The sequence below is a fragment of the Magnolia sinica genome, chromosome 17 (genome assembly GCF_029962835.1).
Source record: "Magnolia sinica isolate HGM2019 chromosome 17, MsV1, whole genome shotgun sequence".
NCBI classification, from domain to species: domain Eukaryota; kingdom Viridiplantae; phylum Streptophyta; class Magnoliopsida; order Magnoliales; family Magnoliaceae; genus Magnolia; species Magnolia sinica.
Genome location: NC_080589.1, coordinates 20,736,732 through 20,808,820, shown reverse-complemented (window position 1 = coordinate 20,808,820; position 72,089 = coordinate 20,736,732). Strand labels below are relative to the sequence as shown.

The following is a 72,089-nucleotide window of genomic DNA, read 5'->3' as shown; positions in this document are numbered from 1 at the left end:
GAGAGAAATGAGAGGGAAAGAGAGAGAGAGAGAGACTTTTAGGACTTGTAATGATGAGCTCTCTCTCTCCTAGGCAATGATGGTGGCCTATGGTGATATTAACAAGGCTTAGGGTCATATCCTTTCTAGAAATCTCATCCTAGGGTGAAATGATGGCATGGGAAAATGTGCAACCCATGGTGGGGTCCGCCAATCATGCAATCAATGGCCCATATCGATCAATGATCATAACTTGAGATGTACATATCGGATTAACGCACGGGATGCGGCGTTGGAATTGGGGTGACGAGACGGATGCAATGGCATAGGTCTCGGGTCAACCTGAGTCGGGTTTATATGACCGAACTTAAGGGTAACCACAAACACTATCCGAAGGTTGCGGGTCACCGAAATTTGACCGGTAGGACCGCGGGACTAAAATGAACAAAATGCACACTCACACACACACATGTACATAAGAGAACTTGGGTCAAGTCTCACAACCGATAACCACCATTAATGATGCAACCCATCTCTATTCTTCGATATTGATGGTGGTCAGTCTTCCCAATCAGAGATGATCTCCGATCTCTTTAGAATGGGCTTGTCAACTACTGACAAAATCACCTCTTGCAGCCATGGATTTCGGTGACCATGGCTAATGGTCACTACAGAGAGGTGCAACGGCTTCAGGGTTAAGGAAGAAACAGGGAGAGGCTATTGCGGCTAGGGTTTTTCCAACCCTACTGCGGCAGAGATGTGTGGCTACATTTTCGAAATTGGCTAAGAGCAGCAATTTCCTTTTGGAAAGGGATTACCTTTTTGGACCCGTCCATTGGGTCCAGTGCTTAGGCCTGTGGAATGGGCCGTTGCGCCTCTTTTCAGCAAATCCTAGGCCTAATGTTAGGTCTTGTTATTGTGCTCCATATGGGCTGAGATATTGGGCTTGGTTCTAATGATATGGGCTCATTTTTAGTAGATCTCAGGACTTATTTCAGGGCCCGCTTCAAGCCGATTCCAAGCCTTACTTTCAAGGCTTATTTGGGAAAATTCTAAGGCCCGATCTTATTGCCCATTCACTAATTATTTTAAGCTAGTTGATGAGCCTCCTTCTATGATTTGAGATGGGCTTGGCTCCAGGCCTGTTAAGGCCTTATGATGTTTTTCCATCAGGCCAGGATGTTTTAACAGGATTTTAATGAAATCCTTGGGCCTATTTTGATGTTCATATTGGGCCTAATCTTAGACCTAATGTTAAATTTATCTTTAAACCTTGTGCAATCATCTTTAGATATTCTTGGACCCATTGTTCATTGATAATGATTTAGGTTATTAATTGCACTAACTTTTGAGCATTGATTAAGTTCTATATGGACTCCTTTAATTTATACATCGGCCATCTTCTTAGTAAAAGTAAAATCCAATCGAACTAATATATGGTTAGTGTGTTTTCTTTGATAAATGACCCATATAATTTAATAAATATGGTTAAATTTACTATTCAGTTTTTGATCTGGTACAAAATAGGGTCATTATCCATCTATTCGAGGCTAATATTAAGTCATTGACTATTAAGACTTTAATCCAACCATCACTATAAAATATTTTGAGCTTACAGGCGGTCAACATCAGCTGTATTTTGGGCCAAATCAGAACTATTTCAGAATGGTCCGTTGTGGGCAGGACTAGCAATCCTTGGGTCTGGGAGTGGGATTGGAGTTGGTTGTGTTAGCCACCAAAGTGGCCTTAATCAGTGAAAATTTTTACTTTCAGACTTCAGTTTATGAAATTCAATGACCATCCATATTAGGATTGCATTCAGTTGCGTTCGTATCCATAGCGGGCGATGGTCAGAACAAAGAGGTATCATCTCTTAGTAGGATATGAGCGGAGTGAATGATTGGTGATGGTGATATAACTTTAAAATATTTATTTTGCTAGCACTAGTTAGCTTCATGTTCAGTAGAGCCTCTTGTATGTCATAATTTCGCGCAAAGGAGAAATCGCGATGATACGTTAGGCTCTTGCCAGAATTTGATGACTATGGCCCATCATCATTCTGGGTCATTTGATTGAAGGCCCGAATCAATCGAATGTTTATACATGTATAATGTTTATGGTTTACATTCATGTAGTAATGTGTGGAACTTGTTCATTTATTAATGTGAGTGTTATGCTTTATTTGTTCAGCTACGACTGTTTCCAATGTTTCAAACCAATTGAATTCTATAACTTTACTTACTGGGTCTAACTATCAGAAATGAAAATCGTCCATTGAAATAGTCCTACGCTGCATGGACTTGGACCTGGCCTTGGAGGAAGCCAAGTCTCCCGTTCCATCTAACTCGAGTACGGATTCAAAAATGGCTTACTACAAGGCCTGAACTAAGTCAAACAAAATGTGTCTCAAGAACTTAAAGAACTCGATCTTTGAGGCCATGAAGGGTGTCATGCCCAACACTGAGAAAGCAAAAGAGTTCCTGACCAAAATAGGGAACCAATTCATAAGGTCGGATAAAGCTGAGCTGAGTTCGCTTCTACATAAGCTAACTCAAGCCATCTATAATGGTCAAGGAAACATTAGGGAGTACATCGGTGGATTTTCTGATGTGGTAGTCAAAATTCGCGCATTAGGCTTTAAGATTGAGGATGAACTCCTGGTTTACTTAGTTCTAAACTCCCTACCTCTACAGTTCGATTAATTTCAAATCAGCTATAATACCAAAAAGAAAAGGTGGACATTGAACGAACTGATATCTCAGTGTGTTCAGGAGGAAGAGAGACTTAAAAGGTTAAGTAAGACATAGACTGCACACCTAATGACATCTGGTCAAGGACGAAAAGGCAATAAGAAAAGGAAGCATAATTCAGGAAATCGTTCTTCGGGTCCTACGGGTGGTAATCAGCCTAACTATGAGGAAAAATTAAAGAAGAAAAAGCGGGGACCTAACGATAGCTACTTCTTCTGCAAAAAGCTTGGTCATTAAAAGAAGAATTGTGAACAATTTAAAGAATGACTCGTTTCTAAGGGTAAGAACCAAATTTTACTTTATTTTGAATCTAATTTAGCTGATATATCCACAGACTCCTATTGAATAGACTTTGATGCAACTATTCACATATGTAATTCTATGGAGGATATGCTCCAAAGCTGGACACCAACTGATGTAGATAGATCTGTCTATATGGAAAACAACATTAGAGCAGATGTGGAAGCTATTGGAGTTTGTAAGGTTAGGTTATCATCATGACACTTTCTTGATCTAGTAGATACTGTTTGTATGCCTTCTATAAGGCGCAATTTGATTTTTATTTCTCGTTTAGACAAATTTGATTATGAGTTTAAATTTGGAAATGGAAAATTAAGTATTTTTTATGATTCGGTTGTGATTGGTTCTGACACTTCGGTTAATAACCTTTATCAGTTAGATTTAGATGTTTCACATGTCTACAACATTGACTCCTCACATGTAAACACTAAAGGCATCTAGTAAAGGCTAGATTGTGAAAATTCATCCATGTTGTGGCACAGGCGATTAGGCCATATCTCTCGTGAGAGATTAGAAAGGCTTGTGCATGAAAGAATTTTTTACTCTCTGGACTTCTCAGACTTTAGGGTCTGCATAGATTACATTAAAGATAAACAAACTGAAACAAGAAAAAAGGATGCCACTAGGAGTGTAAGAATCTTAAAAGTGATTCATACAGACATCTGTGGACTGTTCCCTACAACATCCTGGAATGGGCAGAAGTATTTTATCACTTTCATAGACGACTACTCTCGTTATGGGTACTTATACCTTATTAACGAGAAAATAGATGCCCTACATTTAAGTAATATAAAGCTAAAGTCGAGAATCAACTCAATAAAAGGATAAAAGTCGTCAGATCCGACCATGGTGGTGAGTACTACAGAAGGTATGACGAATCTGGACGTAATCCATGGTCATTCGCTAGATACCTATAAGATTATGGTATCGTCACCTAGTATACCATGCCTGGTACTCCAGAGCAGAATGGTGTAGCGAAAAAGCATAATCGCACCTTATATAACAATGTGCGGTCTATGATTAGTAACTCAACGTTGCCAAAATTTTTGTGAGGTGTTGTATTGAAAACAATTATGCATATCTTAAATAGAGCCCCAAGTAAGGTTGTAATGAAAATTCCATATGTATTGTGGACAGGGCGAAAGCCTAGTTTACAGTACTTTCATGTATGGGGTTGACTTGCAGAAGTCAAACCGTATAACCCGCATGTAAGAAAGCTTGACTCTAAAACGGTTAGTTGCTTCTTTATTGGATATCTAGAAAGATCTAAAGGATTCAGATTTTATTGTCCATCCTATTCCATGAGAGTCATTGAGAATACGGATGCTAGGTTTATTGAGAATACTGAAGATAGTGAGAGCACAAACTTAAGAAACATTGTGTTTGAGTAAGAATGGATTGTGATTCCCACCACAATCATTCAGAGTAGCGTGGTCATCCGTCCAGTTGCGGACCCTATGATCCCTATGGATGACCATGTAGAGCCTCAAATATAACCCAATGATAAGGAAATAGAAAACCCAATTCAGAATAATGATCCTTTAAGACGACAAGTTATGGGTTGAAACAGGTATCACGACGGTGGTACCTAAAGTTTCATAAAGTTGTTTCCTCATAATGTTTCATTAAAAATACTGCAGATGAGTATATATATGTGAAATTCAGTGGGATTAAGTTTATTATTTTGATCTTGTATTTTGAAGACATTTTGTTGGCCAGTAGTGATATTGGATTGTTGCGTGAGATTAAGAAATTTCTATCCCAAAACTTTGAGATGAAATATCTTGGTGATGCATCATTTATCATCGACATTCAAATCAACCGGGACAGATCAGGTGGACTGCTTGTCTTGTCGCAGAGGGCTTATATTGATAGAGTTCTCAAAAGGTTTAACATATAAGGTTGTGCTCTTAGCCAAGCGCCTATTGTAAAAGGTGATAGGTTTGGCCAATTTCAGTGTCCTAAGAATGATTTAGAAAAGGACAAGATGGAAGATATTCCATATGCGTCAGCAGTAGGGAACATCATGTATGCTCAGGTCTATACGCGTCCGGATATTACTTCTGTAATTGAAATGTTAAGTAAGTACCTTAACAATTCAGAAACGAACCATTGGATAACTGTTAAGAAAGTATTATGCTCTTTAAGGAACATGTGACGTCTATGAGAGTTGTCGATCTCAATGATGTATTTGAATAGTGGGAGTTACATTTCGAAAATCTCTTTTATATGCATTGATGATTCTATTATTCAGTTTGTATCTTGCTTCTCCTTCAGTGTGCACTTTTAGTTTTGAGTAAGCAAGACTTTAGTTTATGTCTTGGTGACACATTCGATGGACCACTTGAAGATAGGTACATGTGATCACATTAGACGTGCGATCTTCATACCACACCCCATATCCTTGATCCATGTTGTTGAGGCTATTGGTATTCATGACCGTGATTTGTCGCACTTCGAAACGTATAAATGTTGTGTTGACTACCACGATTCAATATCTATAGTTTTGATGGACCAGATATAACAAGCGTTGCTTATAATTATCCAACAGTATTGTTTTGAAATTCGATAAGACGCCCATTAGGAACTTTCAAAAGTAAATACATTTTTTAAAATTATTTTCACAATTAAAATAAAATATTTTATTTTCCTTCAGAGATCAGTGTAGCCTAAGTGGGAGAATGTAAGACTCCTATCAGGTGGGCCACACATGATCATCAGTTCAGATCTAACTATTGGATTATTTGGATTAAGCGATTCAGTGGGCCCCACTACAGTTGTGATCATTATGTATAGGTTTGGGGCGGGACACTTGAACCGATGTCCCTATACTCAGTTATTAAGCCAGATATGGAAACCTACGGTGTGAAGACCTTAGAGGGAGAAGTGTGAAGGGTAAGCTTTTAGCCCTCTTTGATATATATATATAGATGTCTTAGTTCCCTCACCAACACAAGAGAGAAAACCCTAGTCCCATTGAAGGTTCTCCTAAAGGTGTGAGGTGCAGAAGATCAAGATTCTTGTCGGCGGAATGTCTTCCCAATCAAGTACGCTTTTAGATTATGGTTTTGAATCTCCATTGTTGATGCATAGACAATCCGTCAATTCCACAATACAGGTATAGCACATGTTTGATTCATTCTAAGGTTGATTCCGCGCCTAACGTGTGGCGGTTATGTACAACAAGTGGTATCAAAGAGTAGGCTTTACGTTGGGTTATTTAGATTGAATCTAAGACATGGGATTGAATGGATCATATGTGAAGTTTGAGATGAAGAATTATACGGGTAAAAATAACTTTGGATTATGGAGGTTGAAGAGAAAAGTACTCCTAATTCAGCAAAGGGTGCCACAAACACTCCTTGGTAAAGAGAAATGTCTTGAAACAATGAAAGAAGAGGATTGCGATAAGCTTGATCAAAGGGCGATTAGTGAAATTTAATTGTACTTAGCCAACAAAGTCCTCTATAATGTCATCAATGAGATGACTACCGCGGGCCTATGGGCAAAGTTAGAGAGCATCTACATGACAAAGTCTCTCTACAATCGTCTTATATCTGAAGAGACAACTGTACACTCTGAAGATGGCAGAAGAGTCAGATCTCTCTGAATACATCAACGTCTTCAATAAACTAGTTTGCAAAAGTATGGAATAATCTTGTTGACATCCCTTTTAGATTCTTATGAGAATCCGGTGGATACTTTGTTCTATGATAGGGATACCTTGGACATTGATATCATTAGCTTAGCCCTTCAGTCGAAGTAGTAGAGAAGGAATAATGGTGGGAAAGGTATGTCTACAAGTGCACTGGTTGCTAGGGGGAAATTATCTAAATGAGAGAAAGGAAAATCACGATCGAGGTCTAAGTCGAAGGGCAAAAGAAAGTTAAACTATTTGAATTATGTCAGGAAAGGACATATGAAGAAGAATTGCACAAATCCCAAAACTCAGAAAGATGAGAATTCAAATACCTCACTAAAAGAGGTCAATTCAGCGGAATCCAATGAAGAGATGAGCAATTGTGATGTATTGTATGTGTCCAAGGTCAAATACTTATATGACAAGTGGATTTTGGATTCGAGGGCATCGTATCACATATGTCCTCATCGGAGTTGGTTTGCCACGTACGATTATGATGGTAGCTTGGTTCTTATGGGCAGCGATTATGCTTGTAAGATGCAGTTCGTATAAGGATGTTTGATGGGGTAGAGCGTACTCGGACGGATGTGAAGAACGTTCTTGAGTTGAAGAAGAATATGATATCTCTAGAAGCTCTTGAGGCACTCGAATGTAGATTTGTCGACTACAAAAGTGTCCTGAAAGTTTTTGAAGGGTCACTCACTATTATTAAGGGACAGATGAGCAGAAACCTTTACAGGTTTATCAGAAGCACTATATTGGGTGGCGCTGCAATATCTGTAGAGGATTCCACATCAACGCATATGTGGCATGCGTGCTAAGGCCATATGAGCGAGTGCAGTATGAAGGTACTTCTCGATTGTGGTTTAATTCCTACTTTAAAATTTTTTATTTATATATATGTGAGCATTACATATATGTTAAATAATCAAGATTTTTGTTTAAAACTAGGAAGCATATAAGTAAAAGACAACTTGACTATGTGCATTCTAATGTGTGGGGATCGTCGCCCATTGTTTCTGGAGGAGGCTCGTCATTATTTGTCACATTCAATGATGATTTCTCTATAAAAAAAATGGTTATTTTTCAAAACATAAATATGATATGTTTGCTACTTTTAATTCATAGAAGGTTATGGTTGAAAAACAATCTAGGCAAAAACTAAAAGTTCTAAGGATTGATAATCGAAGAGAGTTTACTTCTAAAGAATTTAATCAATTTTCTAAGAATAGGAGAATCGTGAAGCATAAGACAATAAGGCATACACCTAAGCATAATGGTATAATAGAGCATATGAATAAGAATCTTTTAGAAAGAGCCCAAAGTATATTGAGTAATGTTTGGTTAGGAAAGGACCTATGGGTTGAAACCATTAACTCAGCTTGTTATTTAGTGAACCGATCTCCATCTATGCCGATTGATCGTAAAATTTTAGAGAAAGTATGGAGTGGTCAGGAAGTTGACTACTTAAGATTGTAAATATTTGGTTACAATGCTTAGTATCGTTAATCGAGAGAGATAAGCTAGACCAAATGGCTAAAAATGCTACCTTTATCGGCTATGGTGATAGAGTGAAAGGGTACAAACTATACGATTGGGTTTCACAAAACATCAAATTCGATAAAGGTTCCTTTTATCGAAAGGATGAGCACAAGGAAACTTAAAAAAATCAATTGTTGATGTTAAAATAAACCGAGATGAAACACCTGAAGAAGTTGAGTTGTAGGAAGATGTATATGAATAGGTGGTGGCACCACCTACCAAGAGAAATCCACCAAGGAATCGTAGAGTACCAATGAGATACAGTTGATGATATTGATGCATAATGAGATAGATTCTCCATATAAGAATGAAAAATGAGAGTTTATGGAGTTACCCGTTTGAAGGAAATTAATTGGGTGTAAATGAATTTTCTACAAGAAACTGGATAAGTATAATGCCGGATTGGTTGCAAATGAGTATGCTTAGAAAGAAGGTTTCGATTTCAATAAGATATCCACACTTATGGTTAAGCAAGTATCTATCAAATTCGTATTGGCATTAGTTGCCCAATACAATCTGTAACTATAACAGTTGGATATAAATACTGCTTTTCTACATGGGGAATTAGAAGAGTAGATATACATGAAACAACCTAAAAGGTTCAAGGTGTAGGGAGCAAAGAATTTGGTTTATAGGCTAAAGAGATCATTGTACAGTCTAACACAGTCGTCTAGGCAATGGTACAAAAAGTTTGATTCTTTCATGTTGAGCCAATAGTTTATCAAAGTGAGTTCAATCATTGCATCTACTTTAGTTCACTGAGTTATGGAGAACTTATTATTTTGGTATTGTATATTGATGATATGCTTATCACTAGCCATATCATGTCTGAAATCAACATATTGGAAGCTCAATTATCCAGGACATTCGAAACGAAAGATCTAGAGGCAACAAAAAAGATTATCGGCATCTACTTACATAGAGATAGGGAAATGAGTAGGCTATAGTTATCTTAAGAAAAGTATATTGAGGTCTTGGTCAAGTTTGGACTTAATAAGGCTAAACTCATTAGCACACCCCACACTGCTAACTTTCAGCTTTCTTTATAACAATGTCCTACGTCAAAAGAAGAAAAGCAATATGTTTTGTGTATCTTACTCGAGCGTGGTTTGCAGTCTTGTGTACACCATAGTATGTATTAAATTGGATATTTCTTATGCATTGGGTGTTGTAAGCAAATACATATCAAACCTCGATAAGTAATATTAGGAGGTAGTGAAATGACTACTTCATTGCATACAAGGTACGACTGACTACGCCTTGACATTCATTTCATCTAAGGAGAATCCGGTAGGCTATGTGGATTTGAATTATGACAATGGAAGGTCGACTTCTGGTTATTTGTTTGTGTTAGTAGGTAAAGCGATCAGTTAGATGTCGAAGTTTGAGTCTGTAGTTGCATTTTTTTACAACCGAAACTGAATATATAGTAGTGACGGAATCATTGAAAGAAATTATTTGGTTGAAAGGAATGATGAATGAGTTGGGGCTTCAGTAGGAAATCGTTCATGTGTATTGTAATAGCAAAAGTGCGATTAGTTTGGCAAAGAGCTTGGTATACCATTTCCAGACTAAACACATTGATGCCCGTCATCATTTTATTTAGCAGATCGTGGAGGAAGGAGGTGCTACTCTTGAGAAGATTCACGCCAGTGAAAATTTGATAGACATGCTTACGAAAGTAGTTCTTGCAGAAAAGTTTAAGTTTTGCTTGACTTCTCTTGGCTTGATGAAGATGGATTGTGCGCATAAAGCGATGATTGAGGTATGAAGAGATTTTAAAATAGTGATAATAGCTTAAAATAGTGGAGATGCATTATTGAAGCAATGATGGAGATTGTTGATTGTCTTCAATCTAATGCAGATACAGGGTTTTTGATCAATCGACAATAGCATCGATCGATTGAGAAAATCCTAAATTAAATAGCTTGCTCTCTGCACACTTTTGGGAATGTTCGATTAAATCGAACATGAGGTGTCGATCGATCAAAGATTATTAGCTGGAGTTGATCGATTGATCATTCAATCGACAGTTCACATCGGTTTTGTATAAGTGAACGATTTTCTTCCTAATCTTGCACGGGGGGAGTACACTTGTAATTGGAAATTAGGGTTACGAATGTGATAGCTTGAGAGCCAAAGGATTTTGAAGGAAGAAAACTAGGGTTTTCGAATTTGTAAATTGTTCCATCTCTTATAACTTTTTGTTCGTAGTGGATTGTTTATTGCTTGGTGTCATGGTTTTTTTTTTTTGAAAAGTTTTTTCATGTAAAATTTAGGTGTTCTTTATGATTGCTCGAAATTTTCTTTTCTCTATTACATGTTTGATTCATTCTGAGGTTTCTTCCACACTTGGTGGTGCGCACAACATGTATCAAATTTCAAACTTCTTTTAGGAAAAAAAAAAGTTATCCCAATGAAAGTTTGCCAGGTGTCTCTTAAGATTCGACATCTGATGGTTTATACAATTTTGGAACCTTCGTAAAAGTTAAAGATAGGCAATAAACAATCAGAAGTCCATGTAAATACTATCGGAGTAAAGAGGCTTTGATTACCCCTATGATTCTAGGGTTAAGATAGCTTCCATATTACGATCAATGGCTTAAATTGTGTATAAGATGAGACAAATGAACAATGAGTATTAAACTCTCATTTCCTGTCTTTCTATAAAAGGATATCCTTGTTAGGAAGATAATATGAGGGATTCCTCCTTTTTAAAGAGAATTATCAAAAAGTTTGAGTGAGGTAGGTATATCTCATCTCATCCAATTTCATCTTCCTTTTACTTGAATCTGAATGAGTTTTCACTTTAAATTTAAGACATAAATTCAAACTTCAAAGGCAATATGAAAGATGGGTCGAAGAGAAAAATGTGTGGGACTCACCTAGTAGGCCCCAAATGCTCATATCCAACATCTTCCACTTAATCACGTTGTGATATGGGTACAATATATATTATCCATCTTCCTCAACTCATAACAATCAAAACCAAACTTTATGATCATAAGAATTGGAGACATGTGATCAGTTGGAACATTGTTGTCTTCTCATAGGTATTTGAGTACTAAGGGACTACGTAACTACCATTCAAGAACCCAAACTTTGCAATGCTTGTCCTATTACTCAAGATCACACCTGATAGAATTGACTCTGATTTGGAGTATTTGGTTAAAAAAACCCACTTATCTAACTTATTGAGTTATTTTAAAATTTTAATTTTTCACAAACATCGATTTGATTTTTTTTTAAAAATATTATAATACATATACTTTTGAAAAGAATATTGTTTACAAAAATTGTCAAAAACTTAATATTATTGGTAGATAAGTTTTTAAGTATATTTAAATAGTTCTAAAATTTTAGTGTACTTGTCATGGGATCTTTCTCACATAGACGTGTAATTTACAATTGGCTAATGCACTTTCCTAGCATAATTGAGTTTGGCTATTCAAAGACCTTCATCATCGTACACTAAATTGCAATAGTCAATCTCATCCTTTCATATACAAGAAGATATCTAAAGAAACAAATAACTACCTATGAGACTGGCTACTTGCATGTTATGATAATTAGATCAAACCAAAGTAATATATAGATAATAGGTCAGAATACGTTGATACAATCTACACCATAAATTAAACCATAATACACATATGTTAGGTCTATAGTACGCAGGTCGTCACACATGAAGTATGACTCATCTAATATCATCACAACCTGACTTTCATTCAAGCCATCACATTCATCTCATAGAAAAGCAATAGAATAATTATTTTAACTTATCAGTCTCATCTTCAGTCATTTAGGGTTGAAGGTGAATAGAATGTCTCATCACTCGTATTCTCATGATTAGTTTACCCATGTAGGTGGATAACTAGCCTACTAAACCAAGGTAGAAATTCTACATGATCTCAAAGTAAATGCTGACGATCTACACACCTAATTAATAATACTATTCAATACTAATAAATAAAAAGAATGTTTATTCATCAATAAAAGAAAAAAGTACATGTTGTTCTCATCATTCAAATTGCAAAAGCACTTGTTTGTGAGAAGTTATTCATCGTCTTGTCACCTTCACTACTGGTCATAGCCTGTGTTATTCAGCTACATTGCCTTTTATTTTCTTTTTTCTTTTAATAAATATTGAATGTGACACTCCAAACTCAAGTTCCTATTTTCCAAAGTACTTTGAATTTGAGGGGACGTTAGAATATTTCTTTCTTAGAGTAGTATGTTAGCCCTCATTTCAAGTTAGGTATCAGGATACTTTTTTTTTTTTATACACACACACCCACACCCCACACATTCACACACCCGCTCACACCACATGGGCACTCGATCCCTGGTCTTAGTGTTGAAAATCTTTTGAGTCAACTACTGAGCCATGAATGGAGACCTAGCTTGAGTTGAAACTCAGGATCGATGCTCCCTGGCCTCAGTGTTGAAAATTAGGATGTTCCAACTTGAGTTAAATAAAGTTGTATAAAGGAGTTGAATAAACAAGTAGTGTAATAAGCCCAACCCATGTTGAGGCTTATTGGGCCAATATGGATACGCATTGTAGACGTTCTTGAACATTATAAAAATAAAGAGAGATTGTTATGTTTACACCATAAGCACATCACATTCTCTCACCCAAGTTTGCAACCTCTCTCCCTCATCTCTCTCTCTCACTTCGTTTTCTCTCATTTTTCTTTCTCATCTTCATACCTACAGTCCACAGTAGGCTTCTGCAAGATTAATACCATGTAGATTTCCACAAATGGATTGGATAATATTGGGATCAGCGTGAATTTGACATGATAGAAAATGGAATGTGTTCTGAACTTAGGAGAAAGTTAAAATTGATCAATTAGACCATCCAAGTGAGCCTATGCAACTAGGACCACTATAACTTATAATGCTTCTAGAGCACTCTCTCACTTGAGCATTTCTCAAGGTTAAAAGTTAATTTTATTCCATGTCCAACTAGTACAAATAGCGATTCGCTGTTCAGCCAAGTTGGGGTGACTCAAAGACTCAACTCAACCTACTGGAAGGCCAAATTCTACCGTAGAGAACGCTTTAATAATAATTGGGCCATGAGAGACCTTCTTAAGTTACAAAAGAAGGATCCTGCTGATAGAGCTGTATAAATTAAAAATATTATGAATGCTAATAGATATTTTAAATAGATAGTACATGTATAATATAAAATGCAACTCAAAGTAACAATTGAGTAGACACAGTAAATCTCTCCCAGTCCATGCCGAGTCAAGCCCAATACCAAGTTTCAAGTTGAGTTACTTGGCCTAATTTCGAGTCAATCAAAGGATTATGGGCCGTTTAATGTGGTAATATCAAGCAGTTGGTTTTCTTTTATCATGCAATCGTAGAAGTGGGTGTGCAACTTTTGATTATATATGTGACTGATCCAATGGGCCCCAATATGGCCCATACCTCAGCTAGATCCTACCAATCCAAAATGGGGCCCACCATATAACAGGACCCAGTTGAATTACGGTCATATAATGGATCGAAGATTTGGGCATCTCCCATCTACAATGGGGCCCGCCATATAAACGGCTGGTAAAAGTCATTAGCATGGATCAGCTTCTGCACGGCTTGGATGTCCTACACACATGAAATGTTGTTTGGGAAGATGGGTTGTATGTAAAAGTTAACATGCAGTGCTTGTATGTTTATCAGTCTGGATTGTGAACACGGTGCCACACGAATTTCAAGGAATGCTAAGTGAAAATCACGCTATTGGATGATCTGATCCATCCGTTTTTTGGCCTTCTTTTTAATTATATCAATCCATTTTCCAAGCATTGGTTGGATGGATCCATGATCGTCTGATAGAAGTGATTCTTTGAAATCATAAGCAATCCATGATCGACCCCTAGAAATAGATGGCTCAAATTGCCGATTGAATTTATTTTTCCATTAATGATGGCCATCTATATTATTATCTATCCATCAGATGGTTAGAATCGTCCAATCAGTGTGATTTTTGAATTGTAGCTCATCAAACTTGTGCTGGAGATAACGGACAGCTCAGATTGATCATTTGGGCAGTCCAAGTGTCCTGATATAACTAGGAGCTCTATAACTTGGAGTGCTTTGATAGCTATGGATCATTTCTCTTTTATAAAAAGATCAAACATTTTAGTTAACCACATCTACATCTAAAACCACACATGAGGAGTTGGCTTTCTGTGGCTCAGGATCGCCAGCATATGTAGGCTCATTAGGGCCCATATTTAGATGGTCCAATGATTTCAACCATCCATATTCTAGATGCTATGCCACATGGGCTACCACAGTTTGAAACTATGCTAAATGAATGATTCCCATCAATACCATGAGATGATGAATTTAGAAGATTGGAAGGAAAATTTTAAATTGTCTCAAGTTCAACTCCAAAAATCAAATGCCAAGGTCATCACTGAGCTTGATTAGTGGACCATAGGTTATTTACAGTAGTACTAAGAGTATGAAAGGTTAAAATAATTGGACCATCTCACTATGTGGGCCCCAATGAAGCCACACATGCTGGTGATCCTGTACTAATCTTAGACTAATTAATATAAATCAAATTTCTCTACGTCACCATGTTCAGGAGTTTCAACACCTGTTTGAGGGTTCGAGTGTGTGGTGGTGTGTGTGCGTGTGTGAAAAAAAAAAAACCATGTTCAGATGAATTTAGAATGTTGGAAAGAAAATTTTCAATTGGCTTGCATTCAACTACAAAAATCAAAGGCCAAGATGATCACTACTGAAGCGTAATTATTGGCCAACAGCTTATTTATGTAGTACCACGAACATGGACAGTTAAAATCATTGGACCATCTTAGCAATTCACAACAAATCTCACATTAGTCAAAAGCAAATGGGTCTTAAAAACACATTTGCATATGACTTTAGAACATTGGAAAGAAAACTTTCAATTGGCTCCGATTCAACTCCAAAAAATAAAATAAATCAATGTGATCATCACCCAAGCGTGATTATTGGACCCCTAGCTTATTTACAGTGGAACCTAGAAAATGAACTCACATTTAACTATAAAAATCAAAGGCGAAGATGATCACTGAAATGTGATTATTAGACCACAGATTATTTATTGCAGTACCAAGAAAATCAACGTTTAAAATTGTCAGACAATCTCAGTATGTGGGCCGTACAAACCAAATTGCTCTTACGACGAGCTAACGACGCTACATTTCTTCCTAATCTCTCCCGAACTGCCGGTGAGGACTCCAATTGCTCCCATTCTCTTCATAGATTGTGAGAACTCGGTGAAGAAATCAGTCATGTTGGTCAGCTCATCAACGGTCTTTGCCGCACCTTTGTTCGTCAAGAGCGCAGCATCGGATTGAAAGAGACCTTGATTTTGCTTCAAGATCACATAGTAATTGCTATCGAAAGAGAGGGAGCTCTGAGGGTCCATTTCTACAGTGGTTGTGGTGTCTGATAGGCTCTGGCATTTGGTTCTCAAGAAAGCTGAATAGGTTGAGTTGAGAGAAGGGTCTGCATCCCCTTTCCCTGTGAAGTTGTAGAGCCTGTTGCTGAAGTCATTGCAGTGGGCCACTCCAATTGTATGTGCACCTGGGCCCACCAAAATCCACGTTCCATATTCGTTCTTGGGTTAATGCATTAATATCTGAAAAACTTACATAACCGAAACGTGTTTATAGCTGTGAAGATTGTTAATGGGGCCACCCTTGCGATCAGAGCCGTTCATCCAGCACACCTCAATATGGATGGATGGTCCACAGTGAAAAACAATGCACCACTTGCACAAATTGTACAATCTTAACCGTCCAACTTAATTAATTTTTCGGTCTTTGAATGTAAACCATTAGCCTGTTTCTATTTTATCATTTGGTTTTCAGGCCATGTGGGGCTCGCTGACCCCTCTGATCATATGGGATTTGAGGAGCAAAGACCATAACTTGAAACCAGTTCGGATTTGGCCTCACCAACCTTGTGAGGGGTGGGACCCACTTATGGCCACCATCAGATCAAGATTAATGAACGGTCCTTAAGGAGAGCTACCAAATTGCAGGACCCAGACTGGGATGAGTTCTGTCCAAGACAGATCCATAAAGTAAAACCTAAGCCTGACCAGGGTCTGGATCCTTGAGTGGCTGAAACAAACAGCCTCGAGCCTGGTCCATGAACACTATGCACGGTCTAACCCTGTGCCCAAGCCCGGCCAGTTACATTTCTCAAAGATCAGGGCTGCTCATTAGGTGGGGCCCATCATGTATGAAATAGTACGAAAATGCACTTGGGCCGGATTAACAAAAGGGCTTAAATTTTGTTTGGGTCAATCCCTCGGGTCTAATATTTCAACCCATACCCGGCCCATTGACAGACCTTCCCTTAAGTGTACTCGCAACAAAAATTCCGGGTGACTGATAGCAACAAACGGTTCAGATGCTCTTGTTCCATGTACCTGATAGGACCACGAGATCATGGACGTTGAGGCCTTTGTTGGCGAAGTTTCGCTTGAGGGTGGTGAAGTTAGAGGTAGGGGCAGGTATTTTGGCAAGGGCCTCCCACGCAACTGACACGTTTCCATCTCTTCTACCAGTCAGCACTTCCCACATGGATCTGTTGAACTGCAAGATTGGCACGTGAGAACCGCACATGTGCTCAAGGGGGAGCAGATGTCATTTCATCACCACACGTGTGTTGGTGATGTAGAGCGGGTCGCAGACAGTTTCATGGCCAAGATGGATCGAAAAAGGCCTGGTCGACGACAGAAGTGATCTGGACTGTCGGACGTTAGATCGGGCGTATCTCGCAATCCGGAATGAGTTACCTGACGTAAAATATATGATTTTGGAGTAGAACGAGCTACTTTAGCCAACCAACCCTGCTACGCCAGGTTGCGCAGCCTGGAATTGCGAAAAACCCCTGTATCAACGGTCGTTTCCCTGCTTTAATTTCGTTTTTATTATAAATAGTAAGTTTTAGTTTAATTATAGCTCTTCATCCGTCGGGCTTTAGGAGTTGAGTCCAATATGAAAAGAGCTTAGAATAATTAGGGAAATGGTTTGGTGAAGTTAAATAGGACACTTACTATTTTTGGCCGAAAACCTTGCGCACTAGTAGACATCACGACCGTCTATAAATAGTAAGTTTCCTATTTATAGTAACTTTCCTATTTATAGTAAGTCGCGGATTCTAGGAGTTTTAGTTGTAGTTTGATTCTGATTTCTTTCCCATTGCTTGGTACCCCTATTTAAAGGATTGTGAACTCATTTTTAATGATCAATTAATCAATTTTGAATTTTTTAGAATTTATTTCTATTTTTCTGCTTTCTTTCCTCGTGGAATTGAGAAGTCTCTGTGAGGAGTCCAGAGAAGCTCCTTGTATTCGGAGTAGTTATCCTCATCACGTTCATCCCTGCGTCAGTTGGGCACCATTGAATGGTCCATATGGTGAATTCCACCACGGGTCAGCCACAATTCAAAAAGATGTTGGGGCAATCCGGACCATCTGATTGGTGACCATCCAATGGACGTTTGAAAATAGTGCCACGTTTAAGTTACATTAATTAGATTGTTGGGATTGTTTCAGTAATGGTGGAATATGGAGAAGGTTCTCCAATTACTGGTGGGTCCCACCCTCCACTAGTGTCTACTCTTGTTTGCATAGATCAGTAACTAGTGTACAAATTGCTTCTCCAGCAAGTGGTGGGCCCCACCCATCACCGCTATCTAATCGTGACTGTACATCAGCAACTAGGTACACAAACCGACTATCTAGCGAGTGGTGGGCCCCACCCATCACAACCATCCAATCGTGATCGTACCATAGTTACTAGTGTCCAAAGAGTGCACACCTAAACATCCATTGCACAAGCGTCTACCCCCATCTAACCACGATAAGATGGCAGACGCAATCAGTGTGGTAGGTGGACCCAACACCTCCAAAAAAATTGGTGAGTGCACCCATCGCCACCGTCCAATGGTGATCAGATAACATTACGATCAAAACTCACTTGAAATGAAACGGCATCCCTAGTACTCAAAGCCACGATATCTGCGCATGAAACGACTCCAGGGCATGTCTGCTCCAACTGGGCCTTTATTTCATCAATCACATCGAAACCCGCCAATGAAAGGTTAGGAGTTGCGTCCTTCTCAGCTGTGTTATTCGCCGTGGAATTCAGTAACACCGACGCATCACATCCCTACAAAACAGATGGCCCGTTTAACTGCTAGTAAAAGTAGCTAATACACGTGCATGCATTTATGAATACCTGCATGGATTGGAGAACGTAGAGAGGAGTGCACACGGGTCGGTTCGGTCGGTTCTGGGTTGAAACCGGGGCCGAACCGTTCCCAACGGTTCTAAAATATTCGGAACCGGACTGTTAAAACCGGTTCGTTTCCGGATCGGTTCCACTGCTCCAGGCTTTTTATAATCCAGTCAAATTGCATGTTTTATTTTATAATCTAGCCCATGTCCATTCATATTGTGATCCATTTGATGAATGGTTTAGATATTGTACAAGGTATGCAAAAATACCTTTATTGAAATAATCAAATAATGCATTGTAAACTATAAATCATGAGTCAAATATGAAAACAATCCAAGGGTTCTAAGTTTGATTCTAGGTTCGGTTCCACGGTTCAGTTTTACGGTTCGGATCCACGGTTTGGTTATACGGACCAGTTCATGGTTCAATTCGATTCTACGTACCCTTAGACCGAGAATCGAACCAATGTAATCGGTTCTTTGAATTTTGAAACCAGAACCGGAACCCGTGCGCTCTAGAATTGGATCAAACCAGACCATTTGATCAGTTCCGGTCCGGTTCCACGGTTCTACCGGTTCGATGTGCGCCCCTAGAGACTGATATGATCACCAACATGTGCCAATACATCATGTGTATTGCGTATGTGCCGTTCGTTGAGTTGGACCCCTTCTGTATGTGCCATGGTCCAGAAATCAGCCTAGGGTGGTCATCACATGGGTCACGTGCGTATATAAATGGCACAAGCACGGCAGGCCCATGTGATGAACGACACAGATTGCATGGAAACACGCCCAGCAGCCAATGTATGAAAACACTACTAACATCGCATAAACAGAACAAAAACAAATTGAAATGGTCACATGATGTGGGTCATCACGTGGATCACATGTGTATTCGTAAGGTCCACCGTTGCTGACGTGTCAATCAAAGGTGGGAAATGGCACAGCACCAGAGGGCCCACGTGATGAACGACGCAGATTGGATGGAATGTGTGCGTGTAGGTAAAAAACATGAAAACACTAGTTAGCAAGAACTAAATAAAATTGCCACCCTCAAACTCACTTAAACGGATCGGCTACTCACCCTGCCACTAGCCAATGGCTAGTGGTCGGTGCTGTGTGCCCCACCATGATGTGTGTGTTTCATCCATGCCGTCCACCCCTTCATTCTTCCAGATCATTTTATGGTATGAGCCCAAAAATGAGGTTGATCCAAATCTCAAGTGGACCGCACAGTGTTGATTGAACGCCGACCATTAAAAACTTCTTATGGGCCACAAAAGTTTTGTATCAAACTGATATATATTTTTTCCCTTCATCCAAGTCTGTATGACCTAATCAACAGGTTAGATGTCAAATAATCATTATAGTGGGCCCTAGGAGGTTTTTAATAGTGGACATTCAATCAAAATTGTTTTCCCATTGTGTGGTCTATATGAGATTTAGATCTACCTCATTTTAGGGATCAAGGCCTAAAATTATCTTTCAAAATGGATGGACGGCGTGGATAAAACACATACATCATGTTGGGTCCACATAGCACCGACCACTAGCCACCTGGCTGGTGGCAGTGTCGCTAGCCAAACCGCGTCTGTCATTCCATATCACAACCGTCCAAATTCCAATCCAACGGCTGTTACACGCGCAGGATCCAGCTGGACATTGGACGGCAGTGATTCAACCGACGTGGCCCACCGGAACCCAACTAGATCACACCTCTAAAAAATAATTATTTTCATTACCCTAACAAAGCAATCATGGAAATGCATCCTCAAGAGCTTTGCCGGCAATCCCGAGTTGGCGGAGACGCGCTGCTGTGTGATGTTCCTCACAATATCCTCAGCAAGAGGACAGCTTTTCTTGTAGAATTGCTTCCGCAGATCGCCTGCATTACAAACAGCAAGGGCTCCCAAACAGACCACAAAGAGAAGGAAGCTGGCCTTCATTTTCCCACAGAAACAAGGGTTTTGGAATTTCGGAGTGTCCAAACGCCAATGCCAAAGAGCTGCAGCAGTTAAACCCCTTTTATAAACCTTCAAATGATGTATTTTTCCTTCTTCCCCACAAAACCTAGTGCAGATGCTTGCAAAAAGACAGGTAAGCAACTCAAAATAATAATAATAAAAAGCATCAGTCGAACACTTCACGTGTCATACACGTATGTAGGCAGTAGAAAGGTATTTATGTGTGCGTGTGTACAGAGAGCATGGTTTTATGAGTCGTCCGAGTCGGGTGCAACTCGAACGATTTGACTTAAGACTCGATGGGACCCAATTCGACTCAACACTGCGAGTCACCCCAGTTTGGGCAATTCGACGACTTGACTCAGGACCCAACGAGTCTGTGCGAGACGCCGAGTCTTTTTGCTGAGAGAGAGAGAAAGAGAGAGGATCTAATGATGTCCAACTATGCCATGTACATGACTGTGTCTGGCCCACTCTGATGGGTGTTCCTCATCCAAACCATGGATTAGATGTGGCCCTTGATGAAAATGGACGTCCCCAAATATTATCCCAATCCAAAAGTCAGGTGGACCACACCTCAGTGTACGATCCATGATCACGGCTAATACTGCTAAGATGACGCAGTGTTTCTCACCTGAGTTTTAGAATGGCCTGAATTGGAATATCATTTTAGCATATGTGATTGGAGGACTCACTTTAGCTTGGAAGCCTTAGTTTAATTAGAATACTAGTTTACTTGGACGAATAAGTTTTTAAATGGAAATTTTGAAATGGTCCCGTTCACTCTCTCTAGGACTTGGCCATTCATTCCTTATCTCCATCAAGCTTCTTTACGTATATCCCGTGGGCCCACCTTGTGCAATCTCATGACCATCTCAGCATCGAGGGTGTAGCATTGGCTTTGGAATCGAGCTTTTCAAGGAGATTCTCAAGTTCAGAAATCTGATCATCATTTCCCCCATCTCTGACCTCTTCCAAACCCATATATAAGTTCAAAGTCTAGTTCGTTGACATAGACTTCAAATTTGTGCGGCTCATCGAACAAGTCTAATATCTTATTGCTTGAATTTTGAACAAGTTTTCGAAGATTTTCTTCTTCTTCTTTTTTCTTTTCTTTTTTTTTTTTTTTTTCTTTTTTCATCTTTCTTAAAATTTTCAAGTGTTTTTGACTTTTATGTGTTTATGTTGTTTTTGGATTTTGTGAGTTTTTTCAGGTTTTTGAGAGTTTTCAAATGTTTTTTTATTTTTCCGTGTTTTCTATTGTTTTTGTTTTTTTATGGATTTTCCAATTTTTTTGGTTTTTGAATTTGCTGGACACTTGAGCAAGATGGCGTCTCGAACCAAGGGCTGCCCTAGCCCAATTCGGGGTGCCAATTAATGTCTATTTATAGGGACATTTTTTATGCCAATAGTATTGAACATTTGGCTGGTCAATTCAACTGTTATGGAGATTGCAAACCAATCGGTGCCTTGTGCTCCCTCCTCTTTGGATGCAGGGCTTGAGAAGGCGGTGGGTGGATCTGACCGATCATGCCCAACCATCATGATGAAGCAGGGGCTTGGTTCTGACTCAGTATCAAATTGAGCAGAATTTTCTTCATTTCTAAGGTTATAGTACTCCTTGAGTTATTATAGTTCTAGCATGACTATGATGGAGGTCCAATTGAGGTGGGGCAATTCATGCCCCTTGCCCACATGTTCTTCGGGCAACTTTGTGAGGGCAAGACTACAATTGTAGTTTGATGGGATGGGATTCGGATCTCCGTCCTGGTGGATCAATCCGATGCTGGTGAATTTGACTAGTGAGAGGGGGATAGGGAGATCCATCTCCTGGCCTTTCCACCTCCTCTTAGGTTTTGGCTCCTCTAGCTCGTCTTCCGAGAGAGACTCATATCCTAATAATTTCCTGCCTATCTTTTCTGGCACCTCAATTTCCTTAATGGCATCTTGCTGTTCGAGTTAATAGTTCAGGATTTGCTGCTCGACGAGAGTAAAGACATAATCTAATTTGAGGGGATGGGCAGCTAGTACATGGTCCACCGCCTCAAATTGGAAACTCTGGAATGGGCTATCCTTGTCTGGACCCAAGGTACCAATGATTGGGATGTTGGGCTCTCTCGAGAGATAGTGCATCGTTAAGGATCTTGATGAACATTTTAAGACGTGCAGAGAGGTTCCCAAACTGAGATTTGGGTCGGAATATTTTTGAGCTAGGTCGCTACATCATGTGGTTTCGCCCTTGGATGTCAATCCTACCAAGGATACCAAGGGATCACCTCTAAGCATATCTATCTGAAACAACGCTCATTTGGGTTCATGTTTCCCACTTCGGAGCACTCTGGACAGCATCATGGGACTGATTTATTATCGAAGGCTGGCACCACCCTTCCCTAAAGAATTAGAGGAGGTTATGATGGTGGAGGTGATGGTTAATAGGAGAAGGGGACCAAATGATTCGGAAGGGGTCTCGGGCTTCCCCCCAGGAGAACAAGAGGCTACGTAAACAAATTTTTCGGGATACGGACCGTCTGGGCCAATTTGGCCAATTCATGTGGCATGTAAAAGGGAGAGGAATACCCTCCTTACAAGGTGACTGGTGGATGGTTGGCAATAGGTGATGGATCTAAGGTTCTCCCCATGAGAACAACTGGCTAACGAGTCCAAAACTGACAACTGGATTGGTTGATAGGGCGTGGCCTTTTAGAACCAATGGTTTGTCCCATGATTGATGTGCATTGTAGATTGGATGGTGGGCTAGTTCAGGGGCTTTTCCTTGGAGGATCAGCGGAGGAGGGAGTGGTGTCCCTTGTAAGACGAGAGGGGGAAACTCTTGGTTGTAACTCAAGGTTGAGTTTACCTGAAAGACATAGGGTGGATAATTTCCCTGGATGGCATTGATGGTGGGGATTCTTGATGTGTTGGGACCTGCCTGATGCTAAGACTAGGGATTCTGGAGTATGTTGTTGTTGTTAGCAGCAGCGGTGTTAGGATTATTGATCATGATTTTCTTTTGATTAATCAGATTCTAGACCGCTTGCTTAAAAAAGAAACATCATTCTATGGTTTGACCCTTTCTTGATGGAATGAACAATATTCATTTTTATTATAGTTTGAAGGCATTGGATTTTGTGAATTCCTAGGTGGAGAGGAGCTAAAAGTTGCCTCTAAATTAAGGTGGTCAAAATGTCAGTGTACGATTGGGCCAATGCAGTGAACGTCCTAGGTGCCTGTGTCGCCCCTGCCTATATATCTATTTTGATTTGGATATCTTGGATTCCATCTAGGTTGTTGTTGTTGTTGTCCCCATTGTTGACGCAGGGATGAACGTGATGAGGATAACTACCCCGAATCCACGGAGCTTCTCTGGACTCCTCACAGAGACTTCTTGAATCCACGAGGAAAAGAAAGCAGAAAATAGAAATAAATTCTAATAAATTTGAAATTGATTAATTGATGAATAAAAACGAGTTCACAACCCTTTAAATAGGGCTACCAAGCAATGGGAAAGAAATTAGAAGCAAACTACAACTCAAACTCTTAGAATCCGCGACTTACTATAAATAGTAAACTTACTATTTATAGACGGTCGTGATGTCTACTAGTGCGCAAGGTTTTCGGCCAAAAATAGTAAGTGTCCTATTTGGCTTCACCAAACCGTTCTCCTAATTATTCTAAGCTCTTTTCACGTTGGGCGCAACTCCTAAAGCCCGACAGATGAAGAGTTATAATCAAACTAAAACTTACTATTTATAGTAAAAACGAAATTAAAACGGGGAAACGACCATCGATCCAGGGGTTTTTCGCAATTCCGGGCTGCGCAACCCGGCGTAGCGGGGTTGGTTGGCTTCAGTAGCTCGTTCTACCCCAAAATCATATATTTTACGTCAGATAACTCATTCCGGATTGCAAGATACGCCCGATTTAAGGTTCGATGGTCTGGATCACTTCTGTCGTCGACCGGGCCTTTTCTGATCCATCTTGGCCATGTAATTGTCTGCGACCCGCTCTACATCAGTCTCCTCCACTTCAAAAGAACTCGTCCTCGAGTTCTTGTCATGCTCTGGTTCATGATACTCGGTCAGGTCCGCGACATTGAAAGTCTATGAGATTGCCATGTCATTTGGAAGATCAACAATATAAGCGTTATCATTAATCTTTCGGATGATTGGGACGGGTCCGATCTTCTTATTTTTCAACTTGTTGTACGTCCCGGTCGGAAATCTCTCTTTGCGCAGATGGACCATAACGCGGTCGCCCACCTCGAACACTTTTTGTCGCCGATGCTTGTCCGCTTGTTCCTTGTACTTCTCGTTCGAGGCATGTAGCTTGGTCTGCACTTCTGAATGGATGCCCATGATCTTGTCCGCCATATGTTCTGCTGCAATGCTCGTGCCTGGGTGCTTGGGCAGAGGGACCAAGTCAAGTGTGTGGCGAGGCACTCGTCCGTATATAATCTGGAATGGTGATCTCCCTGTTGAGCGGTTCACCATGTTGTTGAATGCAAACTCTGCTTGAGACAAGGCCAAGTCCCACTGCTTCGGTTTTTCTCCTGAAATACAGCGAAGGAGGTTTCCCAACGTGCGATTCACAACTTCGGTCTGCCCATCAGTCTGTGGGTGGTAAGCACTGCTGAATTGAAGTCGTGTATCGAATCGATTCCATAAAGTCCGCCAAAAATGGCTAATGAACTTCGTATCACGATCGGAAGTAATGGTCTTGGGGACCCCGTGTAGCCGTACGACCTCCCTAAAAAATAAATTCGCCACGTGTGTTGCATCGAGGGTCTTCTTGCATGGGATAAAGTGCGCCATCTTAGAGAAACGATCTACCACCACGAACACCGAATCCATGCCACGTTGTGTTCGTGGGAGACCAAGCACGAAGTCCATTGATAAATCCTCCCAAGGACCGTCAGGAACAGGTAACGGGGTGTAGAGGCCCGTATTCTGAGACTGCCCCTTGGAGGTCTGACAAACATGACAACGTTGTACGGCTTTTCCCACATCACGTACTAACTGCGGCCAGTAATACCGCTCTTCCACAAGATCTCGCGTCTTGTCTCGCCCCAGGTGTCCACCAAGGCCACCTCCATGTAGCTCCTGAATAATCTGCTCCCTCAGAGAACTTTGGGGGATGCACAATCGATTCCCTTTGAAGAGAAAATCGTCCTGTATATGAAGGTCACTGGGGTGACCTTCTTGACACTTCATCCAAGAATCTTTGAAGTCCTCATCCTCGGCATACAGCTCCTTGAGACAGTCGAAACCGACTACCTCGTTGCTCATTGTAACTAGTAGTGATGCACGACGGCTAAGTGCATCAGCCACCTTGTTCTGCTGCCCTGACTTGTGCTTCAGAACGAACGTGAATTCCTGTAAAAACGCAACCCATCTAGCATGCACACGATTCACGTTAGTCTGACTATTAATAAACTTTAATGCTTGATGGTCAGTGTACAAAACAAACTCTCTTTGAATCAGATAATGCCGCCAATGTCGCAGCGCCTGAACAACTGCGTACAACTCAAGCTCATAAGTCGACCACTTCTTTCGGGCTTCGCTGAGCTTCTCGCTGTAGAAGGCTACCGGCCTGCCTTCCTGTGATAATACTCTTCCAATTCCGACGTATGAAGCGTCACACTCAACCTCAAACAATTTGTCGAAATTAGGAAGCACCAAGACCGGTGTTGTAGACAAACGATGCTTGATCTCATGAAAGCTCTTATCAGCTTTATCGGTCCACTGAAACGGGCCTTTTTTCATGCAATCTGTTATAAGCGCGACTATGGTGCTAAAATCTCGCACAAATCGACGATAGAAAAATGCCAACCCATGAAAACTCCTCACCTCATGAATGTTTGTCGGGATCGGCCATTCCCTAATAGCTCGCACCTTTTCATCGTCCACACGAATGCCTGTGGATGTTACAACAAATCCTAAAAACAACAGGCTGTCAGTTAAAAAACTACACTTCTTCAAGTTGAGGTACAACTTGTTAATTTGTAGGACCTGTAGCACCTGCCTGAGATGTTTCCTGTGCTCCGCCTCATCCTGGCTATATATCAATATGTCATCAAAATATACTACCACAAATCGGCCAGTGAATGGTTTTAGAACTTGATTCATTAAACGCATAAAAGTACTTGGTGCGTTCGATAGGCCGAAGGGCATGACCAGCCACTCATACAACCCTTCCTTGGTCTTGAATGCCGTTTTCCACTCATCACCGGGTCGAATACGAATCTGATGGTACCCGCTCCTTAGATCTAGTTTAGAGAACACCTTGGCCCCTTCTAACATATCGAGCATGTCGTCCAACCGTGGTATTGGAAACCGATATTTGATGGTAATTTTGTTGATTGCTCGGCTGTCGACACACATGCGCCAGCTTCCATCTCTCTTTGGCGTTAATAATGCTGGTACGGCACATGGGCTCATGCTCTCTCTCAAGAGACCCTTACGGATCAATTCCTCCACTTGCCCCTGAAGTATCTCACACTCCTTCGGACTCATCCGATAATGAGGGCGATTGGGCAAGCTAGCCCCAGGGACGAGGTCTATGTGATGTTGGATGTCCCTCATGGGGGGCAATCCATCAGGTAAATCCTCAGGCCAGACTTCTTTGAATTCGTTTAGCAACAGTCTTAAACTTGGAGGGATGTTTGAGGGTTCCTCTTCCTCGCCCTTTACTACTACGGCGTATACCTCGCCAATTTCCTTGGATTCCTCCATGAAATCCCGAATGGTCAAGAGGGAACTCCCCTCCACTTTAGAGGCTTCAGGGTGGTTCTCTGGTGCCATAGGGGCAAGGATTATTTTTCGACTATCCTTGACGAATACGTAGACATTATCTCGTCCCCGATGGGTCGCATCACGGTCCGACTGCCAAGGTCGACCGAGTAACATATGACAAGCTTCCATATCGACCACGTCACAAAGTATTTGATCCTTATAATTTTTGCCAATTGAAAACGAGATAGTGCATTGTTCAGTTACCTTGGTCTCATTCACCTTTTTTATCCAGCCAATAGAGTATGGGGAAGGATGCTTCATCGTTGGTAGCCGCAACTTGTCCACCATTACTCTCGAGACGATATTTTCGCTACTACCACTGTCTATGATCACATCACAGACCTTTCCGTTGACGGTGCACCGAGTACGAAATATATTGTGTCGCTGTGGATGTAATTCCTTTCGTGGGGCATACAGTAATCGCCTCACAACTAGAAACTCACCACGATCTTCGCCCGTCACTTCATCGCCACCTGCTGTTTCTTCAGTAGTTTGTTCATGTTCATCAAAGCGATGGTCTTCTTCTGCGGCCTCATCTTCAGTGCCCCCTTCGTTTATAGTCAAGTGCGCTGCGGGACGTTGAGGACAAGTGTTTGATAAGTGGCCTGGTTGGCCACAGCGGTAACAATTATTCGACCTTGGCCGAGTATAAGGATTTGGAATCCTACTCGGACCTGCTGTTGTGGGTGCTGCACGTTGAGGTCTGGATGAGCCGCTCCCCGTATCACGATTTGCGGTTGTAGGAAGTTGAGGTACTGGATCTTTTCCTCGTGGCAGCACTGGATCCTGCGTGGGACCCGTCATGGGGGGTCGATTTGAAGGATATGGACGAGCAGGAGCTCTTGCAAGTTGTGTTTCTGCCCTACCCGCCAATTGAACTGCTTCATCCACGGTCCCAACTGGGTACATCTGAACTCGATCCTGAATTATCGGTCGCAACCCACCTATAAATCGTGCCACCTTCTGTGACTCAGATTCTGACAGATCGTTTCGTGTAGCCAACCGTTGAAATTCTTCAGTGTAATCTGTGACAGTTCGATTTCCTTGTCTGCAATTTTGATATTGCTGGAATAATATCTGCTCATAATCACTGGGGAGAAATCGAGATCGAAGAAGACGTCTCGTCCTCGAGTTCTTGTCATGCTCTGGTTCATGATACTCGGTCAGGTCCGCGACATTGAAAGTCTGTGAGATTGCCATGTCATCTGGAAGATCAACAATATAAGCGTTATCATTAATCTTTCGGATGATTGGGACGGGTCCGATCTTCTTATTTTTCAACTTGTTGTACGTCCCGGTCGGAAATCTCTCTTTGCGCAGATGGACCATAACGCGGTCGCCCACCTCGAACACTTTTTGTCGCCGATGCTTGTCCGCTTGTTCCTTGTACTTCTCGTTCGAGGCATGTAGCTTGGTCTGCACTTCTGAATGGATGCCCATGATCTTGTCCGCCATATGTTCTGCTGCAATGCACGTGCCTGGGTGCTTGGGCAGAGGGACCAAGTCAAGTGTGTGGCGAGGCACTCGTCCGTATATAATCTGGAATGGTGATCTCCCTGTTGAGCGGTTCACCATGTTGTTGAATGCAAACTTTGCTTGAGACAAGGCCAAGTCCCACTGCTTCGGTTTTTCTCCTGAAATACAGCGAAGGAGGTTTCCCAACGTGCGATTCACAACTTCGGTCTGCCCATCAGTCTGTGGGTGGTAAGCACTGCTGAATTGAAGTCGTGTATCGAATCGATTCCATAAAGTCCGCCAAAAATGGCTAATGAACTTCGTATCACGATCGGAAGTAATGGTCTTGGGGACCCCGTGTAGCCGTACGACCTCCCTAAAAAATAAATTCGCCACGTGTGTTGCATCGAGGGTCTTCTTGCATGGGATAAAGTGCGTCATCTTAAAGAAACAATCTACCACCACGAACATCGAATCCATACCGCGTTGTGTTCATGGGAGACCAAGCACGAAGTCCATTAATAAATCCTCCCAAGGACCGTCAGGCACCGATAACGAGGTGTAGAGGCCCGTATTCTGATATTTCCCCTTAGAGGTCTGACAAACATGACAACGTTGTATGGTTTTTCCCACAGCACGCTCTAATTGGGGCCAATGATACCGCTCTTCCACAAAAGCTCGCGTCTTGTCTCGCCCAAGGTGTCCACCAAGGCAACCTCCATGTAGCTCCTGAATAATCTGCTCCCTAAGAGAACTTTGGGGGGTGCACATTCGATTCCCTTTGAAGAGAAAATTGTCATATATATGAACGTCACTAGGGTGACCTTCTTGACACTTCATCCAAGAATCTTTGAAGTCCTCATCATCGGCATACATCTCCTTGAGACAGTCGAAGCCGACCACCTCGTTGCTCATCGTAACAAGTAGTGATGCACGACGGCTAAGTGCATCAGCCACCTTGTTCTGCTGCCCTGACTTGTGCTTCAGAACGAACGTAAATTCCTGTAAAAATGCAACCCATCTAGCATGCACACGATTCACGTTAGTCTGACTATTAATAAACTTTAATGCTTGATGGTCAGTGTACAAAACAAACTCTCTTTAAATCAGATAATGCCGCCAATGTCGCAGCGCCTGAACAACTGTGTACAACTCAAGCTCATAAGTCGACCACTTCTTTCGGGCTTCGCTGAGCTTCTCGCTGTAGAAGGCTACCGGCCTGCCTTCCTGTGATAATACTCCTCCAATTCCGACGTATGAAGCGTCACACTCAACCTCAAACAATTTGTCGAAATTAGGAAGCACCAAGACCGGTGTTGTAGACAAACGATGCTTGATCTCATGAAAGCTCTTATCAGCTTTATCGGTCCACTGAAACGGGCCTTTTTTCATGCAATCTGTTATAGGCGCGACTATGGTGCTAAAATCTCGCACAAATCGACGATAGAAAGTCGCCAACTCATGAAAACTCCTCACCTCATGAATGTTTGTCGGGATCGGCCATTCCCTAATGGCTCGCACCTTTTCATCATCCACATGGATGCCTGTGGACTTTACAACAAATCCTAAAAATAAAAAGTTGTCCGTTAAAAAACTACACTTCTTCAAGTTGAGGTACAACTTATTAATTTGTAGGACCGACCTAAGATATTTTCCTGTGCTCCGCCTCATCCTGACTATATATCAATATGTCATCAAAATATACTACCACAAATCGGCCAGTGAGTGGTTTTAGAACTTGATTCATTAAACGCATAAAAGTACTTGGTGCGTTCGATAGGCCGAAGGGCATGACCAGCCACTCATACAACCCTTCTTTGGTCTTGAATGCCGTTTTCCACTCATCACCGGGTCGAATACGAATCTGATGGTACCCGCTCCTTAGATCTAGTTTAGAGAACACCTTGGCCCCTTCTAACATATCGAGCATGTCGTCCAACCGTGGTATTGGAAACCGATATTTGATGGTAATTTTGTTGATTGCTCGGCTGTCGACACACATGCGCCAGCTTCCATCTCTCTTTGGCGTTAATAATGCTGGTACGGCACATGGGCTCATGCTCTCTCTCAAGAGACCCTTACGGATCAATTCCTCCACTTGCCCCTGAAGTATCTCACACTCCTTCGGACTCATCCGATAATGAGGGCGATTGGGCAGGCTAGCCCCAGGGACGAGGTCTATGTGATGTTGGATGTCCCTCATGGGGGGCAATCCATCAGGTAAATCCTCAGGCCAGACTTCTTTGAATTCGTTTAGCAACAGTCTTAAACTTGGAGGGATGTTTGAGGGTTCCTCTTCCTCGCCCTTTACTACTACGGCGTATACCTCGCCAGTTTCCTTGGATTCCTCCATGAAATCCCGAATGGTCAAGAGGGAACTCCCCTCCACTTTAGAGGCTTCAGGGTGGTTCTCTGGTGCCATAGGGGCAAGGATTATTTTTCGACTATCCTTGACGAATACGTAGACATTATCTCGTCCCCGATGGGTCGCATCACGGTCCGACTGCCAGGGTCGACCGAGTAACATATGACAAGCTTCCATATCGACCACGTCACAAAGTATTTGATCCTTATAATTTTTGCCAATTGAAAACGAGATAGTGCATTGTTCAGTTACCTTGGTCTCATTCACCTTTTTTATCCAGCCAATAGAGTATGGGGAAGGATGCTTCATCGTTGGTAGCCGCAACTTGTCCACCATTACTCTCGAGACGATATTTTCGCTACTACCACTGTCTATGATCACATCACAGACCTTTCCGTTGACGGTGCACCGAGTACGAAATATATTGTGTCGCTGTGGATGTAATTCCTTTCGTGGGGCATACAGTAATCGCCTCACAACTAGAAATTCACCACGATCTTCGCCCGTCACTTCATCGCCACCTGCTGTTTCTTCAGTAGTTTGTTCATGTTCATCAAAGCGATGGTCTTCTTCTGCGGCCTCATCTTCAGTGCCCCCTTCGTTTATAGTCAAGTGCGCTGCGGGACGTTGAGGACAAGTGTTTGATAAGTGGCCTGGTTGGCCACAGCGGTAACAATTGTTCGACCTTGGCCGAGTATAAGGATTTGGAATCCTACTCGGACCTGCTGTTGTGGGTGCTGCACGTTGAGGTCTGGATGAGCCGCTCCCCGTATCACGGTTTACGATTGTAGGAAGTTGAGGTATTGGATCTTTTCCTCGTGGCAGCACTGTATCTTGCGTGGGACCTGTCATGGGGGGTCGATTTGAAGGATATGGAAGAGCAGGAGCTCTTGCAAGTTGTGTTTCGGCCCACCTGCCAATTGAATCGCTTCATCCACGGTCCCAACCGGGTACATCTGAACTCGGTCTTGAATTGTCGGCCGCAACCCACCTATAAATCGTGCCACCTTCTCTGACTCAGATTCTGCAGATCGTTTCGTGTAGCCAACCGTTGAAATTCTTCGGTGTATGTGATGATTCGATTTCCTTGTCTGCAATTTTGATATTTTTTGGAATAATATCTGCTCATAATCACCGGGAGAAATCGAGATCGAAGAAGACGTCTCATCCGTGGCCATGATGAGATGGGCGCCTTGTTCGCGGGCTCGTGAGAGTTGTAATTGTTCCCACCATGCGGAAGCACCGGATTTTAATTTAAACGCTACTAATTTTACCCTTTTATGATCCGCACATCCATGTAATCAAAATATCTCTCTACTTGCTAGCCAATCGAGAAAATCTTCTATACGTAATAAACCATTAAAACTAGGAAGTTCGGCCTTACCTCGATAGTCTCTTTCAAGGACGATCTAGATGATCACCTCCATGGATTGGTCGTCGAGCAAAACCCTCATTAAGGTCCTCGTCGCTAGAACTTGAATCATCTGGTGTAGCCCTACGGTTTGCCACTGGATATGTAAAAAAAGAAGATGGTTAATTTGTGATTCTGGTGAGCCACATCAAAGGAAATATGATGCAAGGATGAACGTGATGAGGATAACTACCCCGAATCCACGGAGCTTCTCTGGACTCCTCACAGAGACTTCTCGAATCCACGAGGAAAAGAAAGCAGAAAATAGAAATAAATTCTAATAAATTCGAAATTGATTAATTGATGAATAAAAACGAGTTCACAACCCTTTAAATAGGGCTACCAAGCAATGGGAAAGAAATTAGAAGCAAACTACAACTCAAACTCTTAGAATCCGCGACTTACTATAAATAGTAAACTTACTATTTATAGACGGTCGTGATGTCTACTAGTGTGCAAGGTTTTCGGCCAAAAATAGTAAGTGTCCTATTTGGCTTCACCAAACCGTTCTCCTAATTATTCTAAGCTCTTTTCACGTTGGGCGCAACTCCTAAAGCCCGACAGATGAAGAGTTATAATCAAACTAAAACTTACTATTTATAGTAAAAACGAAATTAAAACGGGGAAACGACCATCGATCCAGGGGTTTTTCGCAATTCCGGGCTGCGTAACCAAGCGTAGCGGGGTTGGTTGGCTTCAGTAGCTCGTTCTACCCCAAAATCATATATTTTACGTCAGATAACTCATTCCGGATTGCAAGATACGCCCGATTTAAGGTTCGATGGTCTGGATCACTTTTGTCGTCGACCGGGCCTTTTCTGATCCATCTTGGCCATGTAATTGTCTGCGACCCGCTCTACATCAATTGTCCCTGTTGAGGGGAGATTGGTGCCCCCTGCACCGAAGTGACGAAATTATTGGTTTCCATTGTGGGAGGAGCAGTTGTATCATTGTTGTTGGTTTCGTACAAACATATCTTTTCTTCGGCGTTTGCTTTTATGCAGGAGGTTATTGGTGGGGCCTTGGTGCAATCGTGCCGACTCTTATTCCAACTTCCAACTATTCCCCTGCACAAATCATCTAAGCGAAGTTAGGGTATGGGTACGAAATCAGATATCCTGATATATTTGGATTAGCCTAGTGGACAATCATAGAAATTTTCTTCTCGTCATCAATGTATATTTTTATCCTTAAAGCAATGGCTCTCCATTGCCTAACATAGGTGGATAATGTCTAGTCGTTTCTTTTCCGAAGGGCGGCCAAATCTGTCATTTAAGGTATCATATTCAGATTGTATGCATAGTGGTCAATGAATGCTTAGGATAAATCTTCCCAAGTCCTGATCTTATGATAATCGAGCGATGTGTACCATTCGAGTGCATTTCCTCTCAAGGACTTTTAAAATAGCCCATCATCCCTGGCCATGGCATCAAGCTCACCACAAAAGGCTTTTAGGTGGGAGGTAGGGCATCTCGTGTCACGCCCCAAACCCGAAAATCGGATTCACAAGAATCCCAATCGCCGAATCCGGTGCTGACAGCCTCCATAGTACCCCATTCTCGGTTCCTAGCATCCATATGCCAGATTCCAATCCTAGGATCCTACAAGAAGGATTTTTTTGTACATTTAACTCGTAATAAGCATAACCACAAGATTACCCAATTCACAAAGGCAACATCATCATCACATATCCCCTAATACAATCATTTGAGTACAATGCTGAAAGGAAAATACATGAATCGAAAATCAAGCTCCAGAAGACCGTTGCACGCTCCAAGCTCAACACTGCTGCAACCTAATATCACCTGCATGCATCTATCGTGCATAAGCTTATAGAAAGCTTAGTGGGTGGTGAAAGTGTGTGCACAAGGTAAGTGTTAAGTAAGCAATATCAGAGTAATCAGAGTAAGCGAAAATACTAATAAGCCCATAATCATACAATATCAGACTAATGAGAAAACATGCTGATAGGCCCATAAATACCATCAGCTTTATCCAGGCCATGCGATGCAAAAATATAATAAACCAATATCATATACTGAGGGAGCAATATAAATCAGCTATGCAATGCGGAGATAGTAAGCCAAATACTATGTGTTGAGGATGCAATGCATATATGATGCGAATGAAATGACCAAGCTGGAGTGTAAAGTCGGGTTGATAGTACATAGTATCGCAGGCTACAGGGTCCACCACAAGGGACTTCTATCCAAACCAGTCTCATACCTAAATTTGGATAGTCAGACTCAATGTGGTACATTCCTGATCTTAGGTTCGTCGCGTGCCCAATAGAAATCCTAACCATGCGAAGGTACACAACAATTAATTGCGCACCACCAGCCCGAGTGGATAGTGAATGAAATGAATGCATGAATATGAAACTCCTACTCAATAAGTCCACATATCAGTATGGTTCCTCTTTGGAAAATCACCGGGGTCTATTACACTCCAAACCAGGTTGTCGCCTCATCACACGCAACAATGTGAGTGGAAGAAACCTCACTATCCGCCTGCCAATATCGGGCCCAGCTCGTCGATAGCGGACCCATTCCTCGAGCTGGTCAGACTCAGCTTATCATTGCCCCCTCCTCTCGGGCAGGTAAGGTCGTACCCCCTTCCAACTGACCACGATACAGTGACAGATGTGGCCTAATGGTATACGGCCCTCATGTGCTCATGCATCCACTCGGTCTAGACGTTGGAGCAACCTCTGGAACCAAAAGAGTTTAGAGACTTTCACCTAGGGATATCTATAGCACCCCATGTAGAACAGATTTTCGGTGTCCCATCTGGCCATCCACGAAATACCTGTGGAGGCTACGACCCTGATGTCGCTAAGGTGTACAGTAATTACAACACACAATGCATGACGCATAAGTCATACAATCCAGTCATGTATCAATCCTGCGCATACCGTGTACTCATGTGAGACAATCTCCGCCTATCAGGGAGTCTCATAACAATATACCCAATGTCATATGCAATGGTCAACCACATCTCATAACAAACATGCAGATGATGTGTATGGGAATGTATCGTGATGCTATGCTGTCACATACTCATAATCGATATCAATAACTGTCACTGACAATCGGCCTCGAAAATGTGGACATTTAACCAACATCACCCCTAAGGAATGGCCTACATAGAGCCTCACATATAATGGACCCATGACCTCACAAAGGGCCTGATATACAACACCATGGGCCTTACTCAAGAGCTTAATACACATTACAATGGGCCTGTCACACGGGCCTAACATACATCACAATAGGCACCATCGCCTGACCCTCAAATACATCACAATGGGCCTCATCACATAAGCCTCAATAATCGGCCTCGGTAATCAAAATCGGCCTCGATAAACGAAATCGGCCTTAACAATCGGAATCGGCTTCAACACTTGGTCTCAACAATCGGAATCAATCGATAATCAGAATCAGCAAATCAGACATGTCAATTATAATCGACAATCGGAATCAATCGATAATCAGAATCGGCAAATTGGTCACGTCGATCGGAATCGGCAATCGGTCACGTCGATCGGAATCAATCGATAATCAGAATCGGCAAATCAGTCACATTGATCGGAATCGGCAATCGGTCACGTCAATCAGAATCAATCGATAATCATAATCGGCAAATCGGTCATGTCAATCGGAATCAATCGATAATCAGGATCGGCAAATTGATCATGTCGATCGGAATCGGCAATCGGTCAGGTTGATCGGAATCTGTAAATCGGTCACGTCAATCGGAATCAATCGATAATCAGAATCGGCAAATCAGTCATGTCAATCGGAATCAATCGATAATCAGAATCGGCAAATCAGTCATGTCAATTGGAATCAATCGATAATCAGAATTGGTCACGATACTCAGCCTCGACAATCGAAATCGACATCGACAAATCAAAAATTGACCTCAATACCTGGCCTCGGCAACCGGCTTATATACATGGTGAGATCCATGTATGAACGGCCGATGGAACCATAAAGATCGGTCATTGGCCATGGTTATATCAAATCCGATAACACGGAGTCATCCGTCTATGGTGAATGAGGCCCACTGATTAGGATTAACCCACAAGAGAATGATGAGAATGGGACTATCAAGGCCTAAGGGAAGGTCACAATGTGGTCATCTAACCATCATTGCCCGTCAACGTGGACATTTAACCAATGTTGCTCCCAAGGAGTGGCCCACATAGAGCCAAACATATCGTGGATTCATGGCCTCACACGAGGGCTTAATACACATCATTATGGGTCTCACTCATGGGCTGCAATTGCATCAAGGTGAGCCTCTTGGATGGGCCATAAATACACCACAATGGGCTACATCCCACGGGCCTCGAATGCATCACAAAGGGGCATAACCCATGAGCCTCAATACATCACAATAGACCACGACCCATGGGCCTAATGCACATCATAAAGGGCCTCACTAAATGGGCTGCAAAAGCATCATAACGGGCCGTATCACATGGGCCTTACAGATTGCAATGGGCTGCGACTCATGGGCCCAATACATATCACAATGGGCCGCACCACCTAGACCTTACACATCAAGTGAGCCACATCGCATAGGCCACACCATTGGGCCTTATATACATCAAGTGGGTCGTATCAATGGGCCATGCCAATGAACCTCATATATATCAAGTGGGCCCATCGAAATTTCATCTGGACCGTACCTACAAATAACAGTGGAGATAATGATTTCCACCCTTAAAATTACCAGGGCCCACCATAACGTTTATTTTCCATCCGATCTGTTCATACGGTCACAAAGACCTGAATCAAGAGGAAAAACAAATATCATACTGATCCAGAACTTCTGTGATCCCCAAAATGGTTTCAATGGTAAGGATTCAATCCTCCACTGATTTTTGTAGTGTGGTCCACCTAATAAGCAGATCCATCTTATTTTTAGTCTCGAGCCATTGGACGAGCTCACCATATGGACGGGAGGTTTGGACGTAACACATACATCATGGAAAGGCCCACCGTTTGGACGGTGTGAATAAGACCCATACATCTCGGTGCATCCCACACCACCGGTAGGATGTCCATGCAAATGGACGGTGGGAGTATAACACATATCACGAGGTGGCCCCACAGATGGACGACGTGGATGAAATAAATACATCACAGTGGTGTCCACCGTCCCGTGGACGGATCGGATATACAACACACCATCAAGGTGGGTCCCATCGTCCCAAGGACGGTATAGATGAAACACATACTTCAAGGTGGACTCCACACACGTGGTAGGTGAGTGTCACACGTGCATCACAGTGGGCCCCACATGAATGGACGGTCTGGATGGAAGAATACATACATCAAGGTGAGTTCCCACGTTTGGGACAGCACAGATAAACACATATAACATGGTAGGGCCTCACTAGCACTGTCCAGGTATGGACAGTGGGGATACAGAATACATATGGCAAGGTGGGCCCCACCATAACGTTTATTTCCCATCCAATCTGTCCATACGGTCACAAGGACCTGGTTGGAGAGGAAAAACAAATATCATTTAAATCCACAACTCCTGTGACCCCGAATGGTTTCAACGGTAGACGTTCAATCCCTCACTGATTGCAGTGTGGTCCACCTGATAGACGTTCAATCCAGCAGCTATATTGCTGCTGGATGGACGGTCAGAATAACCATACCTCGCGAGCAGGCCCTCAGATTTGCTGGCGTGGGACCACCTGCAGATGGACGTCAGATATAACACGAACCTCATGTGGGCCCCACGGGACTGCTGATGTTATCCCAGCAGCAAAAGTGCTAAAGATGGATGGCATAGATGAAACACATACATTGAGCGGGACCCACAGAGATTGCTGACGTCAGTACAGCATCCCTACTGCTAGTGTGAAGTACTCCAGCCAGCCAGCTTCCCACCGTCCAGACAATGGACGGTGGGGATATACAATACATGCATCTGTGGGGTCCACGTCCCACGTGTGGATATCACACACCAGGTGTGGTCCCGCTGTCCTCCAGATGGACGATGTAAATATTATACATACATATTAGGTGGGGTCCCACTAATATGGACGGTTGGTCAGCGGGTGAGTGTCCACCGTTCAGACTAGGGACGGTATGGATACAACATATACATCATGGGTGGGTCCACGTACATGGCCCACGAGAGATTTGAACGGTGTGGATAATTCACACGTATCACGTGTGGGGCCCAGAATTGCTGACTTTGGGGAAGGTCCCACCGTCCAAGTGGACGGTGGAGATAAAATACATAAATCAAGGTGGTCCCCTGCCATTTGTGATTTCCCTTCATTCAGATTTGTCCAGGCAAACAGGCAGTGGCCTGTCCGCTGGACACCAGCGAGGTGGGCCCCACGGATGAGACAGCGTGGATCATACATCACAGTGGGGTCCACAACGTATGAGAAAGAGAGAGAGAGAGAGAGAGAGAGAGAGAGAAGAGAGAGAGAGATCGGATAGCAATGATGGAGGGACCCCGCCACTATGAGTCCCTCTTAGACACCAAGCTTACATCAAGATGAGTCCCACCTCATGTGGGCCTTCAAATCATAAAAAAACACCCACAAACAATGAAGATTCACCCACCTTAAGATCTCGGACTCTTCCTTCCACCGGTGCAATTTAGAGCTCCAATGGAGAGACTTCAACAGTTGAAATTGGACTTGAATGGTAGAAATGAAAGGTAGGAAGGTGGGCCACACTAGCTCTCTCATGGGAGCTTGGACGTGGGTTGCTTGGGAGGAAAAATGGGAGAGAGAATGAGAGAGACAGAGAGAGAGAGAGAGAGATGATGGGAGAGGAGTGATGGGAGAGAGGGATGGGTGTGAGTGATGAGTGATGTGTACTTGACATATAAGGGATGGGTTTGTAAGAGAGAGAGTTGATTTTAGGGGAGGGGTGGTTATACTTGACATGATGTGGTGATTGATGGGATTGATAGGATTGATTTGACATGTTCTCTCTAGGATTTTGCAATTGCGCAACATTTCCTCGAACTGAACGTGGGCCCACATCTCCTGGCCCGGGTATCGCCTCAGCGCGCAAGACGTGGCGTTGGAACCGCGGCGACGGTGCGGTCACAATGATACAAGTCTCAGGTCGAGCTGACTCCGGAATACGGGATACAACTCAGGGTCACGCGTAACTGCGGACTATAGGTCACGAGTTACCGAAATTCGAACGGGAGAACCGCGGAAGCCTACAGAACGGTACGAGCTAGGATACGGGTCTCACATCTCATGTCATCGTACCTTTGAAACTTGGGTAGTTCAAAATTTGTTGGTACCCTCGCATCCAGGAAGGGACAAAGGTCCCTGAACTTGGTGGATGGGAGTTACACCTTATGTTTCTTCTAGAACTCATTCATCATGGCCGTGAGTTGATCCTTGAAATTCTCTCGAGGTCGATTGATTTCAAACGGTTGCTAAGGAAGTGGTCATGCCCCTTGCGGAACTCGGTTGGCTTCTTCCTCGTAGTGATCAATCTCTTCGGCATTTTTGTGATCCTAACGAGGGGATTCTTATGAAAGGGGGCCACCATATTAGGAGGTTGGAGAGAAATTCCTATCACGGAGTGCATTTGACTATCAGGATGTATATATGTAGAAAGTAGAGGAGGAACTTTACTAGAATGCAAATAATGTGGTTGACCAAAAGGTAAATGTTGTGGTTGTTTTGACTGGAGTTGAAAAGCGCTCTCATTTGGGGGAGGCTACTGGAGTTAGCTGGAATAAGATTGGTTAGAGTGTACTTGTTGAGGCACAAGCTAGCTGTAGTTAGGGGGAGGAAAATGGACATGTAAATGGCTCCCTACCAATTCCTGTTGTTTGCTTCGGTTAGGGGGAGGATGTGCGGGAATTTGAGATGTTGTGACTGGAGGGTATTGAAAGTGAACCTGATTCCCGTAGGGGAAAATGGGTTAGGATTGATTAATGGTTCGGTAAGAAAGGCCCATGTAAGTGCTTGGTTGTTGCACGTTGTGAATGGAATGGGTGGCCCTTTCCTAGAGAAGGCAGGCTACTAGATCTTCTAGCATTCTCATGTTGAGGGCTAGATCCGTTACCAAGGGGATGACCACAGGTTGAGGATCTCACTATCTGGGTGAGTCAGGTATGAGTTTCGGGATGTCCCCTTGGATTAACATGGTCGCTTGTGCATAGGTTTAGATGATGCTTTGGTATGTGCTTGTTAACTTGGTAGGGCGGCGGACCCACAACTGATTTTAAGCGCAATGGTTGCAGACTGGCCCACTGTTTGCTGATTCAGTTCACTATGCAGTTTGTTTTTTTTTTGTTTTTTTTTTTTTTTGTATTTTCTGTTTCTGATTTTTTTTTGTTTTATTTTTCTAAATTTTTTTCTTTTTTATTTTATAAAAAGCAAACGTGTAAAATGTAAATGTCAGAAAAATACAGGATGACTAGTGCACACTGGAATATATAAATAGGAAGGTAAAAGGATTAGTACGAAATGGATAGTGGGAAAGTAAATGGACCATTGACAACTAGAATACAAAATGCTTGCTAGAAAGTAACTAGTTCGCACTAGAATATAGGATACAAGTAAGAAAGTAAAATGGACCAGGGTAAACTGGAAAGTTGTCGGTTAGTAAATTAGTGAGTTAGCATGAAACCAGTAAAAACTGAAATGGTGGAAGGAATCCAAAAAAAAAAAAAAAACTATAAAGTCTCATGTTTCAAGTCAAGCCTTGGCTAGTGGCTAGTAATCCCTAGTAGAGTCATCATTCTATGAATGCCCTCCCACACGTGCGCATGCACGACGGAATGATGCCTATACTTTCTTGGCTTTTTTCGACTTTTGGTTCTAGTTTTGATTTGATAAATGTACATTTGACTTAACGGTAAAAATGTATTTGATTTAGAGTCGTTACTAGTCAAAAGAAGTTCAGAATTTACGGCCGACTAGAAACCATATAATCACTTTTCTCAACTCAAAGTGACTCCTGTGGGTGGTTTACTCCCATAGATTATAGGTAAGGGTCTCAGTTACGGAAAAGGAAAGAGTTAGGCATCCTTATCGGACCATGCAATATACGGTCTCTACTTTACGAGGCTATATAATTTTTAGGGGAATTCAAAGTAACTTCCAAATATAACAAAATTAAGTTATACTACGTTATGCTGTAGGGATAAGTCAAGCAAAATAAAGAAAAGAACAAAACAATAGCAAAGTAAAGAAAGTACACAATGTTAGTCCATACTGTGCATACTGCTTAGGGTTGGGATAGGCAAAATATATAAATAAATAAATATAAAAACAAAGTTGGAATAAAAGTGTGAGTGGACGTAGACTTTGAAGGTGTATAAGGAACGTGCGGAATAAAATATGGTTTGAATTTGAAATGTGAGGGAAAAAAAAATAAATCAAACACCATATTTTATTAAAGGGAAATTAACCGTACTCGCCTCGAAGTTTGGACAAATTACTTAGAACGCTACAACACTCCATATATTCCCAAAAGGGCCTTCTGACAGCTTTTGAAAAATTACTTAGACCAAAATGCCCTTATCCTTGTTTCAGTAGTTGTATGGTTTTCTAAGGACCAAGCTCGTGGGGCCCACATTGATGTACATGTATAATCCATGCTGCCCATCCTTTTTGCCGTGTCATTTTAGGGCTAGGGCCCAAATATCACCTTGATCCAGAGCTTGTGTGGGTCACATAATAGAAAATAATTGTGACAATGGAACCCACTGTTGAAACTTTTCAAGCTCACTGTGATGTTTGTTAGAAGTGGACACTACCTAAGTCAGGACTTTTTTGGGCCCACATTGATGTATGTGTATAATCCATGCCGCTCATCCTTCTTGCCAAGTCATTTTAGGGCTAGGGGCCAAATATCAGCTTGATCCAGTGCTCGTGTGGCCCACATAATAGAAAATAATGGTAACTGTTGAAACATCAATGGATCAGATGTGGGCCCAAGTCAGGACATTTTGAAAATAATGATGACTATTGAAATATCAATAATGGTGACTTGGGCATTGTCCACTTCTAACAAACATCAATGTGAGCCCAAGTTAGGATTTTTGGGTCCACGACAAGCTCGCCAACAAGGTGGATGGATCAGATCACCCCATTGTGGGCCATATATAACATGATAACTATGACCCATATAACAGGATAACTGTGAACCATATAACAGGACAACTATGATCCATACAACTGACACCCATATAACAAGACAACTAAGACCCAAATAACAGGACAACTACGACCGCAACCCATATAACTGGATAACTGCGACCCATATAATAGGACAACTGTGATCCATACAACCGAGACCCATATAATAAAACAACTAAGACCCATATAAGAGGACAACTGTAACCACGACCCATATAACAGGATAACTGCAACCCAAATAATAAGACAACTGCGACCGCAACCCATATAATAGGATAACTGCAACCCATATAACAGGACAACTGTGATCCATACAACTGAGACCCATATAACAGGACAACTAAGACTTATATATATAACAGGACAACTGCGACCGCGACACATATAACAAGATAACTGCAACCCATATAACAGGACAACTGCGATCCATACAACTGAGACCCATATAACAAGACAACTAAGACCCATATAACAGGACAACTACAACCACGACCCATATAAAAGGATAACTACGACCCATATAACAGGACAACTGCGATCCATACAACTGAGACCCATATAACAGGACAACTGCGATCCATACAACTGAGACCCATATAACAGGATAACTAAGACCCAAACAACGGGACAACTATGACCGCAACCCATATAACGGGATAACTACGACCCATATAACAGGACAACTACAATCCATACAACTGAGACCCATATAACAGGACAGCTAAGACCCATATAATAGGACAATTGCGACCGCGACCCATATAACAGGATAACTACGACCCATATAACAGGACAACTGCGATCCATACAACTGAGACCCATATAATAGGACAATTAAGACCTATATAACATGACAACTATGATCCATACAACTGCGGCCCATTTGGGTCGTGGTTTGCATGGGTTGTAGTTACCATGTTATATGAGTCGCGGTTGTCATGTTGTATGGATCGTGGTTTTCAACATGTTCAATTCCTTTTCTACCAAACCATTGGTACCATAGCTTAAGGCTCACAATGGGGTGATCCGATCCATCCACCTTGTCGCCAGCTCGGCGTGGGCCCAAAAAGTCTTAACTTGGGCAGTATCCACATCTAACAAACATCACAGTGAGCCTAGAAACTTTTAACATTCAGTATTATTTTCTATTTTGTGGGCCATAAAAGCACTGAATCGAGCTGATATTTGGGCCCTAGCCCTAGAATGACATGACGAAAAGGATAGGCGAAGTGGATTATACACATACATCAGTGTGGGCCCATTTGGGTCATGGTTTGCATAGGTCATAGTTGCTAGGTTATATGGGCCATGGTTGTCTGTTGTATGGATCGTGGTTTTGAACGTGTTCACGTCCTTTTCTACCAAACCATTGGTACCATAGCTTAAGGCCCACAATGGGGTGATCCATTCCGTCCATTGTTCACACCCCAAGTGCAGGGTTGTGATGTAGTAATAAACTCGGTAAGACCGAGGTCGAATCCACAGGGACTGAAACCTGTACGTTATCTAAAAATAACCAGATCTAGAACTAGGCTAGGATAAAATCTAAAGCAATTGTGATTTGAGGAATAATGGTGAAATATTAATCTAAACTTAAAGAATTTAGAGAAAGGGAACTAGGGATTCAGAGGATCCACTTGTAGAGATCAGGGAGATCTTATGCCTGCTTCATGGATATTATACTGAACTTACTTGATATAGTTTTCAAGAGATGAAAGGTATAAGAATTAGGTATGATTCCATCACAAATTCATGCCTAAGAGACAAGGTAAACAACTGAACTTAGACCAATCCATACCCATCTAAAAGATGTATGAGTGTTAGGAAGGATTCCATCATCCAACCATGTCTATGAGACGATAGTGAACAACAGGGTTTCTGAACATCAAAATAAAAGGAAAGGAATTATTCAAGCAATCACAAATCTACTGTAATTTAAATCACAACAAACCATTAATGACTAAAAGAATTTCTTAAATCAAAACAGAGTCAATCAGTTCAGTTCAAATCAAACCTGTAGAAGCTCCCATCACGCCACAAGCTTCACCTCTTAGCCCTAGCTAAGAGATTTAGCCTAACATAATCATAGGAAAAAGAAGAAAAATAAAGAAAAAATACATAAAAATTCTAAACACTTCTCTCTCCACCTCTCTTTCTCTATCTGACGTCCCCTATTCAAGCATACCCTCTTCTCCACGTTTAAAACTCTTTTTATAGCTTTTGGAGTGGTGGAAATCGGATTTGGGAAGCTATCGCACGCGCAGCGAAAGCCTTTTCGCAGCCAAGTTTGGGGCTTCATAACTCTCGCGTTCCTTGCATTATTTCTGTAAAATCAGCGTCTCTTGGAAGTATTTTGGCTGGCCTACACGATGGACGGTTCAGATCTGCCATATAATCAAAGATGGTGGGCCACAACTGCCAGGAAAATCCGATTTCACGGACGTGCGTAGCCTTTCACACGTCCAGCGCTGACATGATCGGTGGGCCCCACAGAGGTATTTTCAGGGAAATCCACCCCGTCCATTAGATTCAGGATGAAATTTCAGTCAAGAATGGGTGGTTTTGAACGTCCATTGACGAGGCTCAGAGAAGAAATCACCCCAAAAATCGTTTTGAACGTCGTAGGACCGCCTGTTTGTGGCCTCTATATCGCGCATGTGTGCTTACATGTGTCCAAAAGTTCAGCAAGGTCTTGTAGTAGTCGAGGCCCTCTACACGATGGACAGTTTGGATTGTCCACTGGGATAATGTGTGGGGCCCACTAACGTCCGCAAAAACGGACAGCGTCCGTCCGTTTTACAGCACTTAAAACAGAAATTTCCGTTTTGGAAGAAGACGCGGGTCAGCAGCGCTGACCCGCCTAAGTTGGTTCGATGCACTGCGGCACGTGTGTACCTCATGTACACACGTTGTATATACGGGGCCCACTGTAATGTATATGCAAGATCCAATCCATCAATTTTTTTTCTCATCTTATTTAAACCGCCGAGACCAAAGTTGAGACAGTTCCAGATATCAGGTGGGCCCAGAATCAATGGTTTATGGGCTGATCTATCAGTTAGGGTACTTCCATAGTGATCCGAGGGCTGAAATTTGATATGTACGGTTAATTTATGGCCCTCAGTCCATGTATGAAGTTTTGAGTGAATTAGATGGTGAGAACTATGTGATCTTGCAATTTTTACCAATTTCGGGCCTCTTTAACGTGAATGGCTTGATTTCCTCGGATCCCTACCATGTAAATTCTTCAGTCTTAGTTCTCTGGAGTGCGTCCCTTGCTCTGATAACTTCAGAGTGTCAAATCCACACTTCTAACACCCTTTTTCAGTCCATGCTGGTAAATACACTCTGCATCACAAACACGATTAAATCGGACCATTAAACGGTATCATGCTTGTAAATCCATGCAATAACTGGGTCTGATATGCAATATTTGACCCTCAACACAACCTCCAACCAGCATTTTGCTAGTCCCGAGCAAAATATGCGAAAAGTAAGTTGAGAATTACAGAACAATTTCTATAAACTCGAGTGATTTTTGTAGAATAATCCAGATATGAGAATTCCCAGATTCATGAATGTTGGATATTACTTTCTCCTAGACTCAAGCACACGGTAAACTTCATAATCAAGTTCAAAGTATTATTCCATTAATTAGAAAAATTCTAATCATTGAGATCTATGAGCGTACAGTGTAATCTCAGCTTATCATTATTAAAATTCACTTCTCTATTTCAGGATATCTCCGGTAACCAATAAGAAGATTCATGATAACCAAAGCTTGCCTCACAGATCATCTTTTCATTCCTTCAGCTTTTGATTTTTCCATTAAAAGTAACGCCAAGAAGGGGAATCAAATCCTCACCTACAGGGAGCAAACCTATGATGAAGACTGTACACCCAAATTTTTCACATATCATTCATATGGAATTAAATCTACACCTATAGGGAGCAAACCTATGGTGTAGACCATTCGCCCAATCCTTTCAAGCTTAGTGAGTACCAAGTAAATCCTTTAATATCAAACTGAAACCTTAATGTGAAAGCAAGATGTGACATGTGAGATCATAACTCAATCAATGTTTACAACTTCTAATTTTGGATTAACAATTCAAACTTAACTATGAAATCCAACAAATACTGAATCCAAGTGTCTTAATTTACCAACATCACGTATCTTGAAATTCCAAGTGCCCTAGATGGCCGTCAAAATCCCTTCGAATTCACAAGAAAGTCCAGAAAAATTAAAAAAAATTTCACAATTTTTGCTCAAGACCAAGAAAATGCTGATTAGGAAACCTAATCTCCCACCCCCAACCTAAAATCTACATTGTCCTCAATGTAAAATAAATAAGCATGCAATGCACATGGGACAATAAAAATATAAGAGGAGTGATGGAAAGATAGTACCTGGACGAAAGAATCAAAAGGTTTTCCAAGGATATCTACGTAAGATCGGGTCAACACAAGAGAGAAACCAACAGAAGTAAAATAAAAATAACAAAAATGAAATCCTACCTACATCACTTTCGCAGGTACTCTCGATTGCATTTAGCGTATGCAACAAGCCTTTAAACCCCTAGGTTACCCCTAGTGGACGAGTTGGAGTCTCGTGAGGGTTTGCAACAATGTTACCCACAAACATTGGACTAACTAACTAGGAAAATGAAATGGAATGAAAAGTTAGATTAGCTCCCATGAGCGCTAAGTTTATCGTCTATCCTAAAACAGCATAAAGGAAACTACCCTAGTCCTAAGAAAGCAAGGAAAAACTACTGAGTCAAGCCGCAAGGTTCCTCTTTCGGCCAATATCTTGATAAGTTTCTTAGTAAGTTCCTCAACAGGATCATCCAAAAGCCCCTTTTGCAATAGGCTTGGACGCCTTGGAGCATGACCTTCCAGAGAAACTTATGTACCTCATAAGAAATTTTCCGTTGAAGTGCTTGAGGTATCCATAGCATATACGATTCACCTGTGACAGAAGAAGTTTCATCGTTAGTATCCCATAGTGAATCAGAAACTACAGGTAGATAAAGTTTAGAAAACTTCGCAAGAAGTAATGTAGTCTCAACACATTCCGAAGTGTCAGTTTTCTGTTCAATTTTCAGTTCCTCCTCCCTTAATGGTAAACATTCAGGATCTGTGGAAGAAGGGGCTTCAGAGTAAGGGTTCGCTTGGTCCATGACAACCACCGAGATAGTGTCATGCAAGGAGTCCACCTTTTCTTGTATCATGAGGTTGTTGGAATCCACAAGGTGTGCCAAGCATGAGTTTAAAGATGTGGGAAAATCAGCTGGGAGTGACTCATCTCCTACATCGAAATCTGTGATGATGAGCCCAAGGATTCCATCGTCTTTTGAAGTGGATGGACGCATGCTCTCTTGCTCCAGCCCTACACAAACAGATAGAGGGTCAGTAGACGAAGTATTATGTGCGGACTCTGTTGAAAAGAAACTGAATCGTCAAAATCCAATAGTTCAGATGGTGGCCTCAACTAGGTAGTTTTAAATTCCAGAGTCGTATCGAGTGACTCGTCCATCTCCCGAATCATATCATCATGTAATTCAGGGGAGTGGTCCAAACATGTCTCACAAGAGATAGAAGGGTTGGTTGTAATGAGCTCATCCACTTTTAAATCAGATATGTCAGGTGAGTAGAGTAGCTCATTATGACCACTCACTTCGTGCACTTCTTGATCATTGACCTGGACCAAACTTGAGATTAATTCCAGGGGAACTGGGGCTGCACATTCATGATCGTCATCCCAATACTCATCATATTCTAGTTCAGTGCAGTGCACATTTGGGATGAGATCACTTTCCTTGCATTCTATTCCCAGATTGGGTTGAGGTTCACATAAACCAACCTCTCCCTCATCATTGAAATCTAGTATATCCTGTGAGTGAAGTATATCATCATCATTATATTCGAAAGACACCCATGTATCTCCACCATTCTTTTGAACAGTCATTGAGATCGACTCATCGCGGAATTGAACCGTATGCTCATTAATGGAATCCAACTCCTCATTCCAAATTTCAGGTTTCTTCAAAAGCGAGTGAGGATCATTTTCCTCACATTGTATTTCTAGATTGTATTGTAGTTAGGATGAGCGAGCTTCCTCTATCCTATCGAGGCGCGAATTGAGTGCTTCCATTGCTTTTCTAATTTCAGCAAGACACTCCATGTTATGCTGAAATGAATTCTCTTGGATCGTTTCTGGTTGGTTCTCAGAGGTAGGGTATCCAAGAGAATAATCATTACAACATGTTGTTGGTTCATCTTCCCAGTTTTGATGGTTCCACTGGTTATAGTCAAACTGATCATACATGAGAGAACATGATGGTTGATAATAATCCTCATTCCCATAATTATGATCGTATACAGACCTATTAGCCGATGAAGCATAACGTTCTAGTCGGTTCTCAATGTCGGTTCTCGATGGAGAAAAATCTTGATGTATACGTTGAATTCCAAAACCCTCAGGCATTCCCCAAAACTGCTTATCCATCTCAGCATAGACGCGTACCCAAGCTTCCATGGTGAACCTTAATTCTGATTCTAATCCTAGAAGAAAATAAAAAATTCCTATAGCAGTACAGAAAGTAAGAGGAAAAGTTAGAAGGATGTTACTAAATGAGAAGTTCCTATGCTAAGATCCTGTAAAAGAAAACAAAAGAGATTAGTCTCTAAAATAGAAAGTCTAAAGTTAGAAAGTTCCTACAATTGAAATAGAAAGTTAGTTTTTAAAAAGGAAAGTTCCTTAAATCCTAAGCTAAGTTAATTTCTAAAAAAAAAAAAAAAACCAGAATTAGAAAGTTTCTAAAATAAAAAATCTAACCCTAAAATTAAAAAGTTTCTAAAAATAAACTAATTCTTAAAAAGGAAAGTTTCCAAAAATAAAATAAAGGAAAGATGAGTTAGTTTCTAAAATTAGAAAGAATTTCTAAAAAGGGAAATAACTAACCTAGTTTCTAAAAAAAAACAAAAGAGGAAAGTTTCTAAAATAAACTAGTTCCTAAAAATAGAAAAATACTGGAATTAGAAAATTTCCAAAACTCAACCCTAATTCTAAAAATAGAAAAAGTAGAGGAATTAGAAAGGGATTACCAATTTAGAAGTTATTTCAGGATCCCACAAAACAGGAAAACAGGTTAGTTTCTAAAAATAAAATAAAATAAAAACCTTTAACCTAAAGTTAGTAAAATCCAAATCTTAACCTAATTCTAAAACTAATTAATCTCAGAAAACGTAACCGTCAATCCCCGGCAACGGCGCCAAAAACTTGTTCACACCCCAAGTGCAGGGTTGTGATGTAGTAATAAACTCGGTAAGACCGAGGTCGAATCCACAGGGACTGAAACCTGTACGTTATCTGAAAATAACCAGATCTAGAACTAGGCTATGATAAAATCTAAACCAATTGTGATTTGAGGAATAATGGTGAAATATTAATCTAAACTTAAAGAATTCAGAGAAAGGGAACTAGGGATTCAGGGGATCCACTTGTAGAGATCAGGGAGATCTTATGCCTGCTTCATGGATATTATACTGAACTTACTTGATATAGTTTTCAAGAGATGAAAGGTATAAGAATTAGGTATGATTCCATCACAAATCCATGCCTAAGAGACAAGGTAAACAACAGAACTTAGACCAATCCATACCCATCTAAAAGATGTATGAGTGTTAGGAAGGATTCCATCATCCAACCATGTCTATGAGACAATGGCGAACAACAGGGTTTCCGAACATCAAAATAAAAGGAAAGGAATTTTTCAAGCCATCACAAATCTACTGTAATTTAAATCACAACAAACCATTAATGACTAAAAGAATTTCTTAAATCAAAATAGAGTCAATCAGTTCAGTTCAAATCAAACCTGTAGAAGCTCCCATCACGCCACAAGCTTCAGCTCTTAGCCCTAGCTAAGAGATTTAGCCTAACATAATCATAGGAAAAAGAAGAAAAATAAAGAAAAAATACATAAAAATTCCAAACACTTCTCTCTCCGCCTCTCTTTCTCTATCTGACGTCCCCTATTCAAGCATACCCTCTTCTCTACGTTTGAAACTCTTTTTATAGCTTTTGGAGTGGTGGAAATCGGATTTGGGAAGCTATCGCATGCGCAGCGATAGCCTTTTCGTAGCCAAGTTTGGGGCTTCATAACTCTCGTGTTCCTTGCATTATTTCTGTAAAATCAGCGTCTCTTGGAAGTATTTTGGCTGGCCTACATGATGAACGGTTCAGATCTGCCATATAATCAAAGATGGTGGGCCACAACTGCCAGGAAAATCTGATTTCGCGGACGTGCGTAGCCTTTCGCACGTCCAGCGCTGACGTGATCGGTGGGCCCCACAGAGGTATTTTCAGGGAAATCCACCCCATCCATTAGATTCAAGATGAAATTTCAGTCAAGAATGGGTGGTTTTGAACATCCATTGACGCGGCCCAGAGAAGAAATCACCCCAAAAATCGTTTTGAACGTCGCATGACAGCCTGTTTGTAGCCTCTGTATCACGCACGTGTGCTTGCATGGGTCCAAAAGTTCAGCAAGGTTTTGTAGTAGTCGAGGCCCTCTACACGATGGACGGTTTGGATTGTCCACTGGGACAATGTGTGGGGCCCACTAGCGTCCGAAAAAATGGACAGCGTCCATCCGTTTTACAGCACTTAAAATGGAAATTTCTGTTTTGGAAGAAGACGCAGGTCAGCGCTGCTAACCCACCTAAGTTAGTTCGATGCACCGCGGCACGTGTGTACCTCATCTACACACGTTGTATATACGGGGCCCACTGTAATGTATATGCAAGATCCGATCCATCCATTTGTTTTCTCATCTTATTTAAACCGCCGAAACCAAAGTTGAGACAGTTCCAGATATCAGGTGGGCCCAGAATCAACGGTTTATGGGCTGATTTGTCAGTTAGCGTACTTCCATAGTGATCCGAGGGCTGAAATTTGATATGTACGGTTAATTTATGGCCCTCAGTCCATGTATGAAGTTTTGAGCCAATCAGATGGTGAGAACTATGTGATCTTGCATTTTTCACCAATTTCGGGCCTCTTTAACGTGAATGACTTGATTTCCTCAGATCCCTGCCATGTAAATTCTTCAGTCTTGGTTCTTTGGAGTGCGTCCCTTGCTCTGGTAACTTCAGAGTGTCAAATCTACACTTCTACACCCTTTTTCAGTCCATGCTGGTAAATACACTCTGCATCACAAACACGATTAAATCGGGCCATTAAACGGTATCATGCTTGTAAATCCATGCAATAACTGGGTCTGATATGCAATATTTGACCCTCAACATCCACCTTGTTGGCCTACTCCGCGTGGGCCCAAAAAAGTCCTGACTTGGGCAGTGTCCACTTCTAACAAACATCACGGTGAGCCTGAAAAGTTTCAACAGTGGGTTCCAATGTCACCATTATTTTCTATTATGTGACCCACACAAGGTTTGGATGAGGCTGATATCTGGGCCTTAGCCCTAAAATGACACAGAAAAAAGAATGGGTGGCATGGATTATACACATACATCAATGTGGGCCCCATGAGCTTGGTCCTTGCCCGTACGCAAAAAAGGATTTTGTACACATCACTTTCTTGACATTAAATACGATGTAACTTCTTCTTCGCTGAAAAACCATACAATTACTGAAACAAGGCATTTTGGTCCAAGTAATTTTTCAAAAGCATATAAGAAGGCCCTTCTTGTAATATATGGGATGACCTAGCTTTCTAAGTAATTTGTCCAAACTTTGAGGCGAGTACGGTCAATTTCCCTTTATTAAAATGGATGGCCAGACGTTGACCTAGATTCCGCATAAGTTCATGATTTTGTTTACGTAGAGCTTCATCATCCTTTCATTTTTAAGCTTTCTATCATCTCCATGACTCGGATCCTTCTATGTACTCTTCTCTCGTCTGCCCACTCCCTCCAGATCATCCCCTCCATCCCTCCGAACTCTCTTTCCATCCTCCCCAAAGTTGGTCCCAAAAACATTTAAATAGGCGAAAGTGACCCATGCATTAGGACCAGATGAGGCTGATGGTGTGTCACTGTAACACCCCGTCCATTCCGTACTAATTTCTATGCTTATGTACATGATGATCGAGGCCCTTAGCTAGACATGGAATGGTCGTTCATAGTACACACCTAACTGACCATAACTCTAAGACCTCGAAACCTATCTCATATCGACCGTCCCGTCGCTACGATCGCATGGGTACCACCCGTGCGTCTATACGATATTCCGTTTGTGAGATACGCCATGAAGAATAATTAGTGTATCATGTGCACATGGCGCCATGTACTCCCCTCTACACATGTGCACAAAACATGTTATACACACATGCACATGCCGCACATGGGTGAGAGAATCTCTACCCATATGTGTGATGTCACACACCCATACCTATCATCTCTCATGTGCACCTCAAGTCAACTCTTTTCCATGCCACACCTTAAGCATGACATCATCACACCATGCCATCCCATATTTCTTTAACCCACCATTAATTACAAATCATAAATTAATTTTCATAATCCTAGCCTAAGCTAACATTAATCATATTCTCTATAAATACCCCTCCATCCCTTATCATTTTCACCATTTCCTACAATGGAGAGAGAGAGAGAGAGAGAGAGAGAGAGAGAGGAGTGATATTGGTGGGCCATCAACTCCATCAATTCCATCCCTTCCATCCATCTAAATCATCAAGGTGAGTACACCCCCTCATCCTTCCTTCTCTTTGTTTCCTTGTTCTCTTTCTTATAGTGTAGCTATGATATCTACTAATGTGGGCCCCACATTGACGAATTACATGTTATTTGGACCGTTCATACTGTCCAATGGATTGGATGGGGCGAAAACACTAAAGCAGTTTGATTTGGAGATTGTGTGGGTCCCACCATGATGTTATTGGCCATCCAACATGTTAACCATCTCACAAGGATCTGGATGAATGGGATACATAAATATTAGCTTGCTCACGAACGAGGGTTGCCACCATCAGCAGCGCTGGACCAGCAACATCCCTGTTGCTTTAAAAAAGAAAAAAAATGAAAAAGAAAAAAAAAAGGGGCATGGTTCATAGCAGGACACGCCAAGATGCATATGAAAGATCCACACCATTCATTCACTCCAATAGCTCATTCTATGATATGAATCCAAAAAAAAAATAAAAAAAAAATATAAAATCAGATTAATATAAGACTTAAGTGGGCCATACCAGGTGGAATAAGGGTGTTTACCATTGAAACTCTTTTTGGACATAATTTGATGTTTGTTTCCCATCATAACATTTTTTTTAGGATTTATTGAGTACAATGATCCAGCCAACACAATGGATGGATAAGATCTCTTAAGTGGCCCACCTTAATGAGAAAAAAATGAATAAATAAATAAATAAACAAAAAAAAAAGGAAAGAGAGAAGAGAGAGAGGACTGGACGCTGTCGTTGTCAGCGTCAGCGTCCCTGCTGCTTTTGAAGAGGGCAGGGGCTGTGGGCCCATAACGCCTCCCCCATGTTCTATGTATTTAATCCATGTCGTTCATCTCATTCCCAAGCTCATTTTAGGCGTTGAGCTGAAAAATGAAGCCAATCCAAATCTCTAATAGGCCACACCATAAAAAAAAATATTTTAATGGTGATAAACTTTTAGGGCCCGCTGTACATCAAAATATATTGAATATTGGACTCGTTTGATCTGTCACGAGCCAGGAAGTGCAACAGACGGGTTGGATTGTATTTATGTGGGCCCCACCTATGAAAATTCGTAACAAAACCAATAAAAAAAAGGTACATATACGCAAGGGGCGTCAGCCCCTTGCTGCTGACGTACGAGCGTCCAGGGACGTGCAGCGGCTGCTGCTAGTTGGAACGAGTAGGGCCAGTGGGTCGCACCACTAGTCCCACCATGATGCATGTCGAGCATCTACATCGTGCATTTGATGGGTCCCCTTTAAAAATGGGTCACCCTCAAAATTCAGCCGTACACGGAACTCAGGTGGCCCACACCATCAAGAAATAAAAATAAAAATAAATTTATGAAGCTAAATAAATCAGTAATTTTCATGGGTCTGATCATGTGGTATATGTTATATCTAAACCATCCATCCATTTGGTGAGCTTGTCTTAAGGTTTGAGAAGAAAAATAAGATAGATCTAACTATCAAGTGGGCCACACTACAAAAGCAACAAAGATTAAACATCTACCATTGGAACCCTTTTTGGGTCAGAAGTTTTGGACCAACATGAAATTTGTATTTCCCCTTAATTCAGGTCTTTGTGACCTTATGAACAGATTGAAAGGAAAATAAACGTTATGGTGGGCCTTGTGAATGGTTTAACGATGAAATCATTATCCTCACTGCTAATTGAGGTGAGGTCTAGATAATCTTTGGTTATGATTCATTTTTGGATAATTTTCTAAAATGATTTCTAAAAATAGATGAACGGTGTAGGTATAATAAATGCATCACTTTAGGACCCATGTAACTTTGACCTCCTTGAACCATTCCTACAACTCGAAGCTCGAGCATGTAAAATCATTTGTTAGGTCCACCTGAAATTTGGATGTATCTGAAACTTGGTTTGACCACTTAACTAAGTGGGACACACATAATGGATGGGCTGGATTTATGAACCACATCCTTGTGGACCCAACAAATGATTATGAATATTTAATGGAGGGTAAACCTCTTAACTTGTGTGCGGTATAACCCACTTTGATGTAGGTGTTATGCCACTTAATTCACCATGGTTATGACATGATATATATTTAAGATCCTCATCGTTTATCTATTTTATCAACCCTTTTGACGGTATGTTACCATGAATCAGGCTCATCCAACGATTAGATAGCCGTACATTATGAAATAATGTAAATTGAACTCTCATCACTAAAAATTATTATGGGACATCCTGATGATGTATTAGATATTCAACCCATCTAACCCATGTACCGGGTCTCCTTTAGGGTATTGTCCAAAAGATCAGTCAATCTAACCTGAATTGGACCATACAATACAAGGTTGTGAAAATAAGTACCTAACTATTGAATCCAACCTAAGACCACTGTGGTGTATCTATTTAATCCATGCGGACCATCCACTTCCTCATATCATTTTAGGATTTGGACTAAAATCCAAGCAGACCTAAGTCTTAAGTGAGTTACACACAACTTAACCTCATGGGAAAGCCCCATGAACTCCACCGCATAGAACGCATTTTAAATTCCATTTATGTGTGGGTCCAAGAATGTTAAGGTCATTTTAAGTGAATGCCATGTGGGCCCATCAGTGGTAGCCTTAGGCCAACCATTAGGCCTCTTAGAGAAGAGTTTGTAATCTCCATGTATTAAACATATGACGAACTGGTATTGTAATTTTTGAAGTAATGATGATTAATCCCTTAAATGAGCTGATTGTGGATAGCCCTTGATCATTTGACACTTTGGTTAGAGTACGCCCTAAGTAATAGAATCATGTGACTTGTGTTTAAACCCTTAAACATGTTTAATTATAACAAATATATAGACTCTAGTGGTGTGAGGGTGTGATATACCTGTTTGGTCCATTAATCATGTAGGTATTTGATGTATATATAGCCACCTAATCATAGGCAATGGTGGAGTATATATAGTATATGTAGTCATCTAATTATAGGAATGAGAAATACGTAAAAGGCTACCTAACCGCATGAAATCAAGTGGCATTGATGGCCATTCAACAATGTAGGTTTGTGCTTATCGATATAGATACCGCCACTTGAATCGCATATAACTATGTTGTACACTAACCGAATGTGATGTAGGGTTATGTTACCCAAGCTAATGCTATCAAGGTTCTGGATTTTATATGCTGTGATCGCTAAACCGTAAATAGTATGATGAAACGTGGCTCTTGGCCCTTAACCATGCGACACCAAATATGAACTATTAAATATGAGACGTGTGAAGTGGTTGTAGTATAAGTCTTATCATAATTGGTGTAGCCATGTATTCGTGGCCTATGGGCAAGGCCCATTGGGATATATATTTTTGGCCCATATGATGAGGCTCATTGTGATGTATTTCCAGCCCATGTGATGTGGCCCATAGTGACGTGTATTAGGCCCAGGTATGTGGCCTACCTGTGAAATAGATTTAAGGTCACTTGCAATGTATTTGAGGCCCATGGGCGAGACCCAATGCGATGTATTTGAGACCTATGGGCGTGGCTCATTGAGATGTATTTTAGGCCCATGGGTTGTGGCTCATTGTGATGTATTTGAGGCCCATGTGTAGGGCTCACCTATTATGTATTTGAAGCTCATGGGTCGTGAAGCCTGAATTGGTGTATTCATGGCCCATGTGCCGAGGCCCATTGCGATGTGTAAGGCCCATATGATACGGCCCGACGTGATGTATATGTGGCCCATGAGTGAGGCCCAATGCGATGAATGTGTGGCCCTTGTGAGAGACCCAAAGCGATGTATATGAGGACCGATGTGTGTGTGATTTCACCATGATTTATGTATTGATGTTTATGTGGGTCACTCCTTGGGAACAATGTTGGTTAAATGTCCACATTGACGAGCAATGATGGTTGAATATCCACATTGTGACCTTTCCTTAGGCCTTGTTAGGCCCATTCTCACCAATTCCGATTGACGATGCTGATTATGAGTACATAATAGCATAACATCACTATACATGCCCATACGCATCATCTGCATGTTTATTATGAGATGTGATTGATCATTGAATATGTCATTGAGCATGTTGCTATCAGACTCCCTGATAGGTGGAGGTTATCTCACATGAGCGGACGGTATGCGCAGGATTAATGCATAACTGGATTATATGACTCATGCATATCGCATTATGATTACTGTATGCCCTAGTGACATTAGGGTCGTAGCCTCCACAGGCATATCGTGGATGGACAATGGGACACCGAAAATGTTTGGTTCTATCATACAGGCGCCATAGATGTCCCTGGGTGAAAATTCCTAAACCTCCGAGGCTAGGAGACGCCCCAACGAGACCGAGTGTATACATGAGCACCCGAGTGCCGAATACCAGGAGGTCGCGTCTCCCACTGTGTCGTGGTCGGTTGGGAGGAGGTGTGGCCTTACCCGCCCGAGGGTAGGGGGCAATACTAGGCTGAGTTTGACCAGCTCGTGAATGGGTCCGCTATCGACGTGCCGGATAGGTATTGGCAGACTATTGGCCAGGCGGATAGTGAGGTTTCTTACGCTCACTTGGACTGTGCGGCTGGGAGAGCGGCAGTACCATTTGGAGTGTACTAAACCCCGGTGATTATCCCAGAGATGAACTGTACTGATATGTGAATTTAGTGAGCAGGAGTTGCATACTCATTCATGCATTCATTTATTCACTATCCAATCGGTTTGGTGGTGCGCAATTATTTGTTACGTGTGCCTTCGCAATGGCCAGGATTTCGGTTGGGGTGCGCGACTAACCTGAGATCAGGAGTTTACCACATTTAGTCTGACTATCCCAATTAGGTATGAGACTAGTTTGGATAGAAGTCCTTTGTGATAGACCTCATAGTCTGCGATACTACGTACTATCATCCCGACTCCACTCCAGCATAGTCATTTCATTTGTACCACATATTTCATTGCATTAGTAACATTTAGCATTTCAGGTTACTATGTTTCAGTATTTAGATACGGCTGACGGTATTCGTGAACTCATCCGGAACTGTATATTGCATTGCATCCTCGGCATCTGATATTTAGCTTTTTATGACTCCTTATTTACATAGCTGTTCTATATTGCTTACTCTGTTATCTTATAATTCATGATCTTGTCAGCCTTTCTGCTTATTCCGATAATGTACGATTTATGGATTACCAGTATTTCTGCTTACTCTGATAACTCATGGACTTGTCAGTATTTTCAATATTGTATAATTATGGCATGACAATATGATGATGATGATGTGATTACGGATGCATGTAATATATGGTTATGACTGTGGTATGATTTCCTTGTAGCATATCTATCTTGCTTGCATGTAAGACACACTGCACACACATGTGTACTCACTAGGCGTTTTGCTTAAGCTTCCTATTTCCCCTTTTTTTCAGGGCTGGAGTAGCTTGGAAGACTTTGCTTTCTCAATGCATTATATTAATTTTTCGATTTGGCAATGTTGACGTTGTGTACCTTTTGGAAAGCATTGTACTTGTAACCATCAGGATTTTTATTGGAGAGTGTTGCTTGGTAATTTGATCATGGATCTTTATGCTCAGGTATTACTATGTATATATAAAAAAAAAATTAGTAAAAAAAAAATAAAATCTTCCTTATGGTGCGCCGAACTCGGGACTTTGTGAATGGAAGTCAAGTGCCGGATTCGGGGCATCACGGAAGCTGTCCGTCCCTGGGTTCGGGGCGTGACAGTCACGGGGCTAGTTGGCTGTTATCACTGTCGAGGTGCAATGTGGCAAGTGGAAAGCAAGTAATCCTAAATGTGGTGGACGGTAATCCACGGCCATGGATGTGGTTTTCCATGTAAAATAGCCTTTTTAAATTTTCAATTTCATGTCTTTCATGAATCTCTCTCAGTTGGCCTGCCTCTTGCCGCTTGTGCGCCTAGAACTTGTCTGATCTGATTTATGGGAGACCTTCAGGGCGTGCTTTTAACTGTAGAATACGACTGCCTTGATTGGGACATACTGAAGTCGACGGGTGAAATCAGTACTCTCATTTTTAAGTAAAGGGTGTCTACCCTATCTTCACTGGAAATCGAATTGTGTAATGAGTAACTCAATATGCTTTTATCTAAACTCAGTTGGGCCCACCTTGAATGTATGTGGTCTATCCACGCTGTCCATCTGTTTTTCCATCTAATTTAAGAGGTTGAACCTAAAATTGAAGCATATCCAAAGATCTGTGGATCACACCACTTGGAGACAGTGGGGATAATGATTTCCACCATTGAAATATTTCTAGGCCCCACAGTGATATTTATTTGTCATCTAAACTGTTCATGAGATCATACAGACATTGATGAATGAAAACACAAATATAAACTTGGTCCAAAACTTCTATGGCCCCCAAAAAATTTTCAATGGTGGATGTTCAATTCATCTGTTTCATGTGGTGTGGTCTATTTGAACATTGAATATGTTTCGTTTTTGGGTTCAAGCCCTAAAATTTTCCATTAAAATGGATGGACGGAGTGGATAAAATACACAAATTATGGTGGACCTCACAAAGTTTACTCAATACGCTAAGCTTAGAGAGTTACTACGCAATCCGCTTCCCACCAGGATGGGGTAACATGATGAATGGATTGGATAAAATATAAACATTAGGCTAGCTCCATGCACATACGGTGGGCATCCCCTCTCAACTGCTCCCTGTGGTGGCCCACCGGCTTTATGGATAGGGATGATTTTCAAGCTTTGTGGCTAACATTATGGTAAGCAACTAACGGATGTGTTGGATGTCTACGGTGGGCATCCCCTCTCCACTGTTCCCTGTGGTGTGGCCCACCTGCTTTATGAATAGGGATGATTTTCGAGCTTTGTAGCTAACATCAGGGTAAGCAACTAATGGATGAGTTGGATGTCTGAAATATCACACAGGGTCATTCCTCTGGGAACACCCGGAGAGATGCTGCGAGAGAAATCCAGACGGACGGACAGTCAGCTAATGTTTTCATTCTGTATGAGTGGGGCCATGTTTAGGTGAGCCATAGGGTCAACGGACGCCAATCAGGTGGTGCGGCTGTGTTGGGCAGTGGGGCCCACCTTGATGTATTGTATTTATATCCATGCCGTCCATCTGTTTTTCCAAGCATCAACAGATTGAATGGAAAATAAACATTACCGCAATCCCTAAGAAGGTTCTCAGTGTAATATCTCCACTGTTTCATGTGGCATGGTCTACTTGAGCTTCGAATGTGTTTCATTCTGGATTCATGCCCTAAAATGAATTAGCAAAACTAATGGGCAGCATAGATAAAAACACATATATCATGATAAGCCTCGCAACGCCCAACACATCGACACACCACAGCTGAAATGGTGGGGCACCACCACCTAATCAGGGTCGAGAGCGGCAACATGAAAGGTTTATGAACCAAAGACAGTAGGAAAAACCATGACCCTTCAAATAAGTGATCATCAAATAGACAGCTGAGAAAACACATATGTGTGTGTGTGTGTGTATATATATATATAGAGAGAGAGAGAGAGAGGAATGATCCCTACGAACCGTACATTCGAGAGCCACGTGCGATCTTAAATCTAAACTCCTGTCTGCCTTTATGCCCAAAATGCGATTCCCTCAACAGCTATCCTCACACACAGCAACTCTATGGTACAGCACAACGAATTTCCCTCGTGTCTGCCTCCCTGAAAACAGTAGAAGATGATCTGAACGAATCGGGAAACATAACAAGGTATATACTATTGACTCTTTGATCACGGACAACCCACCTTAAAGTGTTTCTCCTATCTACGTTAATCATTATATGCGTTAGCTCATGTCATGCTCAAGGCCCAAAAGTGGGCCACCCCATGGGAAACAGTTGGAGAGAGATGCGCGCCATTGATATTTTTACAGGACCCACTTTGATGATTACCTGAAATTCATGCGAACCATTTTTTTTTTTTTTGTTAATGTTAGCTTGTTAGTACACAACAGTGTCAGTTGACACTTCACTGTTAGCCACCACCGCCGGGGATCGATACTAAGATCTCAGTGTTGAAACGAGGTATCTTTTACTCAGTCCACCACTTGAGCTATAGATCAGGGTGTAATTCATGCCAACCATTGTATACCACATAAAGGCCTAAAAAAACAAGTACATTAATGATTCAGGTTGGCCACACGAACGGAAACAGTTTGTAAGGTGTGTCTCCATATATATTGTTTGCAAATCTGAATTACGAATTGGGCTGATTTTTTTACCTTTATAGAGTAATTTCATGTATGCTTAAAGATGTGCCATCTTATTTTGGTGTGTACACGTCACTATGTTGGCCTTAGAATAGCGTATTTGTTTATCCACACTGTACGTCCATTATAAGAAATTATTTCAAGGCATGAACCCAGGGTGTGGCATATCCACACCACATAAAGCAATAGAAATTAAACTTCTATCATTGAAAAGGTACTAGGGTTATAGAAGTTTTAGAAGTTTTATATCACGCTGATATTTGTGTCCCTTCATCTAGGTCTGTATGACCTTATGAACATGTTCGATGACAAATAAACGTCATGGCGGGCCCTAAGATGGTTTCAACGGTGGATGTTATTGTTAAAACTGCTTTTTATATCATGGTCCACTTAAGCTTTGGATCTGCCCCATTTTTAGGCCCAAGCCCTGAAATGATCTCGAAAATTGGATGGACGGGGTGGATATCACAAATACATCATTATAGGCCCCACAAAACTTCGTGACTTCAACACACTACCTAGGCATACCAAGCAACCCGCTTCCCATCCGACACCAACAAGGTAACCATTGACGTTACGTAATGGATTACGTAAAGGGCATTTACGTAGCAATACGGATTGCATACCGTAGCAAGAGGGATTGCATAGCGTAGCAACGGTGCTATGTTAGCCCCGCCTTGATATATGTATTTTATCCACGCCGTTCATCCATTTGTTTTCATATTATTTTAGGGCATGAGCCCAAAAATAAGGCAGATTCAAATCTCAACTGGACCACACTAAAAAAAAACAGTGGTGATTGAACACCCACCGTTGAAAAATCTCCCAGGACACAAAAGTTTTAGGTCAGGCTGATCCGTGTTCCCTTCATTTAAGTCCGTGTGATGTAATCAACAGGTTGGATGGAATATTACAGTGGGGCTCAGAAATTTTTTACCGTGGCCATTCAATCACTGCAGTTTTCTTATGTGTAGTACTCTTGAGATTTGATTCTATCTCATTTTCCGTCTCATCACCTATAATTAGATGAAAAAATGGATGGACGATGTGCCCACAGAAGAACAACTTTGCCATCGTATGCAATGGGGTCTCTCACTACGCTACCTTAATGCCTTTTACGTAATGCACGAAACGTTTAGTGTTACGTACTGGTTAATCTGGATAAGGTGGCCCACTATTCTTTTTTTCAGAAATCCACTCCAACCATTAGGTGTGTGAGTTAATATTAAATGTAGGGATAGATAATCAGCCCAATCCGTGATTTTGGTGGGCCATATGAATTAAAACAGTATATAAGTGCACACCTTTCAAGCTGTTTCCATTGGTTTAACCTACCTGAATCACAAAACAGGCTTAGATATTGAACCGTAGTCTTAAATTTTTGTTGGCATCTAATGGATGGCGTGGATTTCATATAATCATCAAGGTGGTAACGGTATAAATAAATAAATAAATAAAGTAAGCGTTCCCTGGCTACCAACTGTTTTCCTTGATATGGCCCACCTAAATGTGGCTGATTTTCTGGCCTATCCGATAGTTGGAGTAGATTACAACCAACCCAAGCCAAGACAAAAAGCTAATACATTTGTCAAACTGGACTATTTTAAATATCTAATAAGTGGACCTTTCCTCACTATTCTCTGTTCATTGGTCCACCACGAATTAAGGGGCTAGAACTCCCCAACATTATGTTTTTTGAATCATGACCTTTTAACTATTGTATATATGAAATTAATGGTTAATATAGATCTACAAGGCCGGATTCCCGGAAGTAACTGACCGTAGTCCCAAGCTGTGTGGGGTCCACTGTGATTTCTTGTTATATCCGCTCCGTTTCATCCGTTTCTGCAGCTCATTTTCGGACATGAGGTCAAACTTGTGGGAGAGCCAGAACATTAATGGACCACGTAATAGAAAACAGTAGAAACGAAAATGTATATTAATGAAACCTTCTTGGGTCCACTATGATGTTTATATGCCATCCAGACCGTTCATAATGTGATTCCCACCAGGATTTGTGTAACACACAAATATCAGCTCAATCAAAATCTTGCGTGGCACCCTAGAAGGTTTAATGGTGCACTTTCAATCATCTCTATTTTTCGTCCTGTAGCCCACTTAAGTTTTGATTCCCCGTCACGTTTGGGCTCGTTTCCTAAAACGAGCTGGCAAAACATATTGACGGAATGGATATAATATAAACATCACAGTGGGTCCCACACATGATTCAGCGCTTCCATAGTCAATGGGTGCGCCCTGTTGAGGTACGGAACTCGCTTCCTATTTGTTCTACTCTAACGACAGCTAATACGAACGCGGATTGCGTCCTACCCCCAGCCGGTCTCCAGCTGAGAACGGGAAGGAGCTTTGAGTGGCCGCCGTGATGTATGTATTTTATCAATACCGTTCATTCATTTTTCCATGTCATTTTATGTAATTGGACGAAATTTTAGTAACACCCAAGGTCAAGTGAACCACACCACAGGAAGCAGCAGTGACAGTGATGCTCACTGTTACTAGGGCGCACCGTGATGTTTAGTTACCATCCAAACTATTCATAAAGTTACATTGACCCGGATGAAGGGAAAAAAAATCAGTTGCATCCACGACTTCTGTGGCCCACAAGAAGTTTTTAACGGTCAGAGTTTAATCCAATTATGTGGTAAACCTTTGTCTTAGATCTTCCTAACTTTTGGTCCTCCAATATAAAATTCCATGAAAAAATGGATCAACAGTATAGATAAAATCAATATATTATGAGTTTGAGTCCTTACTTCAGTGGTAAACTCTGAGGAGTTTCAACATGAGGTCTTGGGTTTCAGACTCATAGGTAGTGTAATCCCACTCCGGCGTGCGTGGGTGTGTGTGTCAGGTGCGTGTGTATAAAAAATAAAAAACACCAATAGATCACGTTGGCCACTCCGAGCTCCTGGCCGTTCCCAGTTAGTGTGTGTACTGGTATGGGCGTGTACTAACAGCTAATATATATATATATATATATATATATATATATATATATATATATATATATATATATCTAAAACTAAACTACGACGGTTAGTGCGAATCGCAACTAATGAGCCATTTGCATTTACATCCCCAGTGGAACACCTGTCGAACGATGAGACGTGTAACGGAAAGCGTTTTGGGCACACTTTGTTGTGTATGGTGAATCTGATCCGTTCATCAGTTGATTCAACTCAGTTTAGGTTGTCAACCCGAAACATAGACAGATATATATGATACCTAAGTACGTTAGACCACACAAAACAGTGGAGACAGGACTCGCACCACTGAAACCTTACGGTTGTTGTTGGCCTCTCGGTTTCATAATTCGGTAACGTGTGATATACAATGCCTTGTTAGAACCGCATGTGTGGCTTGATTCTTTCTGTTTTACCTTATCCTAAAATAGCCAAATAAAGAAAGAATGATACGCATCATGACATAGGAAGAAATATTATGCAAAAGATAGTGGAAATATTTAGTTTTTTTTTTTTTTTTTTAAGTACATTTTATGCTGAGTTGGATATTAAACATCATATGATGATAACGCGCGGACAAGATGTTCAAGAGATATAAAGTGGTGGAGAAAAGAGAAATGGTTAGAAAAATTAATACAAATGGATAAAAGGATATGAAAAACTGACGTTTCAGCAACCACAACAGTCGAAGTAAAGAAGAGAAATAAATGCAAAGTATATGTGCAACAAAAAAGTTAATAAATTACAAAGGAAATCAACATATCAAGTAGTCTTATACCAACTAAAAAAAGCAATCAAATTATCTTTCAATTATCTTGCAATTTATTTTTCCTTATTATAGTTTAGCTCTTTCCTACGAGTAGAGTAGTTGTAATCAATTAGTTGTAATATCAGTCTACACTTATATGCTGAACTTTTATCTCAATGCAAGCAGTTCTTCATTCAAAAAAGCTTATTGCAGTTGCATCTTGACTAACTATGAGTATTTCCTTTTAATTTAACAACAGCTGGGTATCAGAAAAGTCCTTTTCTATGGAAGGTAAAGAAGAACATATTTTCAAAAGAAGAACCCCACCCTCTGAATATTGCCTGATCACTCTATAAAGCAATTTGCGAACGACTGAATATGCGACCAATCTACATAGATCTCGGTCACATATGGTCGTAGTCATCGTATATACCTATATATTGGCGCTTAGGGCTGTTCGTCCCCACTACGGTCGTACCCTGTCACGACCAATTAGAGGGCTTTACGTGTGATATGTACGGATGCGCATAGTGCACTCAGAGATCTATAGATATGTACGGAGGAGATTTCTCGTTAAGTGGAGGTAGGACATACTAGGCTGTGTCATGAATCACTATAGCGGTTGAGAGGGAAGCGATCAAGTTCGATCGGTTGTTGGAGAAGGAAGGAGAACGTGGGAAGCATATAAAAGCTAAGTAGTGGAGAGTGGTTATAGTAATCGTCTGAACGAGGGAATGATCTAAGATAGTTAGATCAAATCTATAAATAGAAGAGGAATTCAACAAGAAAACGCATCTCACACAAACCCAAACAAACTAAATCTATATTTCAAATTATCATGTCAATTTACATTCCTTAGTGTAATCTGTTACTTTCCTTATTAAGTAAATTACATTCCTTAGCGTAATTTTTACTTTTCAAGCTCATCAATTTACATTCCTTAGTTTAATCCGTAACAATAATCAAGTAATCGGTAATTCTAGCTGTAATTTGAATCTACACTCGCACGCTAGACTTAAATCATCCACCAAGGAGACGTTCTTTAGCTGCTTTACGCAACCAATTATAAGAATTTCTTCTCCCTTCTTTTAATCTGTATTGAAAAGTCCTTTTGTACAAAAGGCAAAGGAGTAACCCATCATCAAAGGATGAAGCCCACTCTCTGAATATCGCCTAATCCAATTTACACATTGAGCGAGTTGTTGAAGAGGCTACCTATCTCTTTAGATCTCGGTCATACACTACGTGTCTGCCTACCTCGGTACTCGGGGTCATTGTTGTTCGATTCGAATTTGAGCCGCAATTCCAATTCTAGCACGCCTGCATACCTAGTGTAGAAAACAACTACGAACAATTTTCTGACATGCCCAGTGGGACCCTGTTTCTAAATAACCGGTGTAATATTGCCAAAAATGCATAGATGGAGTGCTCGTATTGCCAAGGTTGAACCCTCAACACCGACCGCACCACCTCCAGGCAAGGACGTGTCAGTCTCTGCGCCCCCTAAAGTATTAAATCCGAATAACAACCCGAACGGAGACCTAGCCGGGCCATCCATGTTCCTAATCATGCTCCCGGATGAGGTGTCTGTGGTATTCTGAGATGTTCAGATGAGTTTTCAGATGGTGCAAGAATACGGAAGGGCCCAAGGGGAACAATTTTGTATTCAAGCTGAGAGCACTAATCATTACTTGCATGGCTAGCGAGACTCAGGCCACGCAATGACTAGTGGATTTGATGACAAAATGAACACCACCGACAGCACAACATAATATCGATGGAAGTTCGATCGGCAATGCAGTTCCGTTGCTGCCTATACCGCCTCTACAATGTAATCCACCATCAGTTCCTACCCCGGAGGTAAAGAATGCACTACCTCTTATGAAGGAGTGGGGTTCTTCCTCCGAGGATGGGTTGCACCTTGTCTTTTGTACGAAAGGACTTTTGTTATATGAAAATAATCAGACAAAAAGGAAATACTTAACAGTTGATCACAGGGTGCAACTGTAAGATACCTTCCTGAAAGATAAATTGATTGTATTGAAACTGGGAATAGTCCAACGTAAAAGCTAGACTTGGATTATAGCTAAAGATTACCACTATTTGATTACAACTAAGAATTACTACTACCCGTAAGATAGAGTTAAGTTATGATAAAGAAAGATAATTTGATTGGTTTGGTGTGAGACGACTAACTTTTGTTGAATCCTTTTGTTATTTATATCTATTTTGTAACTATCTTTTATATGTTTCTTTCTTTATTTAATGGTTACAACAGTTGATTTATCACCATGTTGGTCTTTTAGATCCTTCGTCCTCTTCTTGACACATATCCTTTTAAACACTCTGTCCACTCAACCACTTTTTGCCTCTGGGCTTCTTGACTATACCCCGTCATCAGATGACATGTATCATCAAATCAATGCTACCTGTAATTCCATGAAAAGCACTCTAAATATCTCTAAAGATCTTACATACGCTATGCATTTCCCGTGCAATGACATGTGTCCTTTTCTAATTAGTTATCTCATAATCAGTCAGAAATAGTGTACATCAGATTCCTATGGAAAAGGGTGCCCCTCATGCATTCCTTGATTTCTAACTTCAAGATTGAAGTTTCTGGCCTCTTGCTCAAGTTGCCTAAATTCAATGGGTGGAGGCGTATTCCACATACCTTGTTTCATAATTGGATGCATATTTCATTGTAGGGAGGTACTAGCAGTATTGGTGCCAAGTTTCCAATAGAACTAACTCAATATTTTGCTGAGGTGCATTAGGTGCCCTCTAGTCAAGGATAACCACATCCAGTTCAAGTTCTCAGTATGATTGAAAATCCACCTGTTGAAGGTGTCTACCTGAATTCGCGATTGCTCTACCTGATCTCGCACTTGTTCTGCTTGAGCTCTCCCTTATTCCATAAATTCTCATATGTATATTGCACAATCCAACTGATATCACCTCAAGATGATCACTCTGAGATGAGGATGCTCCCTTCCGATTTAGAGGATTGGGCATTGGGTTTTGATGACGAACTCAGGAGTTCAGGTACTACTGCACCTACTTCTCCCTAAGTGGAGAAGGTGTTGCGGGCTCGTTACCCCCAGAAGAGTTTTGAGTATCCTTTTAGCTCATATTTCTCAAATTGAATTAATTGATTGAAATGGAGTTACACTGATATATATACCAAATCAAGTATCCCATCGAGGCATTGTAAGACCCGTATCCTAGTTCGTACTATTCCGTCGACTGCCACGATCCTTCCCGTCTAATTCCGGCAACCTACGACCTATAATCGACGTTTGTGCGCGATCCTAAACCATATCCTATAGATTTAAGTCAGCTTAATCCGAGCCATGTACTATTGCGACCGCACCGTCGTCGCGGTTCCAACGCTACGTCTCGTGCGCCAACCCGACGCTTAGATCATAAGATGTGGACCGTGCATTATAATGGCCGTGGACAGCATATTGCAGGACCCACTCATCCCATGTGGCACCAATCTCTAGGTAATCATGAGGGTGATGGATGAATCACCCTAGCTATAGCCACCCTACCTTAGCTATAGCCACCCTACCCTAGCTATAGCCACCCTACCCCCTAGCCTTCTTACAAACATTTATTGCTAGCCACCCTCCCGTACAAGTAATCATGGCCTACCTAAGCTACTCTCTCTCCTTACAACCCTCTCTCTCTCTTCCATTTCTCATCACTTTTCCCAAGCAAGAGAAGAGGCTCACGTCCAAGCTCCTCCAAGAGAGAAAAGTGATATTGGTGGCCCACTTTCCATCCCAAAAATCCTTCATCTAAGCCATCCACTTCTCATCTCCCTCCGTCCAAGTGAAGTACAAGGAGATCGGCTTTCCAACGGACCAAGAAGATCAACGGTGGGTGCTTATTAGGATAGATTTTCATGTTTTGATGATGGGCCAAGTGAGGCCCACCGATTGATGGTGTGGATCTCACTTTGGACCCTTGATGTGGCAGATGGACCACTTTGATCCTCATGATCATTCCATGATGGGGCCATTCTCTATGGACCCCATCATGATATTTATTTTCCATGTATGGATAGGGTCATCTAGACCTTACATTTGGTGGAGAAAGGATCTCCACCATCGAATCCTGGATTTGGTGGGCCCACATGTATTGGGACCCACTTGATGTATGATTGAATGCAAGGGAGGGCTTATAGTGGCGGAGCCCTCCATCACATGTGTCCCACCCCCTTTTCTCTTTCTCTCACTTTCCCTCTCTTTTCCATATATTTTTGTGTGCATGATGATGTGTACGCGTGGCCACTCGGATGGACCCTAGTTTGATGTATGTATTTCCCATGCCCTCCAACCCCTTCTTTGGTGGCCCACATCCATAGGTGGGGCCCACCTCAATGTATGTATTATGTCCAGACTGTCCAGCGTTCAGGGACGCTGGACGTTGAATAGAAAACACAAATATGAGCTTGGTTAAGACACATTTGGGGTGGGCCAATTGTGTAGGCCCCACCTTGATGTATGTATTCAATCCATGCTGTCCATCCCATTCAGAGGATCGTTTTAGGCGTTGAGCAGAAAAATGAAGTCTATCCGATCTTCGGGCGGGCCATAGCATGTAAAACATTGGTTTTTACCGTTGAAAGTCACCCTGACATTTTTTATACGCCGAAAAACATTGGATATTGGGCTCGTTGGAACGGTTTTGAGCCATAGAGTGCAATTGACGGGCTGGATTCAGTTGATGTGGGCCCTACCTCTGAAAAACCACAAAAATTCCTTTTTTTTCAAAAAAAAAAAACAACAACAACAGCGTTGCTACTGCTGCTGACAGGGAGAGGACGCGCAGGCGTCCTGCGCTGTGGCTGACGGGCCAGGGACCCACGGTCCAGCCATGGACCCCACCATAATGTATATCTGCCATCCAACCCGCTCATATGGTGGGCCACTTCCAGCAGTGGGCCCCCTCCAAATTTCAGCCACATTTAAGACTCAGGTGGCCCACATCAGAGGAAACAGTGGGGTTGAACTGTCTACCATTGAAACCCATTTTTGGGTCTACAGAAGTTTTGGATCAAGATGAAATTTGTTTTCCTATTCAGTCAGGGTCCGTGCGACCTTATTAGCGGGATGGATTGCATATAAACATAATGGTGGGCCCCACGTGGGACCCACAGTGGTGTAAGTGTTTCATTCACACCGTCCACTGGCCATGAACGGTGGAAGCCACCCTGATTTATGTGTCCTATCCGCACCATCCACACTGGACGGTGGGACCCACCCCACGTGTGGGGGATGGCAGTGTGTGTGTGTGTATATATATATATTATATATAATATACATGATGGTGGGCCTTTATGTGGGACCCCCCCCCCCCCCACCCCCCACCATGATATTTGTGTTGCATACAACTGTCCAACCATTTTGAAAGCTCTTTTTATAGACTTGAGACAAAAAAAAATAAGACAGATCTATAGTCCAAGTGGACCCCACTTTGGCATAAATATAAGGCCATGTGATTAGGCCCATTCAATGTATTTGTGGGCATTGTTGAAGCCCACCTTGATATGAATATAAGGCCCATGTTATAAGGCCCATTGTGCTGTATTCAAGGCCCATGGGTTATGGCCCATTGCAATGTATTCTAAGGCCCATTGATGTGGCCCACTTGATTATATAAGGCCCATATGATACGGCCCATTTGATGTATTTGAAGCCTATGGGTCGAGGCCCAATGAGATGTATATAGGTCCATTGCAATGTGTGATTCCCTATGGTTTGTGTAATGATGTTTTATGGCGGGCCATGCCTAGGGAACAATGTTGGTTTGATGTCCACATTGTAAGAATAATGTTGGTTAAATGTACGCATTATGACTCTCCTTAGGGCCCATTGATAGGCCCATACTTGTTGATAATTTATCACTTTATAACATGCTTAGTATAGCTCCATGATTCATGCCCATACGCATCATATGTATGCTTGATATGAGGAATGTTTGATCATAACATAAGCCGTTGGGCTAAAACATTTATGGGACTCCTTATGAGACGGAGTGCCCCCACATGAGTGCGTGGTACGAGAAGGATTACTGCATGATTTGACGATGTGACTTATGCATTCCGCATATGTGTGACTTGATCACTGCACGCCCTAGTGACATTAGAGCCGTGGCATCCATAGGCACATCGTGGATGGTCGTATCGGATACCGAAAATATTGGCTCTAGCATTGTGGGCACTTCGGATGTCCTTGGGTGAAATCCCAAAACCTTTTTGGTACCAAGAGATGCTCCAACGTTTAGACCGAGTGGATACATGAGCGCCCAAGTGCTGAATACCAGTAGGCCACATCTCCCACTGTGTCGTGGTCGGTTGGAAGGGGGTGTGGCCTTATCCGCCCGAGTGAGGGGGCTATAAGCTATGCTGAGTTTGACCAGCTCGTAAATAAGTCCGTTATTGACGAGCCGGGTAGGTATTGACAGACTACTGGTCAAACGAATAGTGTGGTCTCTTCCACTTGCTTGGCTATGTAGCTAGGGAGGAGGCAGTCAGTGTGAGGTGTACTAGACCCCAGTGATATCCAGAGAGGAATTGTACTGATATGTGTACTTGATAAGTACTGGCACGCTTGCTTTGCATCTCGCATATGACATTTGGTTACATAGGCATCGCATCGCATGGCTTTGGTATGGCCGATAGCATTCATGCCTTGCATCACATAATTATGGTACCGCTGATAGCATTTATGGACTTACCGCATATTTCTGCATTACTCTGATATTGTACACTTGGCGCTTACCTTGTGCACA

The 72,089-nt window shown here is 41.7% G+C and overlaps 1 protein-coding gene across 2 annotated transcripts; it reads right to left on the bottom strand.

Annotated features, from left to right (window-relative positions):
• Positions 1–15,184: 15,184 nt before the first annotated feature.
• Positions 15,185–61,004, bottom strand: LOC131231390 (peroxidase 3-like). Of its 2 annotated transcripts, none has more exons than XM_058227553.1 (5): positions 60,870–61,004; positions 20,218–20,480; positions 18,216–18,407; positions 16,661–16,826; positions 15,185–15,807 (listed from the first exon to the last, which is right to left on the bottom strand). In XM_058227553.1, exons 1-5 carry the CDS (start codon positions 60,874–60,876, stop codon positions 15,398–15,400), a joined length of 1,038 nt encoding a protein of 345 aa, XP_058083536.1. In that variant the 5' UTR covers positions 60,877–61,004; the 3' UTR covers positions 15,185–15,397. The 2 variants fall into 2 exon arrangements, with proteins under 2 accessions (XP_058083536.1, XP_058083537.1); XM_058227554.1 differs by having other exon boundaries at positions 15,187–15,807; positions 60,875–61,004.
• Positions 61,005–72,089: the final 11,085 nt, after the last annotated feature.

Excerpts from the sequence above, each read along its gene's own strand:
- LOC131231390 (XM_058227553.1), bottom strand. Across the intron at positions 16,827-18,215 it reads GGGATGCCGTTTCATTTCAA|TTCAACAGATCCATGTGGGA; the intron begins GTGAGTTTTGAT and ends CCAATCTTGCAG. Across the intron at positions 15,808-16,660 it reads TGATCTCGTGGTCCTATCAG|GTGCACATACAATTGGAGTG; the intron begins GTACATGGAACA and ends TGGTGGGCCCAG.